The sequence below is a fragment of the Lampris incognitus genome, chromosome 2 (assembly GCF_029633865.1).
Source record: "Lampris incognitus isolate fLamInc1 chromosome 2, fLamInc1.hap2, whole genome shotgun sequence".
NCBI lineage: Eukaryota > Metazoa > Chordata > Actinopteri > Lampriformes > Lampridae > Lampris > Lampris incognitus.
Window position 1 is genome coordinate 42976685 of NC_079212.1, and position 60948 is coordinate 43037632.

General features: G+C 45.5%; 1 protein-coding gene across 1 annotated transcript; it reads right to left on the reverse strand.

Moving 5' to 3' along the window:
• Positions 1–29857: 29857 nt before the first annotated feature.
• Positions 29858–59836, reverse strand: spen (spen family transcriptional repressor). The gene is made up of 15 exons (XM_056273934.1): positions 59585–59836; positions 56457–56777; positions 48206–48817; positions 44367–44524; positions 43969–44169; positions 42392–42543; positions 42128–42253; positions 41838–41951; positions 41639–41752; positions 41400–41500; positions 33385–41278; positions 32845–33207; positions 32533–32727; positions 32181–32339; positions 29858–32006 (listed from the first exon to the last, which is right to left on the reverse strand). Exons 1-15 carry the CDS (start codon positions 59665–59667, stop codon positions 31875–31877), a joined length of 10725 nt encoding a protein of 3574 aa, XP_056129909.1. The 5' UTR covers positions 59668–59836; the 3' UTR covers positions 29858–31874.
• Between the last annotated feature and the right edge of the window lie 1112 nt (positions 59837–60948).

Sequence of the window (60948 nt, forward strand, 5' to 3'; positions counted from 1 at the left end):
ATGTTACGTTTGCTCACCCGTGTAGAATGACCTGCTCCTCGGGGTGCTCTCCTCCTCCTGTATCAAGTGACCACCAGCTTAAAGGGCATTGTGAATGTTTAAGGAAGCGCAGAGGAGAGGCAGAGCACTCAGAGATAGCTTCCTGAAAGGTCCTAAAGGGAGGACTTGCAGGCCTGAGGACCCTGTGCCCATTCAGAGCCACCTGTTGATTCAGTCCCAAATGTCTCTACTGGGGCAACTGATAGCAGATGGGATGAAAAGAGGGAGGAGATAGAAAGAGTCATGGTTGTAATGCAGGGTGTCAGAGAGTGTGTGCCTTTGTTGATGATTCTATTCTATTCTATTCTATTCTATTCTATTCTATTGTTATAAGATATATGAATATAGCTGATTGTTCACATGTGCACATGGTCACATGTTCATATGATAGGATTTTGTGACTTTAATGAGAAATGTTGCTGTGTATATGTGATGTTCATTATTTTTCATTATCATATTTCAATTTTCTCTTCCTCTAGCTGTAGCCCTCATCATGGCCTGCATGAGTGAATGGCCCTTGATATCTGAGGGTTTTGCCAGCAGCGGGGCCTCCAACCCCTGCAAATGTCATGCAATGATGTCACATCAGTGGCACCTGTCCTGGCAGTGGGAGGTTGCAAGCCCCTGCAAGGGTTTGTGGTTTGTGGTTTGCAGAGGTAGGCATGCCAGGCATGTCTGCTTCTTCTCCATATGGTCCTTCTCCCCTGTAACCATGGGCTGTTATGCCAATGAAAGTGTCAGGACAGCTGCATGTGTTCACTCACAGCCCGTGTCTCGCTGTTGCTCTTAAGCTTTCTCTGTCAATGAAAACTGTGACATGTTTTTTTTACATGTGATACATTGACCGAAACCTTCACAAAACCCTTTTTCCCTGAACAGGCAAATTCTTCCTGTAGGCACATGTCTGTACCCACGCAACCTGCTGCCACACCCTGGTGTGATACACGGGCATATTAACAGTTCTGCTTTTATGAATTCACCCTTCCTTGAGACTAGGCACAAAACATGTCCTACAGAGAAAACTGTTATTTATGTTAAAAATCAAGATCTTTATAATGATAAACGTACATAAAATGTTACGTGTAAAAGCACTGTGTGTTCCCATAACATTTTGAAAAGTTTATTTGAACACATAACAATTCAATTTGTTCACATATCTGCTGTGTACCTGGAAATCAGCTTGTCCTCAACAAGAAATCAATATTTCAAATTGCTCAAAAGGGGTTTAAAATTCTTAAAATGTATAAATATGATGATCATTTAGAAGACAATATTAATTAATATAATAAATAGTGCATATGGTGATGTTATAACAAAATTTTCAGTAAAAATCTGCTTATTAGAAACACTTCCTCATTTTGTCAACACCATCAAGCTTTTTACATTATCGTGAATTAATCAGTAATTACCCCAGGCAACTATGTTCTGAAGGACCCCTTGGTTACTTACCGTTCATACTGACTGCAACTGTACCACACATGGTCTGGTAAGTTTTCAACGTTTTGATCATTTTAAGAAACAATATGGATATTACTGAGGTCACAGCTTTTAGATTTCAGCACCGTCTCTCCAGTATATCAAAATTTGTTAAGATTTTTTTAATATATGGAGGTGTTTTAGTTAGTGTTTACAGGTAGCTAGCAACTGAAGAAAAACAAAATGGTTCCATTGTACACCACGCTGTTGAGATGTAAAAACGTAAATGTCACCACCACCAGGTGCCAACACCGTCAGTTGTTTGGGTCAGACGGTGTTGACATGTAATCTGATGGAGATGACAACTGTTCCCATAACTCAAACACACACCTTAAAGTAATAGTTTGATCGAAATATTTCATATGATAATAATAATAAACGTTATTTATATAGCCCTTTTCAAAACAAAGTTACAAAGTGCTTCACAGAAAAGTATAAAATTGTTAAAAATGACACACAAACGAAATATTGTAAGAGAGTAAAATAAAAAGCACTAACAAATAATGCCATTAAATAACAGCAAAAGGGAAGAAAGCAATTTGTCAATCAAAACAGTTACAAAATAATTAAGACTAAAAATAAAAGCAGTAAAAATAAATAAAAACAAATATCAAACTTTCATAAAAAGTAAAAGCTTTCATAAAAAGTAAAAGCTTTAATAAAAAGAAAAGTTTTAAGACTAGATTTAAAGGAAGCTGGAGACTTGGTTTGTCTTACTTCAATAGGAAGAGAGGTCCATAGTGTGGGGGCTCTAACAGCAAAAGCCTGGTCACCCTTTGTAACAAGCCGAGACCTGAGAATAACCAGCAGAGCTCCATCTGCAGATTGTAATGGTCGAGAGGGTGTATACCAGGTCAATAAATTGGAAATGTAAGTAGGAGCAAAACCGTTTAAAGCCTTAAAAGTGAGTGATACATTTTTAAAATCAATGCGAAATATAACAGGGAGCCAGTGTAGGGAGGCAAGTACAAGAGTGATATGGCCATGCCTCTTTGTCCCAGTAATGAGCCGAGCAGCAGCATTTTGTACCAACTGCAGATGGTGGAGAGAGCCCTTGCTGATACCTGAATAAAGCATATTGCAATAATCAAGCTGAGAATAGATAAAAGCATGTACAACTTTTTGCAGATCAGCAATTGATAAAAATTACCTAATTTTAGAGATTACCTTGAGCTGGAGAAAGCATGACTGAACAACATGTTTGATTTGATTATCAAAACTGAGGTTACCATGGAATATCACCCCAAGATTCCTAGCAGCCTGCTGAAGACTACATGACAGACCCCCAAGATTAGAATCAAAAGGGCTGATAGAATTTGGGGGACCGAACAGAATGAGCCCAGACTTAGCATCACTAAATTTTACATTTTTTTTCGGACATCCAGGATTTAATATCAGACAGGCAAGTTGTGAGATGTGCTAAGATCTGTGGGTTTTAGCGGCACATATATAACTGAGTGTCATCAGCATAAAAATGGTAAAACATCTCATGATTTTGAATGACCTGGCCAAAGGGCAGCATGTAAATAGAATACTGAAAGGGGCCAAGAACTGAGCCTTGAGGGACACCACAACCCAACTGAACCATCAAGAAAGTAGAGCTACCAAGAAAAACAGGAAAAGTTCTGTTGGAGAGGTATGAGCGTAATAAACTAAGAGCTGAGCCCTTGATGCCATCCCAAGTCTCTAAGTGATGTTAAGAGGATACTGTGATCGGCTGTCTCAAAGGCAGCATTTAAAAGAACTCAAACCAAACAGTCACTTCTGTCTGCAGTAGATCATTAATAACATTAACAGGAGCTTTCTCAGTACTATGAATTGCTCTAAAACCAAACTGGAAACTGCTAAAAAACACTATTAGTCTTCATAAAAGAAATCAATTGAGATGAAATTACTTTCTCCAGAACCCTAGATAGAAAAAAAATACAATTTGGAGATTGGTCTGCAGTTACTTAAGGACAGGGGTCTAAATTAGGTTTCTGCAGCAATTGGTGAACAATGGCATGCTTAAAACTGTCTGGAAAAGAACCAGAAGCCAGAGAATTTTAAGAATTTGCAGAATAACCGGGCTAACAGTTGAAACTACTTCTTGAACAGCTTAGTTGGAATGATGTCAAAAATACAGGAGGAGGAGTTCATACTGGAGTTCATACTCTCTAACACTGAAATTGAAATTGGTTGGAACTGGGTAAAAGAGACAGAATTAACATGGGGAATGGAACGAATGCAAGTGCCAGGCTAAATTTGGGACCCAATATTCTTTATCTTATTTATAAAATGAGTGAGAAATTTTTCAGACAGCTCAACATCAGGTTAAAAAAAAGAAGTAGAGGGACCATTAATAACAGAATCAATTACCCTAAAGAGAACTTTAGGATTGTGGTTAGTTCTAGATATCAATTCAGAGAAGTACGCTAATCCGTAACTGCCTTCAGGTAAATTAACATTTGGTTTTTAAGGGTGTTATATGCTAATTCGGACTTGTTGACCTTCCAGTGTCGTTCTGATTTTCTACAGCCTCCTAAAGGCACGAGTGTGATTGTTCAGCCAGGGGAGGTTATTTGATTTTGGTTCCCTAGTTTTAATTGGTGCAATTTGGTCAAGGACGTATAGAAGCTGATCATTGAATAAAATTAACAGTGCACGTGGATTGAGAGGGGATATAGAGGGATTAAAGGATGATGAATTAAAAGCATCACAGAATTTAACTGCAAAGCCAATGTTGAGAATGTGAGAGCATGTATTAGGATGGTGACTAGGAATTGCGAGCTGTAGTGGAACTTTGAAAACAACAGCTTTATGGTCAGTTACAAGCATATCCACCAGATTAAGACAGTCAAGATAGAAACCAGATGAGAGTACAAGGTCTAAAAGTTAACTTTTGGAAAGTGTGGCCCCTTTACCAGATTCAATGAGGTCAAAAACATCTACAAGATCAAAAAAAATGTGAAGTCAGGGAATGGGAAAGACAACACACGTGAATATTAAAATCACCAATAACAAGCACCCTGTCATATTTTGACATGACAATAGATAAAAGGTCAGAAAACTCAGAAATAAAACTAACTGAATTAGGGGTCTATAAATTAAGATGCAGAGTAAAGGGGGAGGGCCAGTGATTAAAATACATAAAACTTCAAAGGAGATTAAAAATTGCCAAAAGTAACAGGATGGCACTTAAGACCTAACTTATAAAAATAGCTAGGCCACCACCTCTTCCAGAGGGCCCGGGAATATGAAAATATGCAAAATCAGGGGGCCGAGTCCCAATCAGGGGAACAGTGTCCCCTGGGCACAGCCATGTCTCAGTAATCATAAAAGAAAGTCCAGATTATTAGAAACAATACAATCATTAATGATAAAGGACTTATTACAAAGAGATCTCACATTCAAGAGGCCAATTTTTTTTTTGTGTGTGTAAACGCAGAGTTAAACCCAATGGGAGTACAGCAAATAGGATGTAAAATGTAGATATTTGCTCCAGATATTTGGTTGTTGTTGCTGTTTCTACTATTAGATACGTTGTGTAGATGAGAGCGTGGAAGCGGTACCGGTGTCCTCATTTCCATAGACTGAAAATTCACTAAGCTTTCTCCGCTAAGCAACAACTCCTCCTTTGAATACCATGCAATCATGGTTACTGCTCCTATTAAGCTATTTGTGGTTGTCATATACCACCCACCAGGGTGTCAACTGGGGAACTTTGTAGTCAAATGAGACATTTTACTCTCAGCCATTCCTGATGATGACACACCACTGATTGTCTTGGGAGACATCCATACGGACAAAATATCCATACTGACAAAACTCAAGTGACTGATTCCCTGTCTTTTACTGTCCTCTTTTGAGCTCAAACAGGTCCCCAACCCTCCCACATGCAAAGCGGGCAATACTCTTGATCTGATTTTGACTTGGAACTGCTCCACAGCAAACCTGACTCTCACCTCCCCTACATCTGTCAGACAACTTCTTTATTCAATTCACGGCCTCCTTACTGGAACATCCTCACCTTCCTCCACAAAGAGCCTCCTTCCACTGAAACATCCGGTCTCTTACCCATCTTTCCAATGACGTCTTGGCTCCATGCCTCCTCATAATGAATTCTTTTCACTCACTGTCAACAAGGCTACAGACACACTCTGTTCCTCACTAGCCTCCTCTCTTAATCTCTGCCCTCTAGCATCCAAACCTGCACATAACGCCCCCCTAGTCCATGGTTCACTGAGGTCATCAGAGAGCAAAGGGCAGGGCTCAGAGTGGCAGAGAGAAAATGGCGTAAAACCAGAGAGTCCAGACATGTTCACCTCATACTTTACTGATAGGGTTTCTGCCATCAGTAACCAGTTCTCTGAACCTGACCAGCTCTGTCTGCCGCCGCCAGCTAACAGTGCCTCACTCACCTCATTCTCCCCCCTGACCGAGGAGGAAGTCGCCAAGCTTCTGCTGGACTCTCATCCCACTACCTGTCTGCTGGACACGATATAATCCAGCCTCCTACAGACAATTTCCCTTCAGTTAACCCTGCAGTCACACGCATCAACAACTCCTTGCTTACAACGGGTGTGTTCCCCACTGCATTTAAGCAAGCTCAGGTCACCCCGCTGATCAAAAAACCTATACTCAACCCAGCCCAGGTTGAAAACTACAGACTGGTTCCTCTCCTACCTTTTCTATCAAAAATACTTGAACACAGTCTTTAACCAAGTCTCTGACCAAGTCAATTCCTTTCTGAGAACAATCTGTACAATCCGAATCAGTCTGGTCACTCTACCAAGACTGCACTCCTGTTGATAATGAAATCATTGCGTTTGGCTAGAGCTGCTGGTCAATTCTCAGCTTTATTGCTGCTAGCTCTGTCAGCTGCCTTTGACACGGTGAACCACCAAATCATCCTCTCCACACTCACTGAGCTTGGTATCTCAAGATCTGCCCTCCGCTGGTTCATGTCCTACCTCTCAGGGAGAGTATCTTGGAGGGGAGAAGTGTCCAAACCACACAGCTTATCCACAGGGGTGCCTCAAGGGTCAGTGCTCAGTCCCCTTCTCTTCTCAATATACACCACCTCACTTGGTGCAGTCATCCGCTCCCATGGTTTCTCATATCACTGCTATGCTGACGATACCCAGCTCTTCCTATCATTCCCGCCAGATGACCTCACAATCTCGGCATGGATATCGTCATGCCTTGCTGATATCTCTGCATGGATGGAAGAACAACACCTTCAGCTTAACCTATCAAAGATTGAGCTCCTTGTCAGCCAGTTCATCCATACAACAATAGATCAATATCCAGCTCTGATCAACCCAACTCATGCCCACAAAGTCTTCCCGAAACCTGGGTGTCATGATTGATGACCAGCTAACCTTTAAGGTTCACGTGGCCTTGATTGCTCAGTCGTGCCGGTTTGCCCTGTACAACGCCAGGAAAATTAGACCCTATCTGTGTGAGCATGCAGCACAACTCCTAGTACAGGCTCTTGTAATATTACACATTGACTACTGCAGCCCCTTACTGGCAAGTCTCCCTGCATGCACTTTCAAACCTCTGCAAATGATCCAGAACGCGGTGGTGCATCTAGTCTTCAACCAACCCAAAACAGCATGTCACTCCGCTGTTCATATCCCTCCACTGGTTCCCAGTTGCTGCCCGTGAATCCCTGTGTTACCCTCAGCTTGGTCAGGCATCCCTACAGACACAATTGGCCGTTTCTGCGGGTGGGAAGCCAGATGTGGGTATGTGTCCTGGTCGCTTTACTAGCGCCTCCTGTAGTTGGTCAGTTCGCCTGTTCGGGGGGGGAGGGGGAACAGGTGAACATCCCACATGCTACGTCCCCCTGGTGAAACTCCTCACTGTCAGGTGAAAAGAAGCTGCTGGCGACGCCACATGTATCGGAGGAGGAATGTGGTAGTCTGCAGCTCTCCCCGGATCGGAAGAGGGGGTGGAACAGCAACCGGGATAGCTCGGAAGAGTTGGGTAATTGGCCGGATTCAATTAGGGAGAAAAACGGGGGGGGGGGGGCAGTTAAAAGCAACAGACAAACTGTCAGCTGGGAATGGCAGAGGGTAGAGAGGTGTTTGCCTCTACCCTCATATAAGGTCATATAAGGTCTCTCATGATCTAGCTTACATATGCTCACACACAAACACATGCATGTGCGACACACAATAACACAAACACACAATATCGTGTATCAGTACATTTTACACTTTCCATGATACCTATGATACCACCACCACCACCCCTGAACCCGCACCACACACACACACACACGCATGCCCGCGCATGCACACACATACACACATTAAAGGGATAATTTGATTTAACTGTTTTGTGTTATCACTCTATTTTGATCTAGTGTACACAAACACACACATAGGACAGGACAATTTGGTATTATGTCTTCACTATGATCGGGACTACAGACGGAAAGACAGAGACTCTTCCACAATGTTGTCACCAGGAAACTTCAGAGGAACAATCAGACTCGGTCAAAGTGTAAGACACCTCACAAGTCCAATGTTCAACCACTGACACTAGCTGGCAGGATTCTGAAAAAGTATCGCCTTCTTCATAAGATTCAACAGTTTGGGTTGACGTATAAATTGGTGAGAGAAAGGAAACACACAAGGCAGAAGAAATCAACATTCCTCGATTGTGTCACCAAGACTGTTCGGGAGTTATTCATTAGCTCTGTATGTCTGACAACAGACAAAAGCGACATGATCATCATCATCATCGGTGGTCACTCAGGGTCGAGTATGACCATCCTCCCTCTGGGTCCTTCTGGGTCTTCAGGTGGGCATAGAGGCCCATCCTGGAGCTGCATAATGGGAGGACACCTGCGCGTGACAGCTTTTATGTGGAGTGGCTGATGTGCCTGCAGCCACCACACGGTCCTTGGCAGGGGTGGCCAGAGTCCAGTGGCGTGGAGAACCAAGACGATTGGGGACCACCCTCTGTTGCAGCCTTCATCCACCTTCACTGCTGTTGTTTCCTGGAGACATCTTCCGCCAGTTTCACCGTTAAGGTCTTTGTTGGATCGCACTTCATCTGGAACCTCCTGTGCCCCTGAGCAAGGCAATAGGAAAAAGAACTGGAGTTGGTCCCCGGGCACAGTACCACAGCTGCCCACTGCTCCTATACAATAGGATGTATTAAATGCAGAGAATAAATTCGTTGTAACAATACAATTCGTTGTAAGGATGCAAAGGCAAAATAAAGTGGCTTTGTTTCTTTCTTCTTAAAGGACAAAAGAGTGGCTTTTGCACAGTATCTTAGACGAAACAGCACAGAGGTCAGTTCTGGTGAACGCACTGGAAGAGATGGAGCAGGGGCCCCTGAGAGGTCCTGAAGGCACTATCACAGAGATAACTGTTGACAGATTAAAAGTGGAGACTGGCTGGCTGTTGCGTATGAGCTCTGGTGGCTGGCAAAGGCCATTGCTATTAATGATGAGCACCAAGATGTCAAAGTAGGGTTTCTGCACCCCCATTGCCCAACAGCACATTTTCACCCAAATCATGGGAGGAAGGATGGCCTAGTGTCAGATATTCTAGTAATGCTTCAGGGAAAGTCACCACCCCCCTTCAATCCAGCTGCACAAGAGAGATTTACAGCATAGATTCCAAAGTAATGGGCTTCATAGAGGAGGAGCATGTCCATCGTCTGTTGCCCAATAACTAATTCATGCAGGTCAGACAAAAAAATGAATCTATCCCTACATTACAATAGCATTTTAAAACATTTTAGTTTAAAATGAGATTAGAATACAAAAGATTTCATTGTGGGGAAATGTTCTGGATGTTCCAATTAAAATGCCTTGAATAGGGAAACAAATACTAGAGAAATAGTGTCACTGTACTTGTCCTAATGTTTTTCAGTGAGCCATTGAAAAGCAGGACACCTAGCAGGGGCGTGTCGTCCACTTTAGGTGACGGGCTGCTGCCCCCCCCCCATAGTTATAATGAGGAAATGTTGCTTTCTTACTCTTGTCACCCCCGTCAGATTTTTGTCAACACTGTCAGATAGTCATTTTTGTTAAATTTCTAAGAAATTAAGCTACTGTTTGTTAAGTACATATTGTGAATTTGATATAAGACCAACAATGTATATCTAAAGGAATTTTCTGTGTTCAGCAATATTCTCATGTATGCTTAATGTTAAAAACAATGTTTGGTCATGGGGAACTTTTGAAACTGGGATCTTCAGAATAGACTGGAACAGTAAGGAAACGTATTTATTGAAATATCTGAGTAACTGCACCAATGTTAGATACTTGAGGACATTCGTTAGAGTTGACAAAATTGAAATGAAATGTTTTTCACTGGATCTGACGGTGTTGACATGGACCATGTTATGAGTGGAATAAAGTTCATTTCCTGAAAATGTTTCCAAGTAAAAAACTTGTTCCTTTGCATGATCACACAAACACACACAAATATACAAACAACTACATACACATATTCACATTTATTAGGGCTGGGCCTACACACACACAGCACCGTACATATGTACACCACACACTATTTATTATTACTACTGCTTTATTTTGTTCTCTCTTGTTGTTATTTGTTGCTATTGTTGCTGCAGTGTTGAGGAGCCGAAACACAAGAATTTTACTCTCTTGTACTTGTATAGTGAGAGGTAACAAATAAATAATCTTACATCTTAAATCTTGAATGTTGATAGCCGAAGCTTTCGTCTACCAGCATATACTTTTCAAATTCAATAAGCACTAAAACAAAAACAAAAAATTTCTCAACACATTTTTCCCAAGTCTCAAGAATGACTGAAATGTGTGTGGGCAGAACCAAAATACCAGCATATGATATGGCTTCATTTCACTTCCTTGTTTACAGAAGAACACAGGTGGTGCCACACAACTGCTGATTCTCTGCCAAAAAAGGTAAAACTCCGAGTGTCTTTGAGCCTTTCCCGTCCTGAACGCTCCTGTACTGGCCTTCCCGATGCCGGAATGCTGTAGACACACAAACACCCGCTCACACACTTGCCACCAGAATTGGTGGTGGCATGCAGTGCACTGAAGGCCTAAGTGGAGCTGTGACAGTCATAACAGAATGTGTGGGAACCGAGAGTGTGTATGCATGCATGTGGGTGTACACACACGTCTTTGAGCAGAAGTGTGCATGCATGCATGCATGCATGTATATAATAGTAATAACATTATAATATCTATAATAGTATGAAATAGCTTAGTATGATAGAATCGTATAATATAATAAAATATAATATAATGACTGCGGGGATAGGCTCCAGCATCCCCGCGACCCTGAGAGCAGGATACGTGGTTTGGATAATGGATGGACTGAATAATGGGTGGAATAATATAATGATATGTAATTATATAATAATAATTATATAATTTGCAGCCTGTCCAGGCTGTCTCCCCGTCTGCCGCCCAATGACTGCTGGGAGAGGCTCCACGACCCTGAGCGCAGGATAAGTGGCTTGGATAATGGATGGATAATATAATATAATTATAATGTAATTATATAATCATATATATAATATAATAGTAATATATTCATATTATAATATAAAGTATAATAAATATATTATTATATTTATTATAATAAATATATAATAATAACAATATAGTATAATAGTATAGTATAATATGTATATAATATGAATAGTTGTCTCTCAATAGTATGGATGGATGGATGGATGGATGGACGGACAGACGGATGGACGGACGGACGGATGGATGGATGGACGGATGGACGGATGGATGGACAGATGGACGGATGGACGGACGGACGGACGCACAGACGGACGGACGGACGGACGGACGGACGGACGGATGGACGGATGGACGGATGGATGGATGTGTGTGTGAACACTTTTTGGTGCCCATGCATGTGTCTCTGAGACAGGTGTCGTCCCGCTCCATATGGGAGTAAGAAGTCACTGCTAGGAGGAGCGTTGCCGGTGGCGGCGGTGGTGGCGGTTTAACAAAGCAGTGCGTGTGACAGCTGCTTGTGGGATGGTAACTCATATCACCGCCTGTCTGTCAGGCCTGTTCACCGAGAGCTTGTCCTTGCTTGTTTGAGCTCTGTCAACACACACACACACACACACACACACACACACACACACACACACACACACACACACACACGCAAACAAACAGAATGCCAAAAGGACCGGCTTGTCTCTCTAATTCCAGATGGATGAGACAAGCTGATGAGAATTGTTCACCTATGTGTGTGTGTGGGGGGGGGGGTTGCATAAGAAAAGGAAAGAGAGAAAGAAAAACATCTGTCGTGACTGCGGCTCTGTATCGCAAGGCCGCAAAGGTGACTCCTGAGTGGGCATGGCCCCCTGTTGTGAAACGAGAGTTGGTGTGAGGACAGAACCCCCCCCCCCCCCGAGCTTGTCGTTTAGTTGCATCACCTATAGCGATGCTGGTGATTGATCAGCATTGATCAGTATCAGGCGTTGGCGTTTGATCAGCCGAAATCCCACGATCCCTTCACGCTGACACAGTCGCCAGCCGGCTCCGCCGCTTCCTGGCTGGCCCACAGCCGCACAAAACAACATAACACGGATGTTTGTTTGTCAATAAAGGTTTTCCGTGAGCTCGCCTGCTCTTTAGCCTAAACAACTCTGCTTCTCCTGCAAACTTGTCACTTCCTGCCTCGCTTGTTACCCATCGGGCTGCTATGTTGATTACAGATAGACGTGATACGAGCCGTATCGTTTGCCCCGGGGGACTCACACCCGACAGTAACAACCGAAATGAACCACAAAAGTTGTTAACTCAAATACACTGGCCACATAAAGCTTCAAAACAAACATTTATCTGCATAAGAGCCTTGAGGGCTGCAGCTTTAGGCAAAGGCGGCTTTATGGCACACTTTATACACAAGGCCGACTCAGTGTGCTCCACATAAAAGCAAAATTTGAAAATAAAAAAAATTGAATACATTATACAATACAAAAAGGGATCTAACAACTGATTCATAAAGACATTTAGAATAAAAGAAGAAGATCAACATGTAACGCAGGGTTGACAAGTGCAGGGCTGGCAGTTTAGCAGAAAGCAGCGGTGGACACAAACGTGTTTAATGTGGATTTAAAAGTAGCCAGTGTTGGAGCAAGTCTCACATCCTCCGGAAGTTTATTCCAGCTATTTGTTGCATTGTAGCTAAACAGACGTCAGAAAGGGCCAACACGCCCGTCTGGGCCCCTGACCAAGGCAGGGCAGGGCAGGGCAGGGCAGGGCAAATTTATCCCTGGAGCACATCTCCGCAACGAGGCGACTCAAAATCCTTCACACAAAACACAAAAGGCATCAAGAGAGGCAACATAAGGCAACAAATTTGGAAAAAAAAACAACAACTCAAAAACCAATAAAAACAGAGTGAAAGTGGGGCTTCCGGGTAGCTTAGCGGTCTATTCCATTGCCTACCTACACAGAAATCGTAAGTTCGAATCCCTGTGTTGCCTCCGGCTTGGTTAGGCATCCCTACTGACACAATTGCCGGTGTCTGCAGGTGGCAAGCCGGATGTGGGTATGTGTCCTGGTTGCTGCGCTAGCGCCTCTTCTGGTCAATCAGAGGCGTCTCCTTCGAGACTGCCGGCCGGAGAGATGCAGTTGGCAAACGCATGCAATACGAGGATGGGTGTTTGAATAAAAATAGGGATCAATTGGCCACTAAAATTGGGAGAAAAAAGGGAAAAATCAAAAAAATAAAATAAAATATATATATATATATATATATATATATATATATATATATATATATATATATGTATATATATACTGTAGCTTGTGAGACTCCCGACTCTTTCACAAAGACATAAATCTCGGTCCTGTGTGAAGCAAAACCTTGGTAACTTCCAAAATCCCTGGTCAACCCACAGTTTGCCATAAATCATGGCATGGCAGAGGTCTGAGGGAAGCAGTTTGGGATATTTTTATCAGCAGCTGTTCCTCTTCTCTGCACGGTTGGCAGTGGAAGTCTAAAAACCAGCAAATGCAGAAGCTGAACAAAATGTTTTGCGACAAAAGAAACAAAAATGCACCTCGATTAGTCGAGGCCTTTCCTCCACTTCCTCATCTCAACACCTTTTAAGTCCTTTCTGCCCGAGTGTGCCTGGCGCTAAGCGGGCAGGCTGACTCGCTGCCGCCAGTCAGCTCATACTGGATGGTGTAATACCTAGATTACAAACGCATCCGACGGCTGTAAATCTTCTGCGCGGTGACTCAGTTTCACATAAACCGATTCCAAGCTGAAATCAACTCCAAGTGACCTGAGTCTGGATTTGCTTCCAGGCTAACCGAGGCAACAAAAAAAATCCCCCTCTCGCACCCTGCCTCGTCCGCGCTGGCTGAAAGGTTGGGTTTCCGAGGCGGGGTCCAGCTAAGTGCGGAATAGAAGAAGGATCAAGCCGTTTATGGAAAGCTATCGGATTTCTGCTGAAAAATGACCTAACCGCAAATCAGTTTCACATCCCCTCGGCCCAGACCATGACTGGGCTCCTGCTGCACCGCTGACGACAAAAGACATGGCAAGAACAATAAAAGCGTGATTCATAATAAATGAAACTTTGACAAGCACAAAACGCCATTAGCTCACATCACACAGATGCGTGACGAATGTGGACGGCCTTGATATGTGTCAAAATGTAGGCCAAGTGGTATTAACACCCCCCCCTTTTTTTCTCCCCAATTATACCTGGCCAATTACCCCACTCTTCAGAGCCACCCCGGTCGCTGCTCCACCCCTTCTGCTGATCCGGGGAGGCCTGCAGACTACCACATGCCTCCTCCCATACATGTGGAGTCACCAGCCGTTTCTTTCCACCTGACAGTGAGGAGTTTCACCGGGGGGGGGGGCGTAGCGCGTGGGAGGGTCACGCTATTCCCCCCAGATCCCCCTCCTGCCTGAACAGGCGCCCCGACCGACCAGAAGAGGCGCTACAGGACACATACCCACATCCAGCTTCCCACCAGCAGAAACGGCCAATTGTGTCTGTAGGGACACCCGACCAAGACAGAGGCAACACGGGGATTCGAACCGGCGATCCCTGTGTTGGCAGGCAACGGAATAGACCGCCACGCCACCTGGACGCCCAACTTTGTTAAACTCGTATTTCAATATCAGCTTTTCGAGTGGTTGTAAAGAGCCAAAGGAGGCGGGTGAAAAATGCAGTAGGAAAGCTGGTCAGTGAAAGCCAGGATATCAGATGTCGGCCTGGCAGAGCCGCGGCTGAGGTAAGCGGAAGGTGTTGTGTTTATGGTGTCTGAGTCATCTGGTTGAGCCCATATACCTGTGGCTGTGTCTGCCCACACCTAACACATACTTTGACCCCACGGCCATTTGATCTATTTCTGATGGTTCTCCACCGTGCGAATCAACTGTCTACAGGAAAAGGTGGAATAATCACATCACGTCGTAGTAGTTCATCCTCTCAGCGCGACGGTCTTTACGGCGCTCGCCTGTCAAACGAGGCCTTGAGAAGCGTTCTCGCGTTATGTGGATGTACGCTGTACATTACTCGCCATGCAAGGCCCGCTGTTGTTTCAGTTCAATCCGATTCAAATTTTCAGTTCAGCGACGCTTTACTGGCACGCCTGCATTAATTGCAATGTTGCCAAAGCAGGTGACAGCAAAGCAGGTCAACCGAGCACCAAAACAATAAAAATAAAAAATAAAGCAAATGGAAAAAGGGAATAGATAGCACCCGCAAAAACATAGAACAGCAACGGACAGTAACTGACTGTGTTTTGGTCACTCACTGACCCTTAGGCTATGGCTTTCTGACACATACTGTGCCGCAAGGTGTGACCTTTGACCCTCCCCTAAAATGAGGGGCCGTTGTTCCTTCTCACCCAGGAGCAGAACATTTGGGATCTGTGTTTCACTATGACGGGTTTTATGTCAGGTTAAAGGAGTGATGGCGAGAGGAGGAAACGCGGGGCGGGTGAGGGTTTGGGAGAAAATGTAGTTTTCGACAGGAGATGTTGGCGAGGGCCAGCGGAAGAGCCAGAAAAAGAGAGCGTCCCGTCACTTTTCCGAGCAACTCGCTAAACCACAGAATATATTTAACAGCGCGGACTTCGCCTCTTTTACTGTAGGACTTGCTGCTTGAATTGTCCAGATATAAAAACATCTTATCTCACTCCTGCCGTCTCTCTCTGCGGTTTGGTTTCCATGTTCAGACCGAGTCTCATGGGTTAGGTCATTTAAAGCGCGGCTCCGGGCAAGAAAACATTCCCCAAAAACATTCCGGCGATAACTTTCCTACCTACTTGCTCGCTGTTATGTTGGCACAACAGACGGACGCCGTGTACACATATTACCTTATTGGCTTAACGCCGGAATAAAATCAGCCATGTCGACCCTGTTAGCAGTGGTCTCATTAACAAATTCCTATTCCCACGTTAGCGGCTCGGTCCCACTCTGGCACCGAGGCCTGTAGCCACAATAGCTCCATAAATCACAGACAGACTAGATAAAGAATGCAATCTATCCTTGTGTTGAAGGAAGTAAATCAGGGGAGGGAATGAGAAGTATGCTGAGAGACAGCAGCGGGCTTGTTATTTGAGGGGGAAAAAGGACAAAGAAAAATCCACATTTTTTTTTAATTGGAATTCTTATCCAGTACCATGAACATGGCGACAGGCATGGGCGCAAGGCCACCAATACCAGGACGGCATGCAGCGCTTTACCTGTGCCCCCCCCCCCCCCCCGTCCACAGGGTGCGTGGTCATGCCAAGAGGGGCAAACCCACGTCAAAATCTGCCCAATCATTATGCGGACTGACAAGACCGCCATCGGTGCTGTGCCCTCACTGGGTACCGCTGGAAACTATCGATAGGGAACGGGGAACAAGCCGAAAGAAGACAAAGAAGAGGAAGTAGAAGAAGAAGGAAGTAGAAGAAGAAGAAAAAGAAGCTCATTAACGCGAGCTGCTTGTCAATCAGGCAAGTTGGGGAAAGTAAGGCACGTGCAATGATTCACTAAAGCATGAGTCATGCTGATCGTTTCCGTATGGCAACCGCTGCCATTAGCGCAGGAGCAGCAGGGTCACATGAGGCAGCCATTGTCCAATCAAGAGTGGGTTTGGCCACTGTGAGGCGTTGTGGTTGGGCATGCATGGTACGTTTACTTATTTCCGTGCCCTCCTTTAGACACACCCACTTGCGCGCGCGCGCTCAGAGACGAGCTACCGTGCGTGTGACCTGAAACACTTCACAGCGCTCTCTTATCGAGCCCGCCCACGCAGGGAGGGGAGGGGAGGGGAGAGGAGGGGAGGGGAGGGGAGAGGAGGGGGTGAAGGCCTCCGCTGCAGCAGCAGCAGCAGCAGCAGCAGCAGCAGCAGCAGCAGCAGCAGCAGCAGCAGCAGCAGCAGCAGCAGCAGCAGCAGCAGCAGCAGCAGCAGCAGCAGCAGCAGCAGGACGAGCCTACAGCTACAAATTAGATTTGTATAACAGATCACAGCCACCTTTGGTCTCGCAATTCAAAGGGAGAGGAGGTTAGTGAGCTTCCCCAGAAGAAAAGCCCGCGGGTCCGTGTTCAGAAAGGTTCATCTCCGGCTTTTCGCGAGGAAATCTGTCACCCGTATCATGGCAACCGGTGATATTTCATGAGCAGACCCCGACAGAGCCCTTCGATCCAAACCCACGTTAGCCTCAATAGCTCTTTTTCGCTCTCTAGTCTGTTTTTCACGTTTTTTTTGGGGGGGGGGTTGTACTCAGTTTGGTTAAAGGTCTTCTTCGTTCCACAGCCAAGGAGATAAGACAATAAGACACCGAAAAAGCAGGCTCATAAAACAAAGATCCTAAACCACATACATGCTTAGGACACTGCTGAACTGGTCCAAGGCTGGTCTGCTTTCCAAACAGGGACGTGTGTGTGTGTGTGTGTGTGTGTGTGTGTGTGTGCTTGCTTTGCATTTTCTATGGCAATGCATGCACATGGTGTAATCCTTTTTACTGTGGTCATCTGTAATTGCCGCTATATGCGTGCAGCACTTCACCACAGACATCGCACTTATATGCACTGTGACTGCTTGATGAGCGCTGCATGGTCAAGCACAACACAACTATCCAGCTATGTCGTTAACATTTGACCTTAATGGAGTTACTTTTGGGCAGCAATGGTGGCGCAGTGGTTAGCGCGGTCGCCTTCGAGTGAGAAGGCCCTGGGTTCGAGTCCCGGGGTAGTCCAACCTTGGGGGGGGGGGGGTCATCCCGGGTGGTCCTCTGTGTGGAGTTTGCATGTTCTCCCCATGTCTGCGTGGGTTTCCTCCAGGTGCTCCGGTTTCCTCCCTCAGTCCAAACACATGCAGGTCAGGTGAATCGGCCGTACTACATTGTCCCTAGAGGTGTGTGTGTGTGTGTGTTGGCCCTGTGATGGACTAGGGATCTGTCCAGGGTGTCTCTCCACCTGCCGCCCAGTGACTGCTGGGATAGGCTCCAGCATCCCTACGACCCTGAGAGCAGGATAAGCGGTCTGGATGATGGACGGATGGATGAACGGAGTTATTTTCCAGCTACACGTTAACACCTGTAGCTAAGTAACCCAAGAAATTCATCCTGCCCATGATCAAAGCATCTCTAGTTTTACTTACTTTGCTCTCTTTCGTATCTAAGGGGGAAATAGTCTATCATTGGTAAGGAATGTAATAGCATCAATGCCAAAAAGACAAAAACAAGAAAACAAGCACTTGCTGGGGTCCAAAACACCAACCTCAAAATTGTCAACATTCTTTACATTTTCTTGCTAAATTTGCGCCTGGAATGTGTTTCTGTGGTAGAGGATTCAGGGAAATAACTGCAAAGTAATAGACACAATGTCGGTATTAAGGACAAAAACGCTTCTTCATTGCCGCGTGTGGCACTCTGCAATTTCAGGAGGCCTAAGAGACAAAAATAGAAGAAGGGGTGGGGGGGCGGTTGGCATCGAGAGAGGAACCATCTTGAGTGTCTCTCCATGTCTTCCTCCTTCCTCATTCACTACTGTGTTACACCGTGATCTGCTTCTTCTCACGCTGCGACAAGGCTATCGGCTAACATTCCTGCCACTGTAAATCACTTATACTTCACTTCACGACTGTCACACTCCATCCTTTCTGCTGTAATGACGAGGGAGGGGGAGGGAGGGGGGAGAGAGGGGGAGAGAGAACGAAAGAGAGAGAGGGAGAGAGAAAGAGAGAGAGGGAGAGAGCGAGTGCGAAAGAGAGAGGGGGCAGAGAGAGAAAGGGAGAGGGAGAGAGAAGGAGAGAGAGGGAGAGAGAGGGAGAGGGCACGCGAAAGAGAGGGGGGAGAGAGAGCACAAAAGAGAGAGAGAAAGGGATAGAGAGGGAGAGAGGGGGAGAGAGAACGAAAGAGAGAGAGAGTGAGAGAGAGAGGGAGAGAGCGAAAGAGAGAGAGGAGAGAGAGTGCGAAAGAGAGAGGGGTAGCGAGAGAAAGGGAGAGGGAGAGAGAGGGAGAGAGCGAAAGGGAGGGAGAGGGAGAGGGCACGCGAAAGAGAGGGGGAGAGAGCACAAAAGAGAGAGAGAAAGGGAGTGCGAGAGAGGGGTAGAGAGAGAGAGGGAGAGGGAGAGAGAGGGAGAAAGCGGGAGATAAAGAGAGAGGGAGAGAGAGGGGGCAGAGAGAGGGAGAGGGGGCAGAGAGAGGGAGAGGGGGCAGAGAGAGGGGGCAGAGAGAGGGAGAGAGAGAGGGAGAGGGGGCAGAGAGAGGGGGCAGAGAGAGAGAGAAAGGGAAAGCGAGAGGGAGAGAATGAGAGGGAGAGCGAAAGAGAGAGGGAGGGAGAGCGAGAACTGAATTTTAAATTCCGTTTTTATTCAAAAGATCACAGTGATCATAAAAAACCCCATTGAAGTCCGTGACATCACTTACAGTCCATCCACCACCTGATTTCACGTATTTCATCCAAAAACATCATTAAAACCAGCTCATCATCCACCATATCATCGTCATCATCATCGTCATCATCGTCATCCTCCACCACAGAACAAATGACATGATTTTAGCACCACTGCTGAATGAAAACATCAAATTCCTCATCGCTTTATCAAACCTAAAATCAACCCAGACTCTGGATCTCACCAAAGAAACAAACAAAGGCATCACATCCTGTTCTACCCTTCCTTCTCTTTTATTCCCTCTGCTGACGTATTTGCTTTTCCTATGATGAAGTTTAATCTAGTTGAGTTTAGTTTAGAATTGTCCACTTTGTCATATTGACTCTCCTGTAACCTGACCCGCGAATAAATGCTGTTTTTGACCACCTTTCATCACAACACCGGAACCAAATCCCCAGTACACCAGACAGGTCTTTAAGTCTGCTGAGTCCCCCCCCCCCCAAAAAACAGTAAAAATGTGTTTCCATCGTTGCACAAAGTAGACACGTATTGCAGCCATTTTCAACCGGTGGGCCGCGGCCCACTGGTGGGCCGCAGAGCACCACCCAGTGGGCCGCGGAGGTACTGCCCAAATAGTCCGAATGAAAATATTTTTCTGTCAAGTAGTGATTTCACGTCTAATTACACAATATCTAAATGGCCCAGGGATTTGTATTAACGTATATTTTTTAATTAAAATACACAACCTTTTTTAAATGAATAAATAATTAAAATAACTGCGCATGACTCGAACGTCATCGGTTAGAGACTGTAGAGCCGAAGTAACGGAGAAGACCGTAGGTTCACACTTTAGCCGTGTAGGCAACTTTCTTTAATCCACGGTAAATCAGCGAGACAAACAAAACCCACAGCTCGACTGAGCGGAGGTGGCAAGAATAACCAGAAAACTGGCTGGACAACCATAACTTAACCCTGCGTTAACCTGCCAAGGCAACCATGACTTAACCCTTAGTTCCTGGGTTGAATTCTGTCCCCAATACGTGTCCACCACATGAGCCCCCCCAGAATTCGCCCTAGTAATCGAAGTCAGGCAGGCGCGGGTGGACGACAGGCCGTCCGCGGCGGCTCCGGATAACAGGGGCCGGAGTGTCTGTGGGAGGCATTGACGCGGGCCTGTGGAGGTCGGCCTGAGGAGCAGAAGAGGCAGCTCGGGCCTCCACGGGGGGAGGAGGCGGAGCCGGGGGACGACCGCGACGAGGAGGTTGGGCTAACTCCAACGGCTGCGTCAAGTCCAGGTGTGCGGGTTTAACTCGGTCCACTGAAACATGCTCGGCCGTGCCCCCAAAATCCACCACCAGGTGCTTAGTTCCCCGTTCCAGGACGCGGAAGGGGCCGTCATAAGGGGGTTGCAGAGGGGGGCGGTGTGCGTCGTGACGGATGAACACGTAGTCCGCTGACTGCAGACCTGGGGGCACCTGGGACACCGGAGCGCCGTGTTGGGCGGTAGGGACGGGTGTGAAAGCTCTGACCCCGTCCAGCAAGGAGGCTCGTTGGTCCACAGCTGACCAGGGACGCATTGCATTGGGCATGAAATCGCCTGGGACTCACAGCGGCGTGCCGTACACCAGCTCCGCAGAGGAGGCTTGTAGGTCTTCCTTTGGGGCGGTCCGCAGGCCCAGCATGACCCATGGGAGCTTGTCAACCCAGTTGCAGTCCTTGAGAGTAGCCCGAAGCGCAGCCTTCATGGACCGGTGGAAGCGCTCACATAGGCCGTTCGCCTGAGGGTGGTAGGCGGTAGTGCGATGAAGCTTGACGCCCAGAGCCTCACCCACAGCATTCCATAGCTCTGAGGTAAACTGTGGCCCACGGTCAGATGAAAGGTCGGAAGGCGCACCGAAACGTGAGACCCACGACCCAATAAAAGCCCGGGCCACATCAGCAGACGTCGTGGATGCCAGGGGAACAGCTTCAGGCCAGCGCGTAGTCCTGTCCACCACAGTGAAGAGGTAGGTGAACCCATGGGAGGGGGGTAGGGGACCAACCAGGTCGACGTGGACATGGTCAAATCGTCTCTCCGGCACTGCGAAGCGTTCCAGGGGCGCCTTAATGTGGCGGTGTATCTTAGCCCGCTGACAGGCAACACACGAGTCGGCCCACGCTTTCACGTCTCTCTTAAGTCCCTCCCACACAAACTTAGCAGAGGTCAGGCGCACGGATGGCTTACCGCCTGGATGAGAGAGGCCGTGCACAGCTTCAAATACGGGGCGTCTCCAGCTGTGCGGGACGATGGGCCTGGGCTGTCCTGTGGAGACGTCACACAGGAGGGTGACACCTGTGTCGCTGAAAGGAACGTCCTGCAGGCGGAGCCCCGTGTCGGAGGCCCGGAGACGGAGGATGCTCGGGTCCGTGGCCTGGTCAGCAGCCATCTGTGCATAGTCAAGGCCTAGGTGGACCGCTCCAATCACTGCCCTAGACAGGCAGTCAGCTACCTGGTTAGACTTACCAGCGACGTGCTGGATGTCGGTAGTGAATTCCGAAATGTAGGAGAGTTGTCGCTGCTGGCGAGCGGACCATGGCTCGGCCGTCTTGGACATGGCAAACGTGAGGGGCTTGTGGTCCACGTACGCAGTAAACTCGCGGCCCTCTAGCAGGAAACGGAAATGCCGGACGGCGAGCCAGAGACCGAGGAGTTCCCTGTCAAAAGTACTATACTTGCGCTCTCGGGGTGTAAGCTGGCGACTGAAAAAGGCCAAAGGCTGCCAAGCCCCCCCCACCCACTGTTCGTGAACCGCACCAACAGCATAGTCCGATGCATCCGTGGTTATGGAAATAGGCGCTGTAGGTGAAGGATGCGCTAGCAGGGTAGCCTGGGAGAGCGCAGCTTTAGTCTCGGTGAATGCACGGTCCCGCTCTGCTGTCCAGTCGACCGCCTGGTTGGGGGACATGCCTTTCAGCGCCTCGTACAGTGGCCGGATGATAAAGGCGGCTCGAGGAATGAAGCGGTGGTAGAATGTCACCATCCCGATGAACTCCCTGAGCGCACGAGCTGTTTGGGGGCGCGGAAAGGCCGCCACCGCTTCCACCTTTGAGGGCAGGGGGACTGCCCCGTCCCCAGTGATGCGGTGCCCGAGGAAATCAATGGCTGTCAGCCCGAACCGGCACTTCGCCGGGTTGACGATCAGCCCATGCTGGCTGAGGCGTGTGAAGAGGGCATGAAGATGGGACAGGTGTTCTTCCTCGGAGGCGCTGGCGATGAGTATGTCGTCCAAATAGACGAAGATGAAAGGAAGGCCACGGAGCATTGAATCCATCAGCCGCTGAAAGGACTGGGCCGCGTTTTTGAGTCCAAATGGCATTCGTAGGAATTCAAATAGGCCGAATGGGGTTGTCACCGCTGTCTTGGGGATGTCTGAGGGGTGCACGGGAACTTGATGATAACCACGGACCAGGTCGACTTTTGAGAAGACGCATTTGCCAGACAGGTTTGCAGAAAAGTCCTGGATATGCGGGACAGGATAGCGGTCAGGCGTGGTGGCGTCATTTAGTCGGCGGTAGTCCCCGCATGGGCGCCAACCTCCATCAGGCTTAGCGACGATGTGGAGTGGGGACACCCACGGGCTGTCAGAGCGGCGGATGATCCCCATGCGTTCCAGGTGCTCGAACTCAGACTTGGCAATGGCGAGTTTGGCGGGATCGAGACGCCTGGCTCTGGCGTAGACCGGGGGCCCCTTCGTAGCAATGTGATGCTCCACCCCATGCTTAGCGGTGGGTGCAGAGAAGGTAGGCTGGGTGAGGTCAGGGAACTCAGCGAGGAGGCGGGTGAACTTGTCTGCCTCTGAGAGAGAGTTGGCTAGACCTGCATAGGCCGCTTCCCTCCGCGTACATGCGAAGGAGGAGAAGGTAAGGGCATCGACCAGACGGCTGTTCTGAATGTCCACTAGCAAACCGTAAGCGCACAAAAAATCAGCTCCGAGGAGGGGAAGCGTTACATTGGCCATGACGAACTCCCACGTGAAACGTTGTCCACCAAAACACAGTTCTACAGACCGCACGCCGTAGGTGTGGATAGGGCTGCCATCAGCCGTCGCCAACTGGGGGCCCCGCTCCCCGCCCATGATGTCGACGTCAGTAGCAGGGAGCACGCTTCTCTGTGCGCCCGTGTCACAAAGAAATCGCCGACCGGAGATGGTGTCGAGGATGAAGAGTAGCCTGCTCGTATCGCCAACACTCATGGCCACTACTGAGTGTTGGCCCTCTCGTTTCCCGTCGGCCTGTAGTTGCAGGGGGAACGGCACCGTTTAGCTTTCGCACCAAATCGAGCGTGGTACATACAGAGTCCAGAGGGCTTGTAGCGGTCTGATGCTGTGGCGCCACCGTCGGGCCACGCCCGCGATGTCGGCGGGGGGCCAGTGAAGGTAGGAGCCAGCACCCCGGCATGGGAGGAACGTTGTGTAGCGACGAAGAATCGGTCAGCCTCCTTTGCCAGCTCACGGGGATCAGTGATGGTGGAGTTAGCGAGCGCAGTCTGGACGTGGGGCGGCATGTTGCGCAGAAACAGCTCCATAAACAGGAAACATGGCTTTTCTTGACCCAGTAGGTTTAACATCCTGCTCATTAGCTCCGATGGTTTGCCATCTCCCAAGCCCTGAATTGCGAAGAGGCGACGTGCTCTCTCCGTTGCTGACAGTTCAAAAGTTTCAAGGAGGAGATGTTTAAGTGCGGCGTATTTACCATCGGCCGGTGGGTTGGTTATGAAACCGCTTATCCTGGAAGCCGTAGCGCACCCCAGCGCTGCCACTACGTAGTAGTACCTGGTCTCGTCTGCTGTTATGTCTCTGAGCGCGAACTGTGCCTCAGCCTGCGCGAACCATGTAGCCGCGGAAGACTCCCAAAACTCCGGCAGTTTAATTGCAACGGCGTTCGTAGCCATAATGTGTGTGGTTTCAGAAAACTTATCCGAAAACCGACGTCGGGGTCACCAGTGTAGAGCCGAAGTAACGGAGAAGACCGTAGGTTCACACTTTAGCCGTGTAGGCAACTTTCTTTAATCCACGGTAAATCAGCGAGACAAACAAAACCCACAGCTCGACTGAGCGGAGGTGGCAAGAATAACCAGAAAACTGGCTGGACAACCATAACTTAACCCTGCGTTAACCTGCCAGGGCAACCATGACTTAACCCTTAGTTCCTGGGTTGAATTCTGTCCCCAATACGTGTCCACCACAAGACGAACGTTTTGTCGCTGTTAGTTCCGGTGTCTGAAGGAGAGCGCGAGCAAGCGTTTATATTTTATCGGGTTTTTAAAGAGAAAGGGTGATGGAGGCGAGACTTCTGCAACAGCTAAGATACCGAAGGGTGTGGTCAGGAAATGCGACCCTGCAGAGCCAAAAGCACCATGTGTGGAATGTGGTGAAGTCCTCTCAAACGACTCACTAAACCAGTGTTTCTCAACCCAGTCCTCAAGGACCCCCTATCCTGCAGATTTTCATTGTAACCCTGCATAGGTAGCCCGGCTTGTACTTACTCGACCAATCATCTCGCAGCACTTAATTATGCAAGGTGTGCAACGTCTGACAAAATTCATTGCTGATTGGTTGAATAACTACAAACAGGTGCCTATTCAGGGTTGCAAAGAAAATATGCAGGATAGGGGTTCCTTGAGGACTGGGTTGAGAAACACTGCAAACCCATCAAAGCTGCTGAGACACTTAAACACGCAACACCCTGGATGTGTTGGAAAACCAAAAGAATGTTTCCAAAGGAGGCGAGATGGGCTTCAAGCCCAACAGAAAGCCGTAAGTACGCTAACAACGCAATCAAACGCTGATCTGAAGGCGAGTTGCCTGGTTGGCAGCAAGTGGAGCTCGTAGCAAGAAGGCATTTACAATCGCGGAGGAGGATCTCATCTGGCCTCGCGCCGTGGATATGAGCCGAGAGTTACTGGGGGAGGCAGCGGCCACGAGAACCCAGACTGGGCCGCTGTCGACCGACTCGGTGAGTAGGAGAATTGTCGATATGAGCGATGACATCGCAAGCCAACTTCTGGCTTATTGCTGGTTCTTGTGAGATACAGCCGGGGCGGTAATTTTCACTAAGATCTACTTTTTTGCAAAGAGCTTCCCACCAGAACCACGGTAGACGAACGCTTCCGCTGCCTTGATAATGACGTCACCGAAAAAGGACTAGATTGGAAACATTGTATCGGTGTCACGTCGCGGTGTCGTCAAGCAAATCCAGCAGAGGGCACCGGAGGCGAAGTGGACGCATTGTTTCTTACATCGCTAAAATCCGGCTACGAAGAAGACGTCACCGGCGCTGCATGACGTCATGAATGTGGCTGTGAAAACTGGCAACTATATTAAAAGAAAACGCAGTCAACTCGAGGTGTTTTGCTGCCCTGTGTGAGAGGATGGATGCAGATCGTGTGCAGCTCTTGTATCACAGTGAAGTAAGGTGGCTTTCAAGAGGACATGTGCTTCATCTCCTGTTTGAACTGAGAAAAGAAGTGCATGCATTTCTTGACGAGAAGCAGTCCCCTCTGACAGCATTACATCGGTGATGACTTTTGTGCAAAACTAGCCTGTTTATCAGACATATTTGATCAGTTGAATCAGCTGAATGTGTCAATGCAAGGAAGAAACAACACCGTGTTTTTGTTTTCAGACAAAATTGAGGGGTTCCAAAAAACCTCATCCTTTGGAATAGGAGAGTCAAAGAGGGACGAATGTTCCCACTCCTGAGTGAAACTTTGGAAGCTTCTCCTCCTGTTAACATGTCCAGTGTTGTCACCCAGCGTTTAACTCAGTTGTCAAATAAATCTTCAGATTACTTCCCAGAAGAGTCCCGGGTTTGAAATCTTTGGGTTTTAGACCCGTTCTCAGTGGATCCTGCATCTGAAGACATGGCCCTGTCCACTGTGTTGGGAAACCAGCTGATGGAACTATCAGCTGACAGCAGCCTGAAGCTTCAACTCACACAAGTTGACCTTGCTTCATTCTGGATATTGGCTGCCAATGAATACCCCTCTCTGTCACAACGGGCAATCAAATTTCTGTTGCCTTTCACCACCACATACCTGTGTGAGTTAGGGTTTTCCATTGTGACTGTCACAAAATCAAAGGCTAGGAACAGACTGCAAGTAACTTTGAATGCTACTCTGTGAATCAGCCTCTCACCCATCCCACCCCGGCTTGACCCGATCATTTCTCAGAAGCAACCCCAAGTATCTCACTGAGGGCAAGCATAATATTTAATTCAATCATTGCAGCTGACAGTGACATAGCAATCGTTTACAGGTCAGAATACCCCCTTTATTTATTTACTTATTTACTTATTTATTTATTTATTTATTTATTTTATAAGGTTTTACATTTATTTCGGCATGTGGTCCCTGACTGTCTTGACGCATACCCAAGTGGGCCTTGAGTTACAAAAGGTTGAGAACCCCTGATGTATTGGACACGGTAGGATCAATCACAGATCGAAAAGCATTCACATTCACAAGGGGCGTCCGGGTAGTGTAGCGGTCTACTCCATTGCCTAGCAACGGGGATCACTGGTTCGAATGTGGGTATGTGTCCTGGTCGCTACACTAGCGCCGCCTCTGGTCAGTCGGGGCGCCTGTTCAGGGGGGGAATAAAAGATCCTCCCGCGCGCTATGTCCCCCTGGTGAAACTCCTCACTGTCAGGTGAAAAGAAGCGGCTGGCCTACTCCACATGGATCGGAGGAGGCATGTGGTAGTCTGCAGCCCTCCCTGGATCGGCAGAGGGGCTGGAGCAGCGACCAGGATGGCTCGGAAAAGTGGGGTAATTGGCCGGATACAATCGGGGAGAAAAATGGGGGAAATTCCATCCCATCCATTATCCAAACCGCTTATCCTGCTCTCAGGGTCGCGGGGATGCTGGAGCCTATCCCAGCAGTCATTGGGTGGCAGGCGGGGAGACACCCTGGACAGGCCGCCAGGCCATCACAGGGTAAAAGAAAGCATTCACAGCAATAGCCCCGTGTAGGATGCTCCACTAATGTCACCTGTTCTTTTTTTCAAGGGTGGTTTCTACAGTACTCTCCATACAGGTTCAACGCTTATACAACTCTTCGTCTTTTACTGAATATGAATCCAGATTATCAATATTTTAAACATTTAAAAATGTCCAGTGCAAGCATTAATTGTAGGAGTAAGTTCCAAATCTGGAAAAGGATCATCCTGATCAGGAGTTTCCGCCTTCGCACAGTAGTCTTGCAAGTAGTCTTGCAAGTCTGATGTTCAGCGTCAGTCAGTCTCTCAGCCTGAGGAGTTAGTGCCTTCCTAGTGTGACGAACAGACCTCTGCCTCAGCTGAGAAGCCACAGTCTTTGAGTCCATCAGACCAGGTCCAGCTAAATCCACTATGTCTTTTAGTGTTACAGCCCCAGTGTTGCACAGTGTTAGAGTGAGGCCAGGTCCTGTATGTCCAACCTGGCTCCATGAATGAGAATGTCCCTTAATAACCAGTACAGAGAAAGAGGAGGTTCCTTTCTTTTCCATTTGACTTGTGGAATTCCCAGGACCAAGAGCAGCTCCAGGTCAAGCCCTCACATTCAGAGTGAGAGAGAGAGAGGGACAATAAAACAGAATGATGTTGGTATCTACGTGGTCCTCTCACGGTGGTGGAGCTGGTGTTCTTCACAACCATTGTAGCCATCGTGTATTTTCATGTGAAGGTCTTCAAATGAGGGCGGCACGGTGGCGCAGCAGTTAGCGTGGTCGCCTCACATCAAGAAGGTCCTGGGTTCGAGCCCTGGGGTAGTCCAACCTTGGGGGTCGTCCCGGGTCGTCCTATGTGTGGAGTTTGCATGTTCTCCCGTGTCTGTGTGGGTTTCCTCCCACAGTCCAAAGACATGTAGGTCAGGTGAACTGGCCGTACTAAGTTGTCCCTAGGTGTGTGTGTGTGTGTGTGTGTGTGTGTGTGTGTGTGTGTGTGTGTGTGTGTGTGTGTGTGTATGTATGTGCGTGTGTCGGCCCTGTGATGGCCTGGCAGCCTGTCCAGGGTGTCTCCCCACCTGCCGCCCAATGCCTGCTGGGATAGGCTCCAGCATCCCCGTGACCCTGAGAGCAGGCTCAGCGGTTTGGATGATGGATGGAATCTTCAAGTGAACGGTACATTAATCCAGATATATCACTGTGGTATGAGGACTACAGTCACAGTCAGGCTGGCATTCTCATCTTCAGCGGCTGAGACTGCGTAGACTGACAAACCCAATGCTAAATCAGTGGTGTCTTCTAACAATGAGCCGGTCACATTCAACGGCGTTAATTTTGTACGCTACAGTCGACTGTCAAAAACAATTCAGCCCCGCCAAACATTCCCAAATGAAATTCCAGTTGTGACAAACTCCATCCGAGGAATCTGTTGGTGCATCTGTTGCGATGGGAGTAGCCGGAAACCCTAACCTAACGTTAACTTTAGTTTAGTTTAGGCCAGGGCCATAAAATTCCCCAGGCCATCCAGTTGTTTGTCTCAGGAATCAGGGGAAAAAACTGCAGCTATGTCAGCGTAGGTGCTCATTCCCCTCTGAGACGCCCTGCCGAGTTTAATGTTAGTATTTCAGCAGAGACGGCAAATATAGGGTGGAGAGAGGCAGAATGACATGCTTCGGATTGAAAGCCAGGACACTGCAATTTGGCCTAATGCATTTATCTGGGCTGGACACCCATGTGTTTTTTTTTAAATCTTTTTATAGCACTCAATGTTCCAAATTGGGGCCACCATTTACTCTTGGAGGGGTGTCATGCATCTGAGGGTGGTTGCAGTACATCCCGTGTTATACATTACAGTGCCTGGCAGCGAGATAAGCTTATCTAACAGACAGGCTTTAAAACCAAGGCCTGCCCAATGGGAACCTTTCCAGACCAACAGAACTGTGTTTGGGCACTCAAGATCACCCGTGGTTTGCTGCTACTTTCAGAAAGCACTGCGATAGATCAAAAATAAACCAGCGGATAAATTAAAGAACATTTATGGTCAATCACAGACAGCTTTCTGAAAGACAACTTTCTAAATATTGTTTAAGTCATGGCAGGACTATCCCTCCCGGCACACTGCACCATTATATCGAAAAATAACCGAATATTAGCTTCGGTGTGGTTCAAATACCAGATCAAATTGTGATAAGTCCATGAGCAAGTCATTTTATATAACAGGTACCATCAGTCTGAACTAGATTTCTGAACGCTTGCAGCGCGCCAATTGAAAACTTACCAGCATTGTCGGGAAAATGCTGTCATCTTGTGGCTATTGGGCGCACTGCAACATTGCGTCTTATGGTCTCCATGTATTTAAATGATTTAACCAGTTATAACGTCTTCCGTATTGGATATACCATAACTTCTAGGGAGGAAGTTGCGCAGGTATGGCACTTAAAGGTTAATGACAGGTGCGCTCACACGTCAACCGCCTCATTATGCTCTTCCCTTAAGCTGGCAACGTTTTGAAAGCAAGTCACAGAAACACAAAGTGAGTGATGGACCATTTAATGATCTGTCGACGTATTGAAACAACCATTTATTTTACAATTTAAAATGTCCTCATGGAGGAACAGCAAAATACACTCAAAATGAAGATTGATCAAAAGACAAAAGTCAAAGATTAATCACCTTTTTCTTTAAGTTTTTTTTTTGTATTTTCTTGTCATTTATTTATCAAAAATTAGAAGTGCCTTCAACGCAACTGTCGAGATTTTTCAGCCTGCAGTCAGAAATATTTACACCACAAAACTGTCAAGCTTGATTTACTTTCAGCATCGGTTTCGCGCACCTAGCTCCTGTCTGTTTCAGGCTGCTTTGTAAGGACCCTGAAAAGAGACAATAATAAAGAAGGTGGGGGAGGGGGGGACTACACAAGAGCACAGATTGAGGAAATGAGTATTTGCAGCTTGGCTCAAGAAGACAATAAGTAAGGGGAGGGATGGAGACAGACACTTAACACATCCATTGACGGCATGAATTAGAGATTCAAGTCACATTCTTTGCCTGTGTGATTTTGCTATACCTTTTAGGATTTCAAAATAAAGCATGCCATAGTATAGCTACAGTCGCAAAGTTCTGCAAGGGTGATGGTCAGACGAACAGCAGGGGGCAGTAGAGGACATCATCAAGGAGAGGGAAAGACAGTCGACCAGTATGTTGAAGAAGAAGCCGCTATTGAAACGAATGCAACAGCTCGCTCAAAACAAGGACACGATTCCATAATGTAATAGTGCTGTGGTAACAGAGTGGGGTTGATAAACAATACCAAAAAAGGGAACCGGCTCTGCCTCTGGGGAGGCAAATACAAAGTCACGTATGAAAATAGCTTCTGATCAACGTTTTAGTACACTGTTTGTTTATCATTTGTAAAAGACGTTTTGGCACGAATCAATTTAAAAAATATATTTGGTGAACATCATTCCTGGGACTTGTAGGGATCCTTGCCACTTTTCCCCTCCTCCCCCCTGGCCAGAGAGAGAGAGAGAGAGAGAGAGAGAGAGAGAGAGAGAGAGAGAGAGAAAACAGAAAGAACAAATGAAAGGACAAAATACTGAAAGAAAAAGAACTGAAATTTGTTGGTCTGTCTCGCAAAATAATCCACTTGGTTTCCCCACATCTCTTCAGTTTTTAAATATTTATATTTACAGTTTCACAATTGTCCACAATACCCTAAGGCTTGAAGAGGAGGCAAACAAAATAAACAAATTAAATAATCTTTATATAGTCCCCTGTTGAGGCATTGAGTGTAAACTGTACAACTCTTTATGTCCCCTTGTGAGTTCCTGGGGAAGGAACTCTTGGGGCTAGAGAGTTGACTTTCGAATGAAGTAGAAGAAAATTGGCTGATGGCAAAGGAGCAAAAGCGGTATGATGACTGATCAGCTTGATGTGATTCTGTCAATCTGTCCAACATGTTTCTTTCACGAGGCTGACAAGATTTTGTCATTTTCCTGGCAAATATTTTCTTCCGTCTTCTGCAAACATGGCCAATCACTGGAGCACGATTTTTTTTTTTTACATATTTTCTACTCAAATCTGTACAAAGTTCAAAGTTGGTTATTTTTCTTTTAAGATAGTGCAATGACAGTGCAATGACTGATCAAATCCTTTCTCTAAAAACAAAACAAATAAAAACAAGTCATTTTCATGAACAAAAATATCCCTTAAGGATCTCAAGCCGTTGCTTGATGGCCTTGAAATGGTTTGAAATGCACTATGCACAACGTTCCCAAAAATGGCAAAAATGAAATGAGCAATTAAAGAACCGATCAACAAAAATCCCCACGCCACCCTTCCATACACTCCTCATAAATTCTGAGAGTTTTGGAATTAGAGGTGGACAAGTGGCTTAAGGACTTGGTGAAGTGAAGAAGTATGTGCATACTTAAAAGCAATACCAAAAAGAAAGAGTCAAACAGATTCTTTAAAAATGAGGCATTCCCAGTTTTCAAAACTGAATGAGTCCAAAAAAGGCTGGTGTTGGCTTTATTTTCAGGAACAAAATGGAGGTATTTTACACCGAGGCGATGACAATCATGAGGTGAGGGGAAATACTGGAGATACTGTTGAGAAGGTCTGGGGCAAGGCGTGACAGGTGGCTCTCCGAGAACTCACAGGGTGGGAATATCTGTACCACATAAGCTGGCTGTGAATATATAAATGGAGAAAATGTTAGGCTGCTAACAAACACAAATCTCTAATTCAACTCTCTAAATCGCTAACACATTATTAGGAAAGGCAAGACGTTTCCGTTACATACAAGGGACAATGTTCAAAAAGATGAAATCAAGGTCAGGGAAAAAAAAGAAACGACACAGACCTGATTGGAGCCAGGGTTGGGAACATTAATGATACCAGCTGCCTGTTTGGCCTGGAGGTAGGTGATGAAGCCTCCTTTCAGAGCCTGAGTCTGACTGAGAACATCTTCCTGGTCTCGACCACAGGGCAGGGCCAGTAGCAGGCAGTATTCATTTTCCACCTACCAGGATGATAACAACAATCAAGTTTCAATCAGAAAATGTATAAAAAAACAACAACAAAAAAAACCCCCAAAAAAGGAGAATCTTAAGGGATTATAGCAACCCAAGTGGAGTATAGCACATTAGCTGGCAGTTGTAGGTGGCTGTGATGTCATCATTTCTTTCAAGAATCATTAAGAGCAAAACACTCACGGTCATTCTGCGTGCCACACTGTCAAGCTGGGAGGCTTCCAGCCTCATCCTTTGGACGATGCGGAGTAGAGAACCTCCCTCTGGTGGGGGTAAGGAGCGCTGAGCCAGCACGTTGTTACCAGACACAAAGTGAAGCTGGACAGCAGCCTGGTCATTCTTCAGGGCCAACAAACCTTGCCATACAATCGGGTATTTCTGCACAACGAGACGAGCCCAGGTCAGTTAAAATGCTTTCCCCCCCATTTGGACTTTTGTGTAATAAAAAAAAGTAATGGGTTTTTAATGATATTGCTGTTTTTTCTGAGTCCATACCATTAAAAGTTGCACCATGTCAATGGAACGGTGTCCAGAAGCCTCTGTCTTAGCATCAGGTCGGAGCTGTGATGAACTTGGAGGGGGTGCTGTTAGTGGTGGGTTGGGCAGTTGGGCTGACGGGCCCTTGTGGTGGGATAAATCTACCTTTTGGGTAAGAGGCAACGGGGATGTCATAGAAGATTGGTATGAGGGTGAGACAGCGTCCCTTGGCATCCCTCGGGACATGTGTGTGAGGTCTATAGAGCTTGCATGGCGAAGGTGGGAATTCCCCTGCTTAGAGTCGTTTCCTACCCCAACTGACCCGGCAGAGAGTGACTGAGACAATTGGCCTCTGTGAATTGGCTCAGCATCTGCAGGGATCTGATTTATAAGAAATTGAATGTCAAGTCAATACAACCATAGCTATTACATATTTAGGATTGAATATTTGACCAATAAATTATAACTGTAGATATACATAAGCATATTCAAGAATGCAAAAGTAACTGTATAGAGAAGGACAAAATACATTTCAAGAATTAGTCTTAATTTCCTGACCTGAGATGGTGCAATGCTCCGGTTAACCAGGTTCAGCCCCAATGAAGGATGCCCAGGAAACTGGGAGGAGAAACCCCGTGTGTCCCGATACACTGGGAAGGATCCAGTGCCCTCTGGATGCATCAGTTGCATTCCCTGAGGGTGAGAAGACACCATCACAGGACCAGATGGATGGACTCCCATGATCCTGGTCTCTGAATGGGGTGGATGCGAGATCTTCCCCTCAAATTTTTTGGGGGTCTCTTTGGCTATAATCCCCATGTTCTTCCCAACTAAAGGACTCTTAGCTAACGCAGACATGTTGCTGGAAGAGGTTGTAATAGCCTCTGGTGTCCGGGACTGTCGTGTTTCTGTGTTGACCTGCTCTCCCAGTTGCTGGTGCATTAGGATGTGCTGATGCACGTCTCTGTACTGGTCCAAGCGCATGCCCGGGTGGAGCCCTCGGTTGTCACTTTGCATCATCATCACATCTGGCTGGAGCTGGGGAACAGATGGCCTGCCATGCATTTGGTTTAAATGTCTAGGATCCTTTTCAGATGCACTGCTGCTACTGCCACCTATCACTGGTCCTTGGGAGCCTATATGGGACTGCAGTACCATGTCTCTTATTACGATGGGCTGAGGTGTGTTAGAGCGCTGTATGTGCCCTGGGGAGGGAGAGGACAGGGAGTCAGATCGTCTTCCGTAGTTTATCCCGGACATTGGTGGGTTGTTCATCCTGACCTCATGTGCTATTGACTGAGTCACACTATGAGGTTGCATGATAACAGATGACTGCTCTGTGTGTTGGTGATGCACATTAGAGTGGTATGGAGACATTGAAGGCATGCCTGGACCCAGTACGACAGAGGTGGCAATTGGAGAACTGCTAGGAGGACAGGCTTTTGCAAAAGGTGAGGGTGAATGAACAGTTGCTCGTGGAGACTGTGGCTCTTGCTTAAGGTATGGAGCAGATCGATCAGTGGGAATGCCAGGGCTGGGGCTAATGCAAGTTCCAGATAGTGATGGATGATGCGGGCTCATGACAGGACTGAGGTTAGATTGTTGAGCTGACTTGCCAATGTCCATCTTTTTCAAACAAGGTTCTGTCCCTTGTCCTCTTTTTCCATGCTGGGACTGTATCACAGCTTGGTTGTACATCAAAACTTGAGAAGTAGTAACTGGTTGAGGGAACATTTTTACCACTCCACTTTGGGATATTGTATGATAAGGAACTTCCGATTTGTCAGACCCAGGACTCTCCTGCTTGGTGCTAGAGATGACTGGTTGGGAGTTGAAAGGCTGTCCAGACAAGAGTACTCCTGTGTGCCCATAAGCTGTAGGAGTTACCTGTCCTTTGGGAGTAGGTGGTTGTGATGATGGGGTAATTGGTTCTTGCTTTATCTGAGATTTTGAAACCGAATGCTGAAACTCTATGTCACCAGCGGTTGCTTGGGGAATTTGACTTATTTTGGCTCTCATCCGATGAGGCCCTTCAGTTTTCTGACCAGAGTAACTCAGTACAACAACACCCTCTGAAGTATTGACCCTCAGGCCAGCACTAGGGCCTGTGCAATAGGGACTGTTCTCAACCACAGATCGTCCTCTGGTTCCATCTTCTACTGGATCCATTCCATGATAGCGGCTATTTTCATTCGTGTTTGTCCTGAATTTCTGCTTGGGAAGAGACAGGGAAGAGCTTCTGTTGCTAAGGGAAATCCGTGGAGTTTCCTCTGTGTCATAGGGCATTGGAATTCGACTTATTACTGAGGTAGTGGGGGATGAAATTACTGAATGCTGGATCTTCTCTCCACAGTTTTGCTGAGATTCTGAGAGTGGGGAGGGTTTGTGATGCATAGACAGGGGTGGTAGAATTAGCCTTTCTTCATGATGCATTTGCCTCGTGCCTTGTGTATCTGAGGGATTTTCTTTCTCTGACATGCGGGTAGGGTCTGGCAGTGCAGAAGTTACCATAGTAGTGGGTATGGCATTGCTGTTGGACGCAGACACATATTTAGGTTCCATGAGGATTTTTCTTAAGGTGCTAGAGCTAGGGTCAATATCCAATGCCTTGGTGTCTGGGGGCATTGATGGATTCCCTGAAGGGGTTCCAAGTGTAGTTACTCCTGGTGCAGAAGGAGTTACCACCGTAACTTGAGATGAAGCAGATAGATTGATTCTACTTTCTTCAGATCTAGGAAGCCACTCTTGGGATACTGGCATTTTGCAAGGCCGTGGAGTCAGCACACTGAATTGGGGTACCGGTGGTGGGCAGGCAGGAGAGAGTGGAAGAGTAGGAGTAGATGGTTCAATTGTTTGGGGACATTTTTTACAATTGGAAGTGTTACTTGTGCCCAGGTGAAAGGCCGATTCTTGGGGTACAGGCTGCTCAACTGCAGGTTGCTCTGCCTCTTTAGGGGTATCAACAGTCATAGCACTTGCAATGTCACGCCTGCGAGTTGCGACAGCAGTTACTACTGAGGCTGCTGCTGATGATACTGTTGTCACAGTAACTGCCTTTGAGTTGATGGTCTCTAGGTCTTCTGGGATTGACTCTGGTAACTTGACTGGAGAGGGCTCTGGCTCTGAAATCTCTTCAGCAGTCTCACCTTTCTTGTTAGCTGTACCTTTACCCCTTCTTGATTTCTTTGGACTCTTAGCTCGGACCTTCCCTGTTTTCTTGGGTGTTTCAACTAAAGGGGGATCTTCAGGCACTGAAAGAAGAGGCTCAGCTACTTTAGCCTCTGCTGTGAGTGCTTTTGGGCTAGGTGTCAAGGGGCCTACATTTGTGTTTGTTGCAAGAATGTTGTTGATAGCAAGATGCGTTTCAGGCTCCATAATTTCATTTGTGGAGGGTGACACCACAGGTTCAGGAGTGGGGACAAGTGCAGTGTAAGTAGGAGGAGCTGTGAAGCCATCTGTATCTGCAGATCCAACTTCCGCTGTAATGGAATCAATGGCGGCTGCAAGTTCAGTTTCACTTGCAGGGTTTGTTCTCTTTTCTTCCTCAACCTCAGCCTCTGGCTCCACAACCACTGGAGGCACCAAAGTTCTTCGCTCTGTGGGTGCCTCCTTATAAGGTCTCTGTGGTTGTTCTACTGTAAGTTTAGCAATATTTTCAACTGCCTGCTCCAGTTCCATTTGCCGTGCTAACAGAGCAGCAGATGGATCAACAGGAGGTTCAGGTTCTAATAGAACTTCCTCTGTTTGCTGTGTACTGAGCTCTTTTGCTTCTTTAAGAAAACATCCATCCTTTGTTTCTTTGTTGTCTTGTACTACTTGTTTAGATTTTGTTGTAGCCCCAGCTTCAAATGACTCAGATTCATCATCTGAACGAAGTAAACCTTTCACATCATCAACACTTACTCGAATCTCAAGATTTTTTAGGCTATGTGGTTTATCTTCAGTGACCTGCTTTGGATTTCTTTTCAACCTTGGTGTTCTTATTGTAGTGTTTTTTTCGGGTTGTTGTCTTCTCTCCAACTGGGCAGAATCCATCAACTCAATGTCCCCTTCTTCAGTTTTCTTTCCACTGTGATCTTTTAGGTCTATCCCTTTTTTGTGCTCTGAAGGCTTTGCAATCTCCTCTATTTCAGGTGATTGCCCAGCCTGTTCTGTATCCACTTTAAGATTCGGCTGCAACTCTTCAGAACTTGCTAGATCAATAGCTTGGACTGCTGGTGATGTAGATCTCTCAGACAGCTTGTCTAATTTACTTGCTTTCTTGTTAACTGAGACAACAGTTGGAGTCAAGGGAGGCTGTTGCACTTTCTGAGTGCGGGGTGAACGCCACCCCTCAGAGGCTTTCAAAACCTCCTCGGTGGCTGAGGTTTCTCTGACATCCAAGTCCTCTTCCATCAATTTTTGCTGATCCCCTTTTAGTGGAGACACATCTTCTGCCCGTTTACCTCCCCTTTTAGGTGGGCGACCTCGCCTAGCATAAGTAGATGGATGCTGAACATCTTGCTGTGTCTGTTCCTTATCAGCACCACGTTTGCGCATGGAGCGTATGGACTCAACCTCTTTGCCAGCTTGCTCTCCTTCATGTAGCGTGGCATAAACCGATCGGACATTTCTGCGACGCGTCCTGCCATGGACCAAGCTTGGCTCTAGGTTTTGTTCAGAATCTGAAGCATGAATTGGTGACTTTGATGTGGTTTTATGCTCAGATGTAGCCTTCACTAGTTCCCCTCGGGGAGATGAGGCCCTTTTGAGTTTTTCTCTGTCAATTCGTTCACTCTTACGGGTTGCAGGTCTGTCACTGGCAGTAGTTGGAGAAGATTTAATACGAGGTACTGATAAATTTGGCTTTGCTCTTTTGCTCTTGGGCTGTTTACGGCTTGGTAATGGTTTGCTTTCAGGCTCTAGCTCTGGCATACTAACATCATCTATCTCAGTTTTCTGATGATCATCCAGGTGGTTAATTTCTTGAATCTCTGTTTTAGACTCCATCATAATTTCAGATTTTTCTGCAAGCTTTGTATAGTCAGAGCAAGGAACTACCACAGGTCCCACTTCAACACTACTTAAGGAACTACCAGGAGTAAGAGGCTTATCTTCTAGTAGCGGGGTATGACCAGCCACCAGATTGTTTTCCATTTTTACTTTGGCTTCACTTATCTCTCCTTTTTGCTCCATTTCAGCATCTATCTCTGAAAGTTCCAGCAGAGGAGTTAAAGTTACCTTAGGAGGAACTGGATTGATATCTTCAGCTAATGGAGACTGTGGTGGGGATACCTCAAGAATGTGCTCCACTTTTCTTTCTTCAATAACAGAAACTGAATGATCTGAAGATGGAGTTATGACTTCGTTCTTTTCCAGTGGGGGGGGCACAACTTTGGGGCAGGACTCAAATGGTGAAACTGACAAGACTAGAGGTGGGCTGACTGATTTGTCATCAACTTTTAGTACTGATTCAGATACTTTGACAGACAACTCATTATCACCGTTCTGCACTTCATCTGTTTTAATCTCCATAACAATAGCTACGCTCTCGGTATCTGGTGGAGGGTGATCCTTGCCCTTTTGTTGTTGGAGCTCCAAAAATCGACTATGGAAGAGTACAATGGGCTCTTGCATGGCATCACCTCCCCCAGACACAGACTGTGCCTCAACAGCCCCTAGCTTAGCAAGAGGCTTACTGACTCCCATCTCCAAATCCTGATCTTTGCGTTCAAGACGTTGTAAACGCCGTGAATCCTGTTCAAAGATTGAGCTATGAAGAAAACGAGAGGCAAATAACTCCTGTCGCTCTTGGTCCTGTGTTTTTAGCTCATCCTTTTTATCAAGCAATTTTCCTTCTGAATCAGTACGGATCTTTTTCTTTTTCATGTACCAAGAAGGAATAGGCCGAGGTGCTAGCTCTACCTTCTCCTTATCTGAACAACTGTGGGAGCTGGGAAAGCAAGATGGCAGAAAGGACCAGTTATCTTCTCTGGATGAGTACAGTGTCTTGGCTCGTTCAAGGAGTGCTTTTGTATCAGGGGTTATAGTCTTGTCTAATGCAAAAGAATAAAACTTATTCCTCTCCAAGGAAGCTGACAGCCTCAGGTCTGTTGCCCTCTCCTCCCTTTCCCGGAGGATAGAAGACATAGAGGAATTGGACTTGGGAGAATTGTGTTTGCTCTCAGCATCATCATCGTCATCTGTATCTGACTGCACCTCTCCAGGCTCTAAATCGTGCCCAAGGCGCTTTTGGGTGCCTTCATGTTTAGCTATTCCACTTGGAAATGTCATCTCCATTCTAATTGAATCAGATTTTAATCGTCTTTCCCAGCGTTGCAATAACTCCTCGTCACATCCAAGTAACGTTGTCTTAAGCATTGGGAACTCACCATCAGGGGACTGGAAATGGCTGGCTGTCAGGTTTGAGTTGTATTTCAGTGACTCTGTGTGTGAGAGTATTTTATCATCTGCTATATGAGATGATTTCCTTTCTTTATTTACAACTGTCGGGGAAATCTGGGTAGTTGCATCTTCTTCATTTGCGGAAAAAGGACCACAACCAGTGGTGGATGTAACACTCTGATAAACATCTTCATTCAGTTTTTGAGAACTTCCCATGTTGGTTGAGCCAAGAATTTCAAAGTCAATATTCTCAATTTTTTTCCGTTTAAAGGATGGAAAATCATTAGTTCCAACATCCTGAGAGGATTTTCCTGCAACATGCAAAATACAATCTTTTTCAAAGCTGTCGGACTCATTAACTTGAGGACTTTCACATTTTGCAAACTTATCAGACTCTCTAATCTTATATCGTAGCCACTGACTTTGTTCAATTTGCTTTTTACAACTATTACTCAGGTCACTTTGCAATACAAGTCTTTCATTAGCTTCCCCTGTGTATCTGTACTGTCTTATGCCCTCCTCTTTGATTTCTGACAAACACTGTTTCTTTTGCTTCTTTGTTTCTTCCAGATTAGGACTGCCATCATCTGACATCTTTGTGAGACTTGAAATGCTTTGTGTTTTTGAATCCCCACATTCAATTTTAACATATGGAGGACGTAGTGAATCTATAGGGTTATCTTCAGTTACTTGTCCTAATTGTGACTGAAGCTCAAGACTTAGGCCCACCAGGTTGCTTTCCGAGTCTAGTTCATTTCTTGGACTATAAACAGACACCAATCGCTCCGATTTGTCCTTGCGATGCTCCTTTTTATGCATCCCTTTCAACACAACAGTGTTGTCTCCCTCTGTCTCTTTAGTACTAGTCCCCAATTTACAAAGTCCCACCTTACAATCCTCCTCCTCACTTGTCTTTTTCTGTAGATCAGCTTTACCAACTGAGTCTTCAAAACGCCTTTTCCTTGCAGCTAAACGGTCCATATCCACAGTAATAACACTGTCAAATCCAGGTTCAGATTTCCCATTTTTCTTGGATTTGACTTTGATATCTTTGTCAACAATTTCCACAAGACTAGCCATGTGTTTTTCTTTGGGCATTTTTCCATGCTTGACTGCATCACCTTTAGAGGGTTCTGAACGAAATGGAGGACTTCTTTGTTCAGCTGAAGGTGATGCCAACCTTGGACTGTCATTCCCACCTCTAAGCTTTTGTTTTTCTGTGACTGCATGGCCAATTAATTTGCCTTCCTTTTCCTTTACACGAGTTAACTGTACCACACAAGGTAGAAGGTCTACCCTTCCCTTACTGCAGCTTTCCTTATGGACCTTGCCGATTTTATTTTGAAGAATTGAATCAGGGCTTACATCTCTTTCAGGCCCAGGTTCTGTCTCACATGTTTGCATACTAGGTGATGCCACTTTGTGCTTCTTCAGCTTTTGTTTCTCACTTTTCTCCTTCTCACCCCTGTCTTTGCGTCCACCCCGCTTCTCCTTGTCACCCACATTTCCTTTTTCAACTTCAAAAACTCGCTCCTTCTCGAGCTTTTCGTTTTTGTTATACCTCTCAGCTCGTGCCTTTTCAGGCTTCTCAAATCTGGGTGGGGAGATTGAGCTACAGCTACCACTTCTCTCAGAAGATCGACAGCAAATGCGACGGTCAGAGTCACTTGGTATTCTCTCAGAAAGAGAGGGTGATGCAGTGGGGCTGGCAGGACGACGAGAGGCTATGTGAGATGGGCTTTGGCTGCGCTCAATTGTCCTCCTCCCATGGTCACGTCCACGGTCGGTTTCAAAGCGCTCCCTCTCTCTTTCGCGTTCCCGCTGCAAATAGCTGTATTTGCGGATGTCCTGCTCATAAGGATCAGCTCTGTATTCTCTATATTCTCTGGGGTCTTCAAAGTATTGTGCGTCATAGTAATCTCCTTGATATGGGTCCCATTCTGTGTAAAACTCTCGACTTCTGGCAGGATATTTACGCCTTGGATCTTCAGTGTACGTTCCTGGTGTTCGTATGTTTTCATAATATGACCGCTCTGCTGTAAACTCATATTGGCTCCGTCTTTCATCCCTGACAGAAAATAAAGATAGAATAGGTCATAATTAGATCATTTCTTGGTAACAATTACATTGGGATTACTACTGAATGTTGAAGTGTAAAACTTTTTCACTACAAAGTCTAGCTCACGAACCTTCGTTCAGACAGAATGTCATAAAAATCACGAATGTCCTGGCCAGATGCCTGCATTGATCGATAGAAAGCCATCTGACTTTCCTGATTGGCAAAATCCACCTGAAAAATAACAACATTTTTTGAAAATTTGTATCTTGTGCTAACTACCTAAACTGACACATCTAAAAAAGGACACTGCGATTATCACTGTCTGGAGTCCATTAGTAAAAAAACAAATTCAGATTTTTTTTCACTCACTTTGATTTTATTGCCCCCAATCTTCCACCCCTTGGTCTCTTTGACAGCAGCCTGTGCATATTCAATGTTGTTATACAGAATAAGGGCCATGCCTTTCATTCTGTCAAACACAACCTATGAAATAAAGAGTAAGTAAGGTCACAGTGACACAAATTGGAAAACACAGGGGAAATATCAATGGCAAATTCAATATATTTACCTTAACAACATGTCCATAGCGGCAGAAGTGGCGAGTAAGAAATTGCTCTGTGGTGTTTGATGCTAATCCATCCAACCATACACATGTTGTAGGCATACTCTTTCCAAAGCCCAGCTGAAACAGTGGGGATGAAGTTGATTAAATAATTTCATCAACAACAGAAGAGTAATTGAATTGAATTGGGGGGGAAAACTGTGAATTATACTAATTTAATCTTTCCATTTTGATTGAGTAGAGGTGTGAGACAATGAAGACAAAGATAAAACTAACATTTACATAATTATCCTGACCTTTAGCCTATTGTTGCCAAGATACTCGCCATCCATCTTCTTAATGGCCTTACAAACACTGGCGATGTCACAGTACTGTAAGAAAGCATACTGAGGGGCCCCGTTCACCTTCTTGATATCAATGTCCTTTAAGAATATGATGACAGAGAAATAAACTCTTAACAATAACTTCACAAGCACAGCCATCTCAAAAGAAAACTGTAAAAATTACAGCATGCAAAATTACAGCCCTATTGTCCCAACCAATTTAAACCTTAAACCCACCACTATTTCGCCAAAGCGCTGAAAGATGTTAAGCAGATCATGATAGCTTGTGGTCTTCTCCAAGTTTCCGATAAATAACGTTCGTGTGGCTTTTGGGTGGAATTCATCTATCCTCTCATCCAAAGGCCGGAGCTCATTCTCACTTTCCGTCTCTGAAAATGAATTACTCATCATAAACCTTGCATTCTTTAACAATTACTCAGAACTGTGATATAATAGGAGTGGACAAAATAACAGGAATATCCCAACAACAAAAGAAGCTACAAAGGTGGAAAAAAAAGTCTCATGACATCATAAGTCAAACATGACCAAAGGTAACTGGGAAGGAAGACAAGTGGTCAAAGCTCACTGACAGGGATAGATGGATACCAGGAGGGTCCCTAAACCCTCCACCAGAAAAACATAGAATTGCCACAGAACTGTATTAACACATCTATTACACAGTCTCAGCAAAAACCATTGTAGCGCCACAAAACTGCTGCATATGGAACTGTTGCCATTAAGAAATTGCTTGTATCCAAGGTTAAAACACAAAGTGTAAAAATTACAAAACTCTGAGCAACAGATAGAAAGAAGTAAAACATCTTGACAGGTCAACTTTCACATTTTCTTACATTTGGTGGTTTACGTTTGAGAAAACAAACTGAAATCAACAATTGCTGTGGCCAGCTTTGAAACATGGTTGTGGATCCATGATGGTGTTTAGTCACTAGTTTCCATGATTGTTCTGCATTGTTGTATAACAGCCAAATAATATGAGGCCATCTTTTGATGGGACTAGTCCATGGTATGATGTAAGCAGTGTTCTCTAATAGAATTCTCCTATGAGCTCGTAGGAATATTCCAAGGTAATACCCCCCCACACACACACACACACACTAGTAAACATATTCAAGAGAGGTATCATGAACACCTACATTAAGTCGAAAGACCTAACTAGTCACTATAGTCAATATACCACTATACACAGATGCTTATTTCTTTTTTGGAAAATGTTCTCCCTTTTTCTCCCCAGTTGTAACCAGCCAATTACCCCACTCTTCCAAGCTGTCCCGGTCGCTGCTCCACCCCCTCTGCCGATCCGGGGAGGGCTGCAGAGTACCATGTCTCCTCTGATACATGTGGAGTCGCCAGCTGCTTCTTTTCACCTGACAGTGAGGAGTTTCACCAGGGGGACGTAGCGTGTGGGAGGCTCACGCTATTCCCCCCAGTTCTCTCCCACCCTCCGAACAGGTGCCCCGACCGATCAGAGGTGGCGCTAGTGCAGCAACCAGGACACACACCCAAAGCCAGCTTCCCACCCACAGACTCAGCTAATTGTGTCTGTAGGGACACCCGACCAAGCCGGAGGCAACATGGGGATTCAATCCGGCGATCCCCATGTTGGTAGGCAATGGAATAGACTGCCACGCTACCCGGATGCCCACAGATGCTTATTTCTATCAAGGCATTCCAAATGCGCTTTTATTTAGAAAGCAAAGAGGAGCCAGAAACCTCAACAGGAACTTGATATTTGTACATTTTTAGGTTGTTAGTGATATTTTTTTCATCGCTTTTATCGTTTAGCTAGAACATACCAGGGCCATTCCAGGCAGTGACATCAATTTGCATTCCAAAAAACAGCTTTCCCTTTGATGCTCCCAAGGCTTTCTCTTGGTCTTCTTGCTGGCGAAAGAAGACAAGTCCATAGCGCTCCTCTGAGGCTCCATGGATTTGGACAGATGTGACCTTTCCATGCTTTTTGAATTCGTGGAACAGACCGTCCTTCAGACTTGTATCTGAGGACAACAGATCAAATAAGGTTACCGGGTTTTCACAAGTAAGCAGGAAAAAAAATGACATGTTTGTAGAATAAATCTTAGATAATGATTTTTGGCTAAACTGTTTCAATAATTGAGGTGCATGTAAAAATAAGCATTTTGGTTAAAAATAGGCTCTTTGAACCTGGGTAAGGCCAAAACCTCTTAAAATTCACCTGTAGAGCGCACAGGAAGATTTTGGACCTTGATGCCAAAGCTTTTTCGTGGTTCATCCTTATCAAGAGAGGATAAAGGAAGTGCTGAGGGAGCAGGAACGGCGGCAGACTGCACTGAGCGTGCTGGGGAGTCATCACTGGAGCTACTGCTGGAATCACTGTAGCAGGAAGGAGACACCACAAATAAAACTGTCTGTGGACTTTGCAACAGGATCATTACAATTACATAAGAGGAGTCTATTGTGTAAAGAGAGTTAACTTGTTACTCTACTATCTATTGAAACTATTGCCATTTACAGCCATATTAACCCTCTTGAACATGGTTCAATATAGTTCCAAAATAATAGTACAAAGGTAAATACTACAAATAAATTTAGGTAATTATTCAGGCTTTTGAGAAAACCTACCAAAGCAAAAAATGAAAAAGAAACAAAACTACAAACATGAAGACTGCAACATACATTTTGTATACATATTTTGCTGACACAAAGGCATCTAACACCCCAAGATGTACAGTTAATATATTTCTAAAAAATACTATCACTAATCTTTACATCATTAAATTTTATTCCATGGATATATTGGATATTAAAATCAGTCTAGTTTTACAAATCATCTAAGAGAGTATTGTTATCATTTTGTAGTATTAAGAACTATTGCAATTAGAATGAAGGGCAATTCTCCACGGGGACTGGATACAGCTATAATTCACAGCAAAGCAAAAGACTGCAGTAAAAAAAAAAAAAGACAAAATTTCGGCAATGGTGACTCATAAGCAAGTGACAAATGCTATGACTTGTGAACCAGCTAGCGACAAACCAATCAATGATGTCATATTGAAGAAAGAACATTGCAAAACAAGTGCGGATTAACTGTATAATAATAATGACGTAATACACAGGGAATGGTTCTGTGGAGCAGTCGTGAATTCTGCAGTGTCTTATAAGCCCGAGGAGAAAACACTGAGCACCCCCCCCCCACGCATACATGCGCGCACGCACACACTTTGTTTATATGGTGCTGAAATGCACCTGGCTATCAGTATTCATAGATGATTTGACACTTGTGAATAGAAAATTCACAGCTGTCTCATGCGCCCCTTTCCCTCTCAGTTTTCCCCCCTTCCATTCCCGCGCCTGCCTCAGTTGTTGAGGGGCTCTGCTGTTTATTTTCTTCTCCAGTCCCCCTCCCGCTCTCAGACACTCCCGGAAGTGCTGCTGACGGAGCCTGGCCTGTGGGAGTGGGCAGGGAGCCAGCAGTTGCCAGAAATTTCCAGTTCCAACTGGATCTCACGGAGGGGGAGGAGGCATTACCCGTATATAGAGGCAGGCAGTGAGAAAACATACCAGCCGTCGCCTATAACTCCCCTCGTAGCACTACCTCATCAGACCACATGTGTCGCTGAATGCATTTGGAGAGTCTGCAGTGTCCAAAGGTGATGCAGTCAAACAAAAATAAGCGGTGAACAGTGAAGTCGTTCGCTGCTGTCGGATCATATTCATCTTGGTGTGCGTGCATCCACGCACAAAGCACAAGAGAGCAAATCTCACTTGCATTTATGAGGAGCATTTAGATGTAAGCAGTAAAACTAAGCCAATGATGTCTTATTGCGAGTGTTTAATGATGGCTAAAACCATTTTATAAGCTTTTATCACACCAAAAGTGAAACATCATGTTTGGAAAAAAAAACCCACATGTGCTCTCTTGAGCTTTAACTAAAAAGCAAAATTCACCTAGAACCATCAACAATATCATCAAGAACATCAACAATTTGATGTTATATTCAACAGACTCATACATATGGAAAAAACTTGACCACTTGCCACACCAACCTTCCTGCCCACATTTTGCCATACGATGGCAAATGACAAAGACTGTTAAATAGATAGAATATAAAACAATGGTTTCAGATATGTGATATAAAATTACAAGCTTTTTGTCAATTTACGTTACTAAACAGAATTTTGATACTTTACTATCAAATAGATACCTATTTATAAAGTACAAAAATATTCCTGAACTGCTTTTTGGGGCTTTTATGCAATCCTGAATTTCACAGGAACCCTAAAATTCAAAGGTAAGGTTCAATGAGTATAAAGCAAAGTGAACTGTGCAGCACCTGGATTTATATCAAACTCTTAACAGCCATAGCAAATAAATCACTGCAAATCGAAGCGATATAACCCAAAGTGTTTTGCAGCAGTTACATGCAACAAAGTTAATCTTCCAAGCACTCTGAAACGGGCTGTTGCTACCCAATTACAGTGTCATATGACTAACAATGACCTGTACGAACCTTTCCAGTCAGGTTTCCGGGCCAAGCATAGCAAGGAGTCAGCCCTTGTCAAAGTCATTAACAACCTCCTCATTGCTGCTGATTCCTACCATTTTAACATCCTTATCCTCTTGGACTTCTCTGCTGCCTTTGACACCGTCTTGTCACACCATTCTCATTAACCGCATGGAAACAGTTGTGGGCATCACTGGATTGGTTCAGATCCTACGTGACTGACCGGCAGCAGTACATGTCTCTTGGGGACTCAAAATCCCTTGTCAACCAAGGCGTCCCTCAAGGTTCCATGCTTGGTCCCCTGCTGTTCATCATATACATGCTACCTCTGGGCCAGATCATCTGAAACCATGGTCTTAAACTGCCACTGTTATGCTGACAACACACAGATTTACATCCACTTCAAACCCACCTCACAATTCCCTCCCCTATCTCTGATCGGTTGTCTTAAGGACATCAAAACCTGGATGACTTCAAACTTACTCAAGCTCAACAGCAATAAAACTGAGTTGATGTTAGTGGCTCTGAAGGCTCTGCTCAACAAAGTAGGTGACTTTGTCCTGTTCACTGATGGCTGTTCCATCTGCTCATCCTCTGAGGTCAGAAATCTAGGTGTTGTCTTAGACCCCATTCTATCCTTTGAGCCCCACATCAAGTCTGTCACCGAATCTTGCTTTCTTCCACCTCCGTAACATTTCTTGACTGCGACCATCCCCCACAGACCCTGTAGCAGAGACCCTCATACATGCTTTTGTATCTTACCTGGACTACTGCAATGGCATCCTATTTGGGGTGTTGGCAAACCCCTGGACAGGCTCTGGTATGTCCAAAACTCTGCAGCCAGGGTCCTCATACACACCAAACCCTGGAAAAACATCACGCCTACACTGCACCACCTTCTTTGGCTCCCTGATAAATTCCGCATCAACTATAAGATCCTGCTCTTCACCTTACAAGACCCTCCATGGCCTTGACCCCTCATACCTCTCCAACCTCCTCCACATACACGCCCCTCCCCGCAGTCTTGGGTCCACTGACTCTGAAATCATCACCATTCCAACAACTAGACTCTATACCATGGGGGACCGGGCTTTCAATGTCACTGCCCCCAAGCTCTGACACTCTCTCTCCCCCAGCAACCCGCAACTCGGACTCCATCACCACCTTCAAAAACAGACTCAAAACTGTCTTGTTCAGGCTTGCTTTCCCCTCAGTGTAGCATGCTCCTTTACATATATTTTTACTAGATATAATATTCATAACTAATTCTTTTGTATTACTGTTTATTCTATTTTCATTTATCTTTATCACTGCTTCTTGTTGTTCTGTACAACTGTACAGTGTCCTTGGATTTCCTGGAAGGTGCTTTAAATCCAATATATTATTATTATTGTTATTATTATACACTCTCCAATTAGCCTTGGTGAAGTAAACATCCATAGCTTGGTAAAGACAGCTTAAGGATACCCTAGCCCAGAGTTATAATTGCTGTGCATGTCAAAGGAGAGCACACTAGACACCTTGACAGTGAAAATGTGGCTTTACTCACCTGCCACTGGTGCCGCTACTGGTGCTGCTGACCGAGTCTGAACTGGACGAGCGGCTGCGGGAGCCGGATCCGCTGTGAGAATGAGGAGGACGGCTGGTGTGACTTGCCAGTCTTTGGGGGGAGGGATTCCTCGAATGCGTAGAGTGTGGAGACCGGCTCCGACTATGCCGGTGCGACCGGTCCCCGCGACGGCCCCTCTCCTCCCGGTAAAGGTCCCTATGAACCACACTCGCCAAAGTAAAGGGTTCTCTCGCGCGAGATTCATAGCGCGGCTCTGGTGTCTCAAAGCGGCACGGGCTCCTGCTGTGGGAGCGGTAGAAGCCAACCCCACTGGACGTAGATCCTCCACTTCCACCCGCTGCGGCCCCTGCCCCTCCACCTGCTCCAGTGCTGCCAGCAACAGCACCAACAATAGTTCCACCGACTACCGAGACTGTCGCACCAGATCCGCTGGAAGTACCAGATCCACTCCCACCTGTGCTCAGAGTTCGCTCCCTGGCATCACGATAATAGTCCGTTTCATAGTGTCGGTGGCGTTCGAAGCTGCTACCAGCTCGCTCATGATGTCCATAGGCACTGTGATCGTATGCTCGATCTCGAATTTCAGCCGTCCTGAGTGACAGGGAAGACATGGAGAGACAGAACATCATGTGTTACACATACAGTTAACAACAACCAACACTATCAAGTGCATCTGGTGTTTCTTTCAATTATAACACATCAACAAGAACAGGACAGCCTTGCAATAAACAAAGGGTTTAAATACAAAGGTTATCATCCCCAATATTTATAGGCTTTGCTTGTTAGTACAATATGTTCCTCAGCAGTGTAATACTAAATATGTTAATGTTAATACTGTGTGGTGAAGACCCTCAAAGTCGTGATTTTTCTCATTTGTGTAACTGTTAGTTCTTGCTTTTGCACTCTGTACAGAAGCATACTTATTATTCCCTAATGTCTTTACTACTTTTCCAATTTTGATGTACGTAGGCATTCAGGTTTTCTTTAGACAAGGTCAATTTATCCACCATGCAACATTTTTAAAGCCACTTTATTTTATTTTATTTTTTCCATTGTCTTCTTACAATGGATTTATTCTCTGCATTTAACCTATCCTATTGTACAGCAGTGGGCAGCTGCAGTACACGGGGACCAACTCCAGTTCTTCTTTCCATTGCCTTGGTCTGGGGCACAGACAGGAGTATTAACCCTATGTCTTTTTTGATGGTGGGAGGAAACCAGAGCACCCGGAGGAAATCCACACAGACACGGGGTGAACATGCAAACTCCACACAGAAAGGACCTGGGAGGGACTGGAGTTCGAACCCAGGACCTTCTTGCTACGAGGCCACTATGCCGCCCCAACATTGTGTATATGTCCCCTTGTGTTACAGTTCACCCTCTAGCTGAGTCAGATTCCCTCTATGTGCAAACTGACTTAGCCAACATTGGAAAAAAAAAACGATGAAAAAAAACCTTGGCACTTGAATATTTGAAGTATCTACATGAAAGAGAATTCTTTGTTTGCCTACTTAACACAGTAGTTATGAACTTGGTTGACTTGATGTATAAAGGCTGAAACTAGTCGTAACAATGGGCAGGCAGTCGGTGCATATGGGAGGCCTACTGTGAAAACTTTCCACTCATTTAAATAGGTGATGAACATTTTGGTTGGTGTTGTTTATTACAGCAGAGATCAAATTACCAACCCCTAGTGTTTCCAGTGGAAACACTGCAACATATTTTTATGTAATTCTAACACAGCCCTCAGAGGTACTGGCGTTAAAATCCAAATAACAGATCTTTGTTTGCTTATGATTACTGTTCTGGGAACCAATATACCTCTTCTTTTAAAACAATTTTGAAATATTTTGCTTGAAACACTTAACTATTGTTCTCATTTTAAATATGAACAAAAATAAGCTGGTATAATCTATCAAATAAATGTAACATGCAAAATTGAAAATATTTAAACATCAACGGGCACATTAAGAGCTTTTGGGAGAAAATAAAAAATGAATAGGCAGCTTATTTTAAAGCTAACACAGAATTACGTCGAAGACTAACGCTAAAATGAGATGTGTTGGCTTTTTAGGCTGACTTTGACAAGGGAGCACTTTCAGCCATTTGTTTTCCAATTTTGCTCGTGTGTGAACAAAACTTTTCCTGAGAAAACACCAAGTGTCTGGGTTTTTGTTTTTGTTTTTTTTCTGATTTGTACATCTTTTTTCTGAATCAAGTGAACAAAACCGAGTTCGGCGACAATGCTCAGCTGAGTCTTACTCCATCCCCACAATGAGCGGGTGGGACACCTAATGTGGCTTCTCTGAAATAAAATGATATCTGCATGCCATTGCGACACGGGGCATATGGTTGGTGCAACAACAGATCACCATCCTTGCAAGACCAGATCCTGACAGTGGACTGCAAGATCTCTTACATGCTATGCTAAATCAACCAATGCAACCTGCAGTTCAAAATACACTAGAATAAAGAAAAAAGTGTATGTGAGGGGGAGAAATTGGAAATGTTGAAGGAATGTTTGTTTATGTTTTCCTCAAGTGAGGTTACGTTAAGTTCTTTTTTATATATTTGCAGAATATTTGGAAGACCAGAATGAATATGTTAAGTCTTCTCCTAATGTTCATTACCATTCACATCCCTTGACTATATAAATTCCTGGATAACCTAAACCCTGCTTAACCATTTTTTTTTAAATTTTAGAATGAATTAATTGATTTATATCAACACTGCACGGTGTACCATTCAAAATACTATACGACTCCCTTTGACTAAAGCAAGGAGGACAAGGTTGTGGAGCAAATGAAAAACAAGCAATGGGTGAAGAACTAATTTCATGAACCCCACAATCAGGTTCTCTTCTCAGCTCTCGCAAGGTCTCAGACAAACCTGCACTAGTGCATCACCAAATACCACCAAGCACAGATTTGCATGAAAAAGCTAAATGGCCCTTCAAAAAAATAAGAAATAAAATAATTAATACAATAATTAATTCACTGCTTTATTTTAAGTCCCTGTGTGATATTGTGGCATTGGAACAAGAAATTAAGGTTATTTAGACAGTTGAAGAATGTGATAGTGACAATTTAAAACTTGGTATATTTTACAGGCAAACACAAAAACTGAAACCTATGTACAACTATATGCATCATCTTTTATTCATTTATTTTTTGTTTCCTTTTTCGTGTTTATATTTAACCTACTGTAATATGGTTTAATTCTGTTCTGAGAAAGGGCCTGCAGGATGGGGTAGGAGTAGATAGAGGGGAGCAGGATGTGGGTAAATGGGATTTGGGGATGTTAAAATGTAAAAAAAAATAATAGAATCTTTCAACTGTAATTTTTCAGTTCGATTTGTTTTCCTTGGGAAAAATATATATATATATACATACACACACACACGCATCATCTTCACAGTGCAACAGGGTAATCCAGAATGAGGATCTGAAATTTATTATGTACAATCTCAAGTAAGAGAGGGGCCTAAAATTTGGGAAAATAAATCATTCTGTGAAATGACCTAGTTCACCTTATTTAAAAGCAAACAAATGTGTCAGAATGTTTGTTCTTTCCATTTCAGTTTTGTGAAGATGTAATCAATATCTTTCTGGATTGCTGTTTGCCGACCGACCCCCTAGTCTCGCTTGGCAGCCAGATTTCTGACTATTGGCACAAACCAGGCTATCAGCATAAACAAGACTTTAAATCGCGGTTTTGAGGAGTTGGTCTCATGAGAATACCTGGCTCCCCACCAGAAATTATCTCCATGATTCTACATTTCCATTTTTGGATATATCCAGAACAAACACATGGCCAGGGGAATTTTAAAATAGCTCCCCCCCTCCCCCCCATTTAGAAATTAGCTCCAAATTGCATTGGTATTTTGTTAACAATGCTAGTGCCCCCTGGTGAAACTCCCCACTGTCAGGTGAAAAGAAGTGGCTGGTGACTCCACACCTATCGGAGGAGGCATGTGGTAGTCTGCAGCCCTCCCCGGATCGGCAGAAGGGGTGTAGTAGTGACTGGGACAGCTCGGAAGAGTGGGGTAATTGGCCGGATACAATTGGGGAGAAAGGGGGGGGGGTAAAAAAAAAAAAAAACAATGCTAGTGCAAATCTGCGAGGAAAAATGTCTAAGATGTCTTTGAAATATCAAGGACAAGTTTCTCTTAATAGCGCTGTGACATGCCACTATGCATAATTACACAATAACTTCTACAATCTTAAGTGGGTTTCCACAATTCTACTGCTGTGGACCTTCAAAGGGTCCACATTCATCATCTCTGTTGCTGCCATCACTAGTGTCAAAAACGCAAAAATTTTCTTTTCTGCTTACCAAGCTAAAATACAGTGGGGCTTATTTGATGGAAGAGTTGTAAAGCCATACTCAAATAATGCAAATAAATCTACTTCTCGGAGAGCCATTTTCATTCAATGTCCACAAACCGGTGGTGAGGAGAACGTTTGGGTCACATTTTCTCACAGCAAGAAGCTTTTAATGGTTTTCAAACAGTTACATGTGAAGCAGGCCAAATAACCAAAAACACAGAAATGCACCCCAAGAAGTCATAATTTGACAGCATTTAAAATTTTTAATGTAGAATTGTGCTCATTATTTAAACTGGGACAGGGCTGTGACCATTTGACAAAAAGCACTACACCACCGCCTTCTCTCTCTGTGAAAGGAGTCTTGGCTAATGACCCAAAAGATAAGCATTTTAAAATGTCCCTTTAAAATTCAGCATTTATAATGAATATTGACTTTTTTCTGGTCCAGGATAAATTGTCCAAGATTTGCTTATAATTTGCATCCCGTAGCTAGATTTTGGGGATTACATGGTAAATCCCTGAATTGTTTATTTCAGTGAGAGCGAACTGAACAATGTGTTACGGAGATCAATAAAATTTAAATCACCATAAAACACAGTATGCATGGAATTTATATGGTCCAACATTATTCCAGGCTAATAGCAGCTGCATTTTTTACACTTCGATCGGGAGATACGCCATTGTTCACAAGAACAAAAGATTGCATTAATGTTCTCTAATGGATGGAAGGGAAAACAAAAGGTTCAGGTGAAGGAGTGAGCCAATAATTCACTTCTCCATACTTTGGTACAGCAGGTTCTGGGCGAATTCAATTTGAGCGCATGTGATTTAATCATTTTTGTGCGGTATTCATGAATATCATCTCATGGATGACCATGTCCGCTGTGAAAGTGATGGATTACCTTGACCCCTAGATGCTCTCCAAAAATGCTAATTTGGTAGCACAGACTCACAATAGATAACCTTCAGTCTCACTTTTATCTAAACAGGTTTTACATTATTCATGAGGATTGTAAAAAATATTCTAGCACATTTTATATTAGCACGTTTTGGATGAGGCAAACAAAATCAAGTCATGTTAACTATATGCAGACACGCCGCCAGCACAATTTCAATTAAAAAAAAAAATCCCCTTGTGGTGTGGCTTTCATTTATTTGGCAAATCGATAAGTTGTATTTTGGGCGGACGGGGGGGGGTTGTTTTTTTTTTTTTTTTTTTACAATTCCCTGCTCGTATTTACTGCTTGATGTTAAACCTTATGGCATAAGCAACCCAATTGTTTTGAGATTGTATTTATGGCTGTTTTCAATGTTTAGATTCCAACTTTAAGACTGTCTCTTTTGACCGGCTTTACGCTAAAATCCTATTATTTGAGTTTTGCTCCACTGAGCTAAACTAAAGAGACAGCAGAAAATTCTGACGACAGCACCAAATCTGCAAACATATGGCAAGATTAAATGACAATGTGAATATCACCTTCAATTTGATTACATTAACTGCAAATTGAACCCCTTTGACCTAGGAAAACACCGAAACGGGTGGTAAGATAGGATGTGCGGGCAAAAAGTAAAATTGGACGGAGACTAATTTTAATATCATTAACCTCTGTTTCGCTGTCATTCCAAAAAGGTGCAGTGAATTAAAACAACCCGAAGCCAATAAAAGAACGGTTGCATTAAGCCAGCCTTTTTCAATTTGAGGACTTTTCATGTGAAAAATGCCTGCAACATGAAGCTATTTAGTGTCGGGACAGCAGCAGAGATAAGGGTTTGGGAAAGGGTGGAAGGTGAGAGGAGGGAAAAGGAAAACAATATAAAAAAAGGAAAGGTACAGAATGTGCATAGTGTAGACAAAACAGGCAGTAATAACAACAATCTGCTTACTGGCTACTGGGGTTAGTGGGGGAAATGGAGAGAGACAGGGTTCAAACTAGGAGGTTAGAGAGAACAGCTAAAATACACAGGGCAGGGCATACCAACCTTTTGAGAGAGTGGTAACTTGAACTATAATTCCAAATAAAATCTAGGGAGATAGAGCTTTGTGAGCAAAAAAAAATGTTGAACGGGGATGAAAACTGAAGCAAAACTGTCCAAGGTTAGATAATCCTCAGTCAGCGTGGCAGGAGACCTCAGGTTCAGGGATGAGCTGGAGTACACACCTTACGTAAAAATAAAGATGTACATACATCTAGGCCTTGTACGGATCCAGCTTGACATCTTGTATATTTTGGGGGGGGGGGGACAACACTAAAGCCATACATCCATTCAAAAATTAGGAAAAAACTAATGTGCAAAAATAGGATCAGTGTTACACTTCTAGTCTGACATTTTTTAAAAATATAAAACACAAAAAGTGACATTATCCAGGAGTCCATCTTCAATACTTAACGCTCCATTGACTGAGGAGAGGCTGCTGGAAAAATGAAGTCTTTCATCTTCATTTGGACAAGTCCTGCACATCCGAGTGTCTTAAAGCCGTCTGATTCCACCAACGAAGGGAAAGAAAATCAGAGCAACACTAGAAGGGGTGATCACCGTCTGTCACCGGTAATCCAAATTTCTTGTTCATATTCTGTTTTGTATTCAATCACTTGGGGGGGGGGGGGGGGACATGACAGTTTTGAAGCGCACAGATGTTCAGATCTTTGGTTCAATCCAGGATTCTCCCATCACAAACAGGAGAACTCGCCATCAGTCTCATAACCAAGGCTCGTTAAATGGGAAGTTTTTCAACACAGTTCAGACACAACACAGACTTGTGATTCTTGCTGCAGCCGTATCCAAGTGGAGTTATAGTTCCACATGCAGAGAAGTGTGAGGTAATCCACAGGCAAGAGGTAAGTAATCTCCAATGGCACTGACAACACCATTTTCCAGTTACGAATTTCCATCCCGCCTCTCTGGTTACAATGATCCAAACATAGTCCACATTGGTCCATGCCAAATGTGTAAGTCTCAAGTCACTCAAAAGCAAAAATGTGACCAAAAAAAAAAACCATGAAGAAGAAGAAAAAAAAGTCATTTGCTCACGGTTGCCGTTGTCTCTATGGAGTTTGATCACCAGTAGAGGTCTCCCATTACTTAAGTGTAGTGTCCTGATTTTACAAATAATCCCAAACAGAACCAAAACAGAAAGGAAAAAAAAAACATACCTGTAGCCTGATAGAATATCCTTTAGATGTCTGGATGGTATTAATCCAACAGGGGAGGAATACATATCCTGATAAATTATCCACAAAACTCCAGCAGAGGTGAATACATCCACCTCCAAGAGGGATGCGGAGAACCGAATTTGACAAATCCAAACATTGGTTAAGGTGTCTTATTTGTATAAATGTGTACTCATTTGTTTGTTTGTTACAGGACAATAGAAAAGGTGACATTAATCCATCGAGCAGGGCATGGTAACTCCAAATTATGGGAATCCCAGGAAAGACCGATGGACCACTCTCTCTCTCTCTCTCCCTCTCTCTCTCTCTCTCTCTCTGTCTAGCAATCTCCATTAATCCTGGGAATTTTTTACGATGTCCAATATTTGCCCCGTATTTTCCGCAAATGATGCATCCACCTCAGAGAAATGTCTAAACTCACAAAGATAATCCCCAACAGCCACTTACACTACCGACTACTCATAAAAGAGATACATTTGTGTGCAGAATGTAAAATATGCCCACATTTACAGTATATCTTGGTGTTTACCTTAAGTATGAATCCAGGAGTGATGGCAGCACTCTGAGGAGTTTAGAGGGGATCCCTAAAGGATAAATCCCTGAGCACGAACTCTCTTTCCTCCTCTTTAACCCCCGACCAAGTAAATGATTAGATGGTGGAAAGATGCTTGGGAGTAACGTGTTACAAGAAACCAAGGTTCCCCTGCCTTCAGAGAAACTGTGTCCACTTACCCGTCTAGTCTGCGTTCATAGCGTCCATCTCTGCTGTGGAGCGATGCAGGGGGTCCATATACTGGTCCCCCTGCCGCCCTTGTGAACCCTGATACATCCCTGCCGCGAGAGCTTAAGGACAGACTATCGTCCAGGCCCCTCGCAGCACTGGGAATTGTGCCTGGTTCATTGTAATCTGTACGCAGGTCTCTGTCTCCCATCTTGTTGATGGCGTTGTGAGCCTTCTGAGCACTTTTAATGTCCACAAAATCCACAAAGGCTGCAACTCCACCTTCTGAGCCCCGCTTCGGGAGGACCTTGACACTCTCCACTCGTCCATATCTAAAGGGGAACAACAGAGGGGAAAGAAAAATGAAGGCCATTTTAAAAACCTGCTACGTTACAGTTTTCAGTTCCTACTTTTTCCAACTACGGTCTCTGGGTGGGATTCAATGTGCCGCCATTGTTGTTCAAAGGACACATTTCACCTTGCATACTGATGGCTGACTGGCTGTCAGTGCAGGAGGGGGGCGGGGGGGAGGCAGGCAAGTTCCTTTAACACACAGAGAGCTGGCTTAAACTCACGATTTATCACTCTACAGCCCCCTTGTAAAGCAACAGCAATCCACCAACCGGACTGGGGACATTAGCACATAGCATGTTAATAAACGCATATACCACCCAACAATGTGTATTGTCATTGTCGAGTGGTGCGGCAAAAGAGAGCTAAGATGAGGTCTGAACACAGCAATATAGAAGAACACGTATCACTTCCTGGTTCGCCATTCGTGGGTTTCCACAATCCAGACGCACAATAATATTTCATCGAAAGACGCCGCTTATTTGGCTTGAGCAAAAAACGCTTCAGGCGCAGGTTTGCAGGGGGGGGGGGTTGGCACCTGGAGAAGAGCAGCAGCACAAAAAAAAGGGTAACGCTTTTCATATTGACACACGTGTGTGTTCCTCCCATTTGTTTGCCCCTCCACCTAACTGCATAAATAACCTCCTTGGTGATGGGTGTGATGAGCGCAGAAAACCCTTATCATATGCATTTATAAATCTGGTTAATATTTCCAAATAACCAGATATCACATTCGCATGTTTCCCCCCCCCCAAAAAAAATCTTTCGAAAGCGTTTTCTCTCCCCCCCCCCCCCCCGGAAAGACAGTAGAGTGCATGCATAAATATATTGGTACACAAGTCCCCCCACACTGAATAGCCTTGGACGCCATTTTAGAAAGCTGTTCACACTGCTTACTCATTCTGCCGTCCCCCATCTTCAATGACTTCTATCACACATTGGGCTGTCATGCACCTGCATATATTCGGAGTACCTTCCCTCGCACTGTGGCTGAGGTAGCGACGCTACCGGGGGGGGGGGCCTCACCCCGAGCAGTCCGCCCTCCGCGCCCCGCCACGCTCGGTTATCTTAAGAGCCCCGGACGCCCCAACAAGCCGCATTTATACCTTCAACCGCACAGATTAGCAGACATTTACGTGCACGTCAAGGTAGCACAAAACATTACAATGAAACAGCCGAGGGGGGGCTACGCGGTGGACTCGAGCCATAGCGCCCCCCCCCAAATGTCTGCGAGTCGAAACGTATATATTGTAACGAGGGGGCGCGAGATAACGCAAAGGCTTTAATAAAAAGAAGAAGAAGAAGAAGAAGAAGGTGGGTTGATATCTTTAAAACAGTGGTCTCTCGAGGTTCCACAGCATTTCGGATTACGTGTCGGTCGGGGCAGACCTCGTGCAATATGCAAATTCGTCTGGATGATTCTGTCCGGTTTAGACAATGCACGCTGTCATATTGAGACGCATAAAAACACAAACGTCTATCGTGTGTATATATAGTCAACAGAATAGTCTCCTCCAGCACGTATCGGCCAGATATGCGGGCTGTGTTTTTTTTCCCTTGACAGCCGAGCCACTTCCAGCCAGCAACCAAACGCGATTGCGCGCAGATAACCGTGAGAAGCCACAGAAAAAGAAAAGAAAAGACGTTTTGCGAGTCTCTCTCTCTCTCCCCTGCTGCTGCTGCTGCTCAACAAAGACAACGAAGAAGTAAAAAAAAAAAAGCACTGCAGGCACTCGGCACGCTGCTGCCTTCCAAATGGCACACGTTGACCTCCCGTTAAATAATAATAACGCTTGAGAGAGAAAAAGAAATCACATTGACCAGGTTTCATGTTTATTGCATAAGGAATCAGTTGTACTCGAGGCGCATCGGTTACGCAAACCGACGTCGCAAAAAGCGGCCGAGCAAGCAGAAGAAGAAGATGGTTGGAACGAGGATCCCAAAAACACATGTTTACTTTCGTGCGTTGCAGAGAAACGATCGGGATCGCTTGAAATTCGGAACTACGCCGATTACACATGGCGACCGTTAACGCTAAACGCGGTGCCTCTGCGACGCGCTCGCTGGCGGTCGAGGTGGCGGCGGGATCACGCGTCACCTCCACCGAGTAATTGCACCTTTCGGCAGACGAAGGAGTCAGCCGCCACCATAAGCCCCGCTACTGCACCCGGGACGCTTGAGAACGCGGGGCTAATTAAGCGCGCGGCGACACACAAGACGTCCACGGCTCGCCTAGCCAACTCGCGGGAAGTCAGGCGAGACACCGGCTAACGCGTTCCCCGCGTTTCCCCTGGCGGTTTCCCCCGGGGGTCAAACGCACACCTTGCGCGAAGCCGACACAAACCCACGGCTAAACCAGTCAGGTAGCCAGCCCGGGGCTTTGCTTCTGCGCTGTAGCCAACTGATAATGTTGATTTTTGGGGGGGGGGGGTCGGCTTGTGGGGAAGGTCCTTAACCCCCCCCCCCCGCCCCACGGACACCGAGAAAAGGCGTGCGAGAAGCCGGAGTGTGTTGACAGGTTGCGATCCCAAACGGCGCCTAGCTAGCTCGGTGTGCACGCTGGGCTATCTCCTCCGCCAACGTTCGCTGCGAGGATGTCGAGGCGAGCGAGCCCGAGCTGACAGTTGCCCGAGACGGCGACCCGCGACAGGGGGAAACCGCCCGCCTGCTTCTTCGCCCCCGACCGAAACGAGACGCCGGCGAGAGGGGCCGATTTTTTCTTGTTTTAATTCCGTGTATTTATGTATGCGCGCTGGCAACGCGCCGTAGCACGTCAGCGTTTACTCACCGCTTGAAGTGCTCAATGATCTTCTCCTCTCGCACATTTTCGGGTAAATTTCCCACCCATAGATGTCTGGTTTCCCGGACCATACTGCGAGCCCCTGTTCCCCGGTCATACAGGTGAGTTTGCGACGGCAGTATCCCCCCCCCCCGTGCGAAATGACAATACGCTGCAGAACCGACGCCGTGGACCGGCGGTGCCTCTCCGTGTTGACCCGACGTAACACCGGCCTGGATCCTCTCACGCTGTCTGATACTCCTCTCTCTCGCTCTCTCGTCGGCGCGCGGCCCCGCACCTCGCGAACGCGCTTCCACCGCGCTCCCGTCACTCTGAGGGCGCGTCCCCGACAACCCGGCGCGGTGTGTGAACTTTTTTTTTCGGTCGGGAATGCTGTGTGCGCATGCGCCATACAAGCCAGCTACGAAGCGCTTATGACAAGTCTTGTTTGTGTCCCCCTCCGTTTGCTTTTGGCCCACATATGCGATTGTAATGAAACGCATGCTCAATAATCCGGCAGCAGAAAACCCAGAAACGTTTCTCCCACGAAGCTTTGTGGTCAGGTGACCTGATTCAACTTTCTGGGGTAGTTGTTACCTTATTATCAATGAATTGCCTGCATGAAATATATATATATATATATTCCATGTACCTAGTATATGGCCAATAAACATGATTCTGATTGTGAAATGTATGGAGCAGCCCCGAGATGCTATACAGTCATTAGAAATAAGAACCCCCCCGATTACAGTTAAGATCCCCGCACTGACTGAATGGTTGCTGGCTATGGAAGTTATTCATATTCACAACAACTGACTTAACTTCCTCGGAACATAGAAATTGATATTCGGCGGCGGGGGGGGGGGGGGTTGCGCAACTAGTTATCGTATTAGGTTATACAAGCAGTGTCTCTTTGGTGTACACACTGGGATACTTGATGTGGGTACATTGCACAAAGATCTATCCGCAGGACCACACAGAATCGTAGCTGTTGCTCACATCTTGCGTTCGACTCTAGATAAAAAAACAGTACTTCGAAGACACTTCCTCAAACCCTAAGTATCCTTTCTTATTTATCATCCACTATCTTATCGTCAAAGGTCAAATCTGCTGCAGTAATAACAACAAAAACAACATCAGTTTTTTTACCTTTACAAGTTACTCCACACAATGATTTGCACTAGGAACTCTCCCTCTCTCATATATCTCATATATACATATATATATATATGTGTGTGTGATTGTTATAAATGCTGTTGCGTTTATTAATCAAATGACAGAGTGATACGCTCCGAGCAACATCTCACAAAACGATGACGTAGCCTACATCGTAGTCGTTGTCATGCTAAAACAGTCTTGATGGTTTTTCTGGT

Bases quoted from the DNA above. Each gene is read 5' to 3' on its own strand.
- spen (XM_056273934.1), bottom strand. From the start codon at position 59,667: ATGGTCCGGGAAACCAGACATCTATGGGTGGGAAATTTACCCGAAAAT. The intron at 33,208-33,384 runs GTCAGGAAATTA...CTTATAAATCAG, and splicing joins GGAGCATTGCACCATCTCAG to ATCCCTGCAGATGCTGAGCC. The intron at 32,007-32,180 runs GTCTGTGTCGTT...ATATATTCACAG, and splicing joins CCAACCCTGGCTCCAATCAG to CCAGCTTATGTGGTACAGAT.